Source organism: Spinacia oleracea, chromosome 6 (genome assembly GCF_020520425.1).
Source record: "Spinacia oleracea cultivar Varoflay chromosome 6, BTI_SOV_V1, whole genome shotgun sequence".
NCBI lineage: Eukaryota > Viridiplantae > Streptophyta > Magnoliopsida > Caryophyllales > Amaranthaceae > Spinacia > Spinacia oleracea.
This window is the reverse complement of record NC_079492.1, coordinates 149,638,636-149,699,583: the sequence shown is the minus strand read 5'-3', so window position 1 is coordinate 149,699,583 and position 60,948 is coordinate 149,638,636. Positions and strand designations below refer to the sequence as shown.

Genomic DNA, 60,948 nt, shown 5'->3' with positions numbered 1-60,948 from the left:
CAGAGTTTAAGGAACTTGAATTGACTTATTTAATTTAATAGGTAATAGTTGATAGTGGGGTATTATTTTAATGTAGTTAGTGGGAGGTGGGTTAAGAGGTGGGGTTGGGGGAGAGTGGGGTTGAATTTTTAATTATTTTTTGTATGGAGTAGGGGGTAGGTGGGTTAATAGGGGTGGAGTGAGAAATAATATAATATTGTTATAATATTTCCATTTTTAGAAACAGGTCAAGTATTAAGGGACGGCCCGATAAGGAAAACAGGTCAAGTATTCCGGGACGGAGGGAGTAGTCCAGAAACAAGAGAAATCAGACAAGACCAGGTGGAGAGAATAAAGCTTTATGATAGTAGGTCTTTATATAGCAAATCCTAAATAGCAAAATTTTGAAGGAACCTAAAATTAAACTCACAGACAATGAACTCACAAAAGCCTCAGAAAATGTTTTTTTTCTTACTTTTTTCTGATACATGTATAATAGGTCTTATTAGAAACTGTAATCTGCATTTCAAAGGAAACACTTTCAAGATTCTATGTAAAAAAAAACTATCTAGTTCATACATAAATTGATAGCAACAAGGGCAAATGTTATCAAGGACTAGAGCAGCTAAATTAACTACGGAGTAGATCTTATGTTTGTAGTAGCTAACCAGATCTTTGAATCAGAGCATTGTACATTTGTACTCCGCATTAAACCCAATACTGAAATGGGAAGAGGAACTACATCACCGGAAAAAACAGTGATTAACAAATTGTCTAGAGATTCATCGCGTTCTTTCCCTCTTGTTTGTTTCAGAAATTTGAACAGAAGTTGAGCTTCTTCATCACTTTCGCATAAGCAGCTGGCACAATCTCGGGTTTTCTGAGCCTTCTCTTGGATTTCTTTGACTGCATTAAGCAACATAATCGTTTAAGTTTTTGTTAATCGTTCAAATCATATAACTATTAAGAATGGCATGCAACAACTCAGCACAGAATTGGTAACAGTGAATGACAGAAAAGGATATAAAAAATACCAAAACACACTACAAGAATTGTACTATTAACGACGGGAAATCCCGTCGCTAAAGGCCAATAATTGTTGATTAACGACGGGATTTTTCCGCCGCGAACCCGTCATAAAAGGGGGCCGTCGATAATGGAAAATCCCGTCATTAACCCGTCGTAAAAGACATTTGCGACGGTTGTTCCCGTCTTTGTTGGGTTGTTATCCCCGTCGCAAAAGCCCTTTTACGACGGGATTTTTACCCGTCGTTATTAGGTTGTCATAAAATATACAAATTTTTGTAGTGTCATTTTAGATGAGCATGTTTGTACTTGGTCTATTCATCCTAAATAATCTTCTTGTTAGTTTTGAGCACAGGGATTAACAACTTCTTAAATTGCAAACGAGAAAGAGAATAATCACTAAGAGGACTTCTTGAACTTGTATGAGAAAAATGGTTGATGTGATTACATGTGGTGAAGACTTGAAGAGTGAAAACATAGTAAGAAAAGTGTGGTCAAATATTCATATAAGAAGGGATTTTTTTACAGAACATGACATGGTCTCTTATATACTACCTCCGTTTCAAAATGATTTTTACAATTTCCGTTTTAGTTTGTTTCATAAGGTTCTTTATACTTTGCTTTATTCTATTTATGGACATGGAAATTTACTACCTTACCATTCTTACTCCATAATATTTACGGAGTACAATCTACTCGATTTCTCTTACTTTATTCATTTTTTCTTACACCCACCCACCTTTTTAAACATTTCTCTTACTTTATCCATATTTTTATTATATTCAACTAACTTTCTCATTTTTGTCTTAATATTTGTGCAAATAGCAACCGTAATTTTTTTTTATGAAATGGAGGTAGTAGTTATATATGGCACAGACAAACAAGAACGAGCAACATAACACCCAGACCCCAGGCCTAAATTCAGCAGAAATGGTGTCTCAAATCTGAAGTTTACAAAACCTAAAGAGTAACAGAAGGCACATAGATGTGCTTCCGTAGTCCAGTCAATCAAAATACCAGTTTAGGAGAAGAAAGATCAAGAGCAAAAGGACAAAAGGGAGAGTTCAGAACTGGGAATGTAAAAGATTAAGGCATATCATGAATATTGACAAACGAAAAAGGCATTCAAAGATGAAAAACGTCATGAATCTTACATAAACAGTATAATTTTAGATGTTACAAGGCATGAAACTTCACCTACACATTTTTCCACCTATAGATTAAACTAGTAAACTATACACATTACGGTTTTCCCCGAAAAAGAGGGTATCTGGTTAGAAATTCATATTACTCTTTACCATAAATAGGCTCCGTGCCTAGCTAGTGACATCTAGTGAAAGCAGACGTACAATATTACCAAACAAGGTTACCTTCTTCCTTTGAGCAAAACTCTAGAACCTCTAAGATAAGGGGTACAGCACAAAAAGTCAACAACATTGCAAACAATCACCATTTAGCTGTATGCTATATAAGCATAAAGAGTTGGGAACCTACTAGAATTAGAATGGGAAAAAAAAACTAACTTACCTGGTATTTTAGATGATTGGAATAAAAAAGACGGGAATAACATAGAGAGTTGAGGAATCAGCAATCGTGCTGTTTGGTTTAAGGAATAGGAACTGAGAAAAAAAAATACCCTAAGTCTTGCTACCTAATTGGAAGAAGTTACAACTTACAACGAACTGGTAGCTTCAGAGAAGCTATACCGTAAAGTTCTTCTTTAATTTCCAAATGCTTTGAATCCAATAAAAATAAGCTTGGGAAAAGTTGGGAAATGTTGTTTGGTCCTTACCATTGAGAACCCACATGAGAGAAACAGAGAAGGTTCATAAATGCGATAGTGTAGAGTGATGCAATCAAACTATTGCATTTATAACACTTTTCTACCTCTCTTACGAGGATTGCTAACCCTAAAGGTTAATGAATCGTTCACCAAATTTATAAAATAATTGTGGTCCATTGCTTTCAGTAAGTGCATTGACAGAGCTTTAACAAAAAATCACCTTTTCATATCTCTCACTTTTTTCGTTCCTCCCTCTATTATTCACACCTTTGCAACATATATGCATTTTTAGAAAGTAGAGGTTGTGGAAAGTCGAGGGTAGTTTGGTTGACAAAACCACAATTCCTGGAAAGTTCTACTTCCCAAAAATTGGAAGAAGTGGCTTACCAAGTCCCCCTAGGTAAGATGAACTTCCTATGGGAGGTATTACTTTCTGCAATTAACCAAAAAGTTGTTTACAATTGCTAGAAAATAAATTTCCTGGGAAGATCAACCTTCAGCAATCAACCAAATGACCACTAAGATTGTTCCGCCAACCCCTAACTGATAGACTATGAAATAGTCAACGTAAATATTAGCACAATCTTTTCATATTTAGCAAATGTATATTAGGCGGTATATCTTTCCCATGTATAGCTAATTAGGTCCTATAATCTAGCTTGTAATTATGCTGTCAGTTAGACAATTCTCTTGTATATATTTAGGTCCTAATTTGTATTGATGTATCAATGTAAATATATACAAGAGTATTGTCTAACTGGCTAGATTATAGGACCTAATTAGCTATACAAGGGGAAAATATCACGCCTAATATACATTTGCTAAATATGAAAAGATTATGCTAATATTTACGCTAACTATTTCATAATGTATCACTAACTTTGTTTTTCTTGGGTACATCACATTGTGGCTAACCCTACTTTTTGTCCATCCGCACAAAATATCAAGTTCAAACGAAAAGCCTAAACCCTTGGCAAAAAGGCTTGGCTACACAGTAGTAGAGCACCACAACTCCCTAAAAAGCAGCTATATAGAAAGAAAGAAACCTACGGTATGCATTTCCATTATGTGCTAGGCCTGCTAGCAATATCTAGAATCGTCTTTGAGCTTTAAGAAGTCATAAACCAACCTCCAAACACTGCATCACCAAGATAAATTGACCCAAGTCTTGACTAAAAGGCTACGACAACTAATTGCATTTCTATCCACCAAACCAAAAGAAGAAAAATTCCTTCTCATCCTCATTTCTCTATGCATATAAGCTAATGTTAATGGACCCAAGTCTTGACTAAAAGGCTACGACAACTAATTGCATTTCTATCCACCAAACCAAAAGAAGAAAAATTCCTTCTCATCCTCATTTCTCTATGCATATAAGCTAATGTTAGCAGCTCGAGCTCGAGCTCGAGTGCTCTACTCAATGTTACCTGATTCACTAGTATAAGATTGGGTATGGATTCTTAATTCGCTACGTAATTTGCTAATTAGACCAAAATTGTACCATTTTCATGTTATAATTCGCGGTTCGCAGGTAACTAGAGAATTAGGTAACACTGGTGCCTCTACTCTAAAATGAAAAATAAACCACCCATACCTTCAAATGTGCATTATGCCGCTTGCCTTCCCTCCATCGCCTAATTGTCCCGTCATTCAAAGTCTTGAACCTTCTCTTGAAAGACCTAATCAAGACAAATCATGAACACCCAATCATTTCAATAACCTAGAACACATCACCCACTAATGGAAGGAATCAAGAAAGAACACAGGACAAGGTTAACCTACGAATAGCCCTTAATTTTGATCTTCTTGACCTTTGAAGTGGCTGGTGTAAGCTTCTTCCATTTCTTCTCCTTTGATTTAGCCGAAAAGCTCCTCATTTGCGCATACTATACTCCACATAACATGAAATACTTGATTAAACACAAATCAAATTCTCATCAATCAATAAGAAAACATAATAAATACCCAGAAAGCCCCATATAAAAGTTCAACATTCATTTACACAAATCAATCATAAGGACCTTAAAAAATGTACATACAACACACATCAAATTTCATACGATTTCTACACATTCACAACCAATCATCCCAGAAAAAAATCCTAAACCTAAATCACCAAAACCCCAATCATTGTCATTCAGAAAACCACATCAAAAACTCATAAACTTCCCTAGAATTAGCAATCTAAATCACAAATTAAACCCAACAAAACAATGAAAGCAAAACTTACAGGATGAGGAAGGAGAGAGAAGGAAACCCCATTTGTAGGAAGCGCCAGAGAAGCGGGGGTATTGAAATGGGAGTTTAATTGGGAAGAAATTGACGAAAATGGTGAAAAGGGGCGCTGAAAATTAGAGGTAGAGTGATGGTAGTAGAAGCGATAAAATGAAGGAGAAGAAGAAGATGATGAAGCTCTAATTGTAGTAGTAGTGGTGGTGGTTGGAAGAAGAGCCAAAGCTCGAAGCTTGGAACACCATCTCTGCATCGTTGTTGGTGTAATTTTGCCTGCAATTTTCAGAACACTCTTCTCTTTCCTCACTGCTAAAACCTATTCATGGTTTTTTGGTTGAATTTGCTGGTTCTGGCTTTTGCCTTTTGGGGTTTTTAGTGGGCTTCAAGCCTTCAATGTATTATGGTGCTCCAACCCAATTTCTATTAGCAAACTCAACCCAAAAAAGGGATTCCTTCGTTCGGTATCGTTATTTGTTTCCAGTTTTATGTTTTTGACAAAACGTAAAACTAAAACATGAATCATAAAAAATAATTTTAAATTTTTTGTTTTCATTTTTCAAAAGCAACATGATTAATTTAAGTATTACTTCGTACTACTTTTTAGTTCATGACAATATAAATTATATGACTTTTTAAACCAAAAACTGGGCGTGATACTATACATATAAGAACATAATTACATAAGGTCATATGGAGAAAATCTCACAAGGACTATGGTTAACCCAAACTTATTAAATATCGAACAACACTAATCTAGCTAGGTGATGGACAAGGAAGTTCTCGTCCCTTTTAAAGTTAATTGTCTTCTTCACGTTCTGCTAATTAAAAAAAAAAAAACAAAAGGTCTTGCGCGCACAAAGTGTACAATAAATTTATTGTACACCAAGATAACTTTAACCATTTTTTTTGTAACTTTAACCTAGTTTTGATTAAATTTTATGTTAGTAAAAGAAATTAATAGATAAATATTCGGATATTTCATGAAATACCCCCGAGTTTTGCCTTAATTCACCAAATGCCCATCAAGTTCCAATAATTCACCAAATACCCCTCACAAATGACTTAATACCCCAGATACCCCTCCATGATGTCATCATCCTTATAATCAACCAATTACGATCTAATTACTCACTTAATCCTTAATTAACCCCCTAATCCCTAATTACCCACCCATTAACCCACCCATACCAATTAACCCACCCATTTCTTTTTCTTTTCTCAAATCCCTTCCTTGTTCCATTAACCCACCCCCCACCTCAAGGATTTCCATGGCAGCCCCCCTTCTTAACTCTCTCTCCTACTCCATTACCACCACCTTTCTTCTTCCCTGACCTTCCCAGATCTTTCTCGCTAATTAAACGACGCCAATCTCCTCTCACTCTCCATTTTTTTATTTAGTTTTTCCCTAAATAATTCATTTCCCATAGTTTTCAATTTGACCAGCTCGATTAATCCAGCTGATATTTGCAAAATCTGGAGTTTGCTTTTTGATTTAATAATTTATTTGCCTTGTTTTGTGAACTGGGGTTCTTTGATTTAATCATTTATTTGCTTTTTGATCTAATTTACTAATATCCCCAGAAACCCTTATTTTGGATTTGTGATTTTTTGAGAATTGGTGGCACAATTTGATGCAAAGCTCCGTTCTTCTTTCTGGTAATTGGTGGCTCAATTGGATCTTGATGGAACTGCAGTAAATATGAGCTATATGCCGAGTTTTGATTGAGGTGTAGTTGTGGTGGCGGAAATGGAGTAAGAGAGAGAGTGAAGAAGGGGGGCTGCCATGGAAATCCTTGAGGTGGGTGGTGGGTTAATAGAAGAAGAAAGGGATGTGAGAAAAGAAAAAGAAATGGGTGGGTTAATGGTTATGGGTGGGTAATTAGAGATTAGGGGGTTAATTAAGGATTAAGTGAGTAATTAGATCGTAATTGGTTGATCATAAGGATGATGACGTCATGGAGGGGTATTTGGGGTATTAAGTCATTTGTGGGGGGTATTTGGTGAATTATTGGAACTTGATGGGCATTTGGTGAATTAAGGCAAAACTCGGGGGTATTTCATGAAATATCCGATAAATATTTTAAAGGGCTAAATGATTAATTTTATACATTATTAGTTATTATGTTTTACTAAAATGAAAAAATTTATCACTAAAAAATAGATAACTTTTACATACATATGCTTAACTTTTAAGCATTTTGAGTTAACTTTTACTCCGGTGTACAATATTTATTGTACACCCATTGTAAATAAGAATTTGTGAAAAAAAAACGGATATTTCATGAAATACCCCCGAGTTTTACCATTATTCACCAAACGCCCATCAAGTTTCAACAATTCATAAAATACCCCTCACAAATGACTTAATACCCCAAGTACCCCTTTATGACGTCATCATCCCTAATTAACTCAATTAACATCTAATTAACCCACCCATTTACCCATTTTTCATAATTGACCCATTTTTTTCCTTTTCCTTTTACTTTTTTGCTTCTTCCTCGACCCTTCCTCTCCCCTTCCTTCTTCCCTTTCTGCCATTGAAGCCACCACCACCACCTCCTAAAGTCGTTGCCTCCTCCACCGACGAAACTCGCCTTCTCTTCGCCCAGATTTGAACGGCAACCCCCTCGCCTTCTTCGCCAGAAATTTCTGTTACCATAGATTGACGACGAGTGTGGCGGCGGCGTTTGAGCAAAGTAAGGCGAGCGAAGGTGAACCATGAGGAGCGAGATCTGACAGGAGGAGGCGCGGCATTTGAGAAGAATACAAAGAGCGGAGGTGCAGCATGAGGAGCGGGATCTGACGGAGGAGAGGCGGCGGAGGAGGCACTGCAAGATCTGAAGGAAGGAGGCACAACGGCGTCGATTGGGAAGATAATGGAGGAGATTTGGAGAGTCGGTGATGGTGAGTTGAGAAAGAGGTGGTGGGTTGTAGGGGAGGTGAGAAGGAGACAAAAATGGCTGTGAGCAAGGGGGGCAGCCATGACTCCCTCGCCGGAATCCTTGAGGGGGGGTGGGTTAATGGAAAAAGGAAGGGGAGAGAGAGAAAATAAGAAATAGGTGGGTTAATGGGTGGGTTAATGGGTTAATGGGTGGATTAATGGGTAATTAGGGATTAGGGGGGTTAATTAAGGATTAGGTGGATAATTAGATCGTAATTGGTTGATTATGAAGATGATGACGTCATAAAGGGGTACTTGGGGTATTAAGTCATTTGTGAGGGGCATTTTATGAATTGTTGAAACTTGATGGGCGTTTGGTGAATAATGGTAAAACTCGGGGGTATTTCATGAAATATCCGGAAAAAAAAATTAAAGGGGTTATAATCAACTTTTAGACAACATAAAAAAAAATTAAATTACAATACGCATGCATCATACGGGATAAAACTAGTAGGCTCACTCTTAATTTGCCCGGTAACAATGGTTGACCATAAAACCTTCGACATTGGCTTGTTTCGCTGATGTATTCTATATGAGGCCACTAATTTTCCAAGGTAACCTCGCAAACTCGATTCATAGAGTTGACAACCACCAAATTGTCCCCTTCAATAATCAGTTTTTTGTAACCCAAAACTAAAGCACACTTAACCCCTTCTCTTAGAAAAGAAGCTTTCGCAAACAGGATGGAGGAATCTGTGAGTAAAGCTTTGGCTCCCGCAAGTTTAAGCTGCCCTTTTTCATCGCGGATGACGAATTCCAAACTCGTAAAAGTAGTATTTTTTTTTGGCACCATCAAAGTTGAGCTTTACATACTTTGAGGGTTAGTGCTTTGGAGAGGGCACTCTTTTTCTTATTAAGCATTGCTATTGGAGACTCTTGATCATCAATGCTAGAACGTATTTGCAAATGGTTACAAATAAGATTGTAGAAACAATATTTGTCCTTGATGAAAAATGATACCCATAAAAACTTAGTATCTTTATACAGAATAACTAAATAAATAAATGAATAAATCCTGCATATAATTGGGTTAAGTGAACGCATTAACATTAACATAAATACACCAATTATCAAACATTCAGCTCTCCCCAAATAACCATCCAACGGTCAAAAAACTTACTAAAGTAGCCTAATATACAACTCACATGATCTCTATCAATGTACCCTTCTATACCCCCTACCTCTAGAAGTCCAGTTAACTTGAACCTACAATCTATTAATATACCGATTCTGCCCCTGTTTGAAGTCAATCAACTATCATCTGAAAGCAACCATGAGAGAAACTCTGAGCTATCATCAAGAACACCATCACAGTGATTAGGCGGGCTGATTCTTTTGCGCATCAGCATCTCTACACATGGAACCTTTCTTTTACGTCCACCACGAGGCCTGGATCTGAATTGCTCATCAAACTCCTCAAGATCCCCCTACAAAAAAGAGTACAGTTGAAATTCAACGAGTCAATGTCATAGGTGATGATGTTTGGTTAACATGAAAAATCATGGGTAGTATGACTTCCTAGGAAGTGGAAAGATTGTAGCATTGTTCGGTTTAAAAAACATGGGAAGTCACACTTCATACAAAAAGGAGGAAGTTGCTCCCTAGGTAAGTGGAATTTCCCACGGGAATTTTCTTCCCATGTTTAACCAAACAATATCACCCACTTCATAGAAATGCTTATACATGGGAAAAGCTTCTTTCTAAGAAGTTTTACTTCCCCCGATCAACCAAACGACCCCATATTCAAAAGCAACAACATAGATGGATATTGTGTCAAGAAACCAAAAAGGATGGGGGAGCTTTACATACATGCACATGAACATGGCGGCCAGTTTTCTCATGGTTATCCCTTACATGCTTGAAAGCAAATTTCATGCCGCAACCAGGGATGCTGCAAATGAAGGGTCTCAGTTGTAAATGCACTGCCTTTACATGCTGCTGCATATTTGATTTCTGTTGAAATAAGTAATTGTCAAAAAGCGTTTGTTAATAATAATAATGTAATAATAATAATCCCTATACCATCCAAAAATCAAAATAAAAACAAGGATTAAAAAGTTATTAAAAATCAATCTTACTGTGGTAAATGAGTGGTCACAACCCTCGAAACTGCATTTCAGTACGGTGGGTAGGTGCTCCCCATGAGTTAAGAGGTGACGTTTGTAGTTTTTCTTTAGATGCTTAGAACCACACACCTCACAGTTTACATATTGGTGACAGGATCTGATATGAGCCTTGAGACACTCGACATTTGAAAACGGCTTCATACAGCTAGGATCAGCACAAAATGATTCTGAAGACTCCAACACTGAAGCAGCAGTAAAATCATTAATTAGTTTTGTACCTATGTTCGGTATCACTGCAGGTTTCCAGTTTTTTGGTTTTATAAGTCATATGATTTAGATTGAATCATGAACTAAAAGATAATCATACTTGTAATAATTATGTTGATTTTGAAAACTTGCAACAAAAAACTAGAAACTACTTTTTGTGGTTTTCATATTTTGATTTTAGTTTTTTAAAACACAGAAAAATGGAAACAAAAAACGATACCGAACGTTCAGAAAACCAGAGGTAAAAGCAGAAAGAAAGCTTACCATGGGATTCAGCATGCTTCCGTAACTGAGATGCATATTTAAACTCCTTCCCGCACCCAATTTCCTCACAAACACGTTTGATTTGTCCCTTTCCACTATCATTTTCAGGCTTATTATCACCATGAAATTCCTTCAAGTGTCTACTAATGTTCCCTTGAACAGAGAACTCACTACTACAATTTTCTATAGGACACTTAAACAGCTTCCCTTTGTGTTGAAGAAGGTGGCGGTTTAAGTGATCTTTCCTTCTATAACTCGCATTGCAGTCATTTATTGGACAAACAAAGGACCTCTGCAAATAATATAACAAGTACTATATTTAGGAAAAGGCAAAATGCACAAAAATAGGCAACAATATAATCCATCTAAAACAAATTTCCCAATTCTCAAACCTTGAATTAGTGCGTGTCAAGAGGCTTGACTTGACGGAGCTTCTCAGGAGGTCCCCCATCCTGATACTAGTCCAGTCAAGATTTACAAGATAAAAAAAAGCCTCTTTGCATTTTGGAGTTCTTTCTTTGGGATCCAATGCTTCACACACTTCCACAAAAATTCATTATCTGCAATATTAGCATTAAATCAGCTATAGGTGTAACATAAATCAACCAAAAAAGAAACCTTGTTTGGTTTATATTATCTTCATAAAACATCAAAGCAAAGAAGATAAGCACAAAATCTCCCCTATATTACTAATACTCAGAAATACAAGAAGCTCATCCACCACTTCTAAACTATGATCCAACACTTCGAAAATCAACTGTTAATAACACAAATCACTCACATACCCTGATAAAAATCAGAATTTCACTTGCAAAAAAAACAATCAATCAGTTCCATATATCGACATCTACCACTAATATACATAAAACATCAAAGCAAGGAAGATAAGCACAAAATCTCCCCTATATTACTAATATTATTCAAAAATACAAGAAGCTTATCCTAACATATATTTCTGTTTAAATCATCATCCACCACTTCAAAACTATGATCCAACACTTCGAAAATCAACCGTTAAGAACACGAATTACACAAATCGCTCACATACTCTAATAAATAATCAGAGTTTCACTTACAAGAAAACAAATCAATCAGTTCCATATATCGACATCTACCACTAATATACATAACATCAAAGCAAGGAAGATAAGCACTAAATCTCCCCTATATTACTAATATTATTCAAAAATACAAGAAGTGTATCCTAACATATAGTATTTCTGTTTAAATCAACATTCACCACTTCTAAACTATGATCCAACACTTCGAAAATCAACTGTCAATAACACAAATCACTCACACATACCCTAATCAAAATTAGAATTTCACTTACAAAAAAACAATCAAGTGGTCAACCAGTTCCATATATCGACATCTACCACTAATATACCTAAAATCAAAATCCACCACTTACAAATAGTAATTTCACTAAGAAATTACAATTCATAATCTCATATCCTACTACAAAATTAGATACTAACAAGAAACACAATCCAATCAATTAATTTCATAAGAAATCAACAACCAAATAAACCATTAAAATAACCCCAAAAAAAACAATGGATGTATGTACCTCAAGTGAGTGGCTAAGCATATGTTGCTTCAAATGAGCAGGCTTTTTGAAAGTAGCACCACATTCTTCACATGTGTTATTATTACACTTTTGCCCCTCCTTTTCCTCCTCGCCTTCAACTTCTCTCATCTCCTCCTATGATAAACACACAATTCATGCGTCGAAAATTAGGAAAAATCAACGACGAAATCAAATCAAACGGAAAAGTAAAGAGGAATAAAGTAATTACCTGGTGATGAGAGAGAATATGAGAGTTGATGAGCGACTTTTTGGATCTGCAAATACCACAAAATTGGCAGTAATAACGACGAATATCCGAGAAAATTGGACCTCTTTGTCTCTCTTGAAGCTCCTCGGCCATGGCTGCCATCCTCAAGCTAGTGAGTAGTGAAGACGGAGTTTCCAGGGTTTCGGTTTTCTGTTAGGGGATGTTTGATTTGGGGATTAGATATTAATGGAGTAGTAGCTACCCGTTTTTTCTTGGGCGGGTTTCTGGGCATTTAGTTGGGCTTTTAAGTTTCGGACTCCGCTAATGACCCGACCCGCTAGTGACCCGCCCTGACCCACCCCGACCCGTCCAATAACCAGGTCTATTTCAGAGTATTGTCCTCTGTTTTTACTTGATCTTGGTTACTCCTAGGCACGTAAATAAGCCGAAACTCTCAATAAACTATTGGGGTTCGGGCTCGGTTAAAGCTCGTTCGTGTTCCGTTTATTTAATAAATGAGTCAAGCTTGAACAACTTTTGAAGCTCGTTAAATAAACGTGGTTGAACATGAACATATGTATGCTCATCATTTAAGTTCATGAACAATTCGTTTATTTATGTTCCTGAACAAACTCGTTCATTTGTGTTTATAATCAAATTTGTCACACGCAATTATTTTATTATAGATAAAAGTCGTATTTTGACTTTAACATCCATATATATATATATATATATCATAGAATAAAAACATTTGAATTTAAATGGCTAAATTAGTGCACATTCAAAATTGGAGTATGTTTTCAAGTAGTTAAACTCTAAAGCGCAAGTTAAACTCATTTAAGAAAAAAAACTTGTTTATGAACTAGGCTCGTTTAATAAGTGAGACGTTCATGAACCGTTCACGGACACAAAATCTCTTAAACAAACCGAGCTTGAACAAATTTTTGAGCTCGGTTGAAAGCTCGGGCTTGAACTCGCCTAAGTTAAATGAACATGAACAGGGTAGTACTCGGCTCGGTTCGGCTTGTTTGTAATAGAGGATACTAAGGGTATACTCGTAATTGTACTATTGTACCATATTACTTCCTCCGTTTCGTAAAAATTGCAACACTTTGTTGTGGCACGCAAATTAATAAAATAAATGGGAATTTACAAGGGTAAAGGACTCATGTGATTAGAGTATTTAAGCAAGATATTAATAGAAATAATATGGCCCCACATCTTGTCATCCTACGGCACTGTACAACAAAAAGGAGGCTACATTTTCAACTTTCCCTCCAACTTTGTCATTAAATTTTGAATTTTAAAACTTTACATTTCAAATGGGAGGGAAGATTTCCCACCAGACTACAACTACAAAAGAGGGGGTGTTCTGTTCTTCATCCAACAAAACACAAAATACATCACCAAACACCAAAAAATTGCAGCTATGGAGGATGACGACCAACCGCCCACATTTGAAGAGTTGTTGTTGCTTGAAGAGTTGCTGGAATCTGGACAGCTTTCTGATGATGACTTGTTAGATGTTGATATCCCAACCATGGATTTTCTGTCAATGGAGCAACAAATGAATCAGTTTCGTGATGATGAAGCTTCACAAGCAATTTGGAAAGTGTTGTAATTTTTTTGAAACTTCCCAAAAAGGAAAGTGTTGCAATTTTTACAAAACGGAGGAAGTATTATATATATGAGTCCCAGGCACCCGTATTAGGGTAAGCCGTATCATTATATTCTCATGGTATCAAGAGCTTAGGTTTTCCTTTAGATCCTACCCTAAAATCTGTTTTCTTGAGTATTCAAATAATCACCGATTAATATCAATAATCACCGATTAACCCATTCAGTTTTCTGGTTTTGCTTGCATAACCAATATCTTCAAAGTCAGAATTTTATTTGCGTGCATAATCCATATCTCAAAAGTCAGAATTTTGTTTTGGTTTTCGTGAGATTTATTAGTTTGCACCCCTAGATACTCCGTATATTCTACTCCCTCCGTCCCTGAAAGATTGCTTCATATACTACAAATGAATGTCCTTATTTATTTGTCTCATACATCATTGTATTTGTAGTCCTCACATATTATTTAATCTAATTAAAAGACAAATCTACCTATCCATTTACTTTGATTATACCCGGACAACCCTTTAAGGGTGATCATAATTTGGGCAAGGCCGGACTTTAACATAAAAATCATGCCCATATCTGTATATTTGGTACGGGCTGAAACGGGCTTTCGGGCTTTCATAAACTATATTTTAATGCTCCTTTTAATTTTTCTTTGAACTTCCCCGCCCAGCTTGGAGGATAAAAGTTAGGGAAACGCCTTTGAATTGATGAACTTTTTTTTGATCTCCAGTTCTCCACTATTCTGAATCCTCTGTAAATTGGATGAATGAATTCCCCAATTCCTTGCATACTCATTCCATCACATGAAATTATTTGGTGTTTATCCTGTACTGCTAAATTCTTGCTTCCTCTCCCCTTACTTTCTCTCTCAAAAAATCCAGCTCCTTTCCACTTTACCCAGATGGAACACAAGCACCAGCAACCTCCACATTACAAACCCAATTCTCCTTTCAATGGAACAATGTTCTTCCATGTCAGAACTCAAGCAAATTCAAGCTCAAATGACACGCAAAGGTCTCATCTTTCACGTCTTTCCTGTTAGTAGAATCATAGCCTTTTGTGCTATATCTAATCATGGTGACATGAATTATGCCCGTTTGATTTTTAATCAAATTCCTAATCCAAATGTTTATATCTGGAATACTATGATTAGGGGTTATTCCAGAGCTAAGAATCCTGAATTGGGTCTTTCAATTTTCCGCAAAATGGTTAGAGAAGAGGTTGAAATGGATGGGAGAAGCTTTGTTTTCGCGCTCAAAGCTTTCGGTCTGTTTTCGGGTTTTCGAGAGGGTAAATCAATTCATTGTCGAATATGTAAACTGGGGTTTGATTCCAGTGTATTGGTGCAAAATGGGTTGCTCCATTTTTACTCAGATGGTGGGTTTCTGGGTTGTGCACGCAAGGTGTTTGATGAATGTCCTGTGAAAGATGTAGTCACTTGGACTGCAATGATTGATGGTTATGTGCAGAAAAGTAACCCAGATGAAGCTTTAAACCTCTTTGATTTAATGGTGTGTGGTGAGATTGTTCCCAATGAAGTTACTATGATCACAGTACTATCAGCATGTGCTCTAAAAAGGGATTTGGATTTGGGTAGAAGAATGCATGGTTATATAGAGAAATTCAATGTGAAATGTACTTTAAATCTGATAAATGCGTTGTTAGATATGTATGTTAAATGTGGTTGTATGATGACTGCAACAAGAATTTTCGAAGAGATGAAGTTTAAAGACGTGTTTTCATGGACTAGTATGGTGAATGGTTTTGCTAAGCATGGTGAATTGGAAATGGCTCGAAAGTATTTCGATGAAATGCCTGTGAAAAATGTTGTTGCTTGGAATGCAATGATTTCTGGGTATTCTCAGAATAACCAGCCGAAAAATGCCTTGAAATTGTTTGAAGAGATGGTGAAGGAAGGTTTAATTCCCATTGATGAGGCTACTTTGGTGCCTGCCTTTTCTGCTTGTGCTCAATCAGGTTGCCTAGACTTAGGGCAACAGATTCACCACCATTATGTAGTCAACGCGTTGATAGTCAATAGACCTGATCAAAAGACGGGCCGGGTCGGGTTAAGCTCCATGCCAATTCCACGTGACCAAAACCCGCTATTTCGGGCCAAAAGTGACAGCCTTTTTGGGACGGGTCACGACATGAAAATCAACCATTATGTCCATCAGAACCGAACTGAATTAAGTATGTCTGCAGGCAACGCGCTGGTAGACACTAGACCTGATCACAAGACGGGCCTGTACGGGTTCATGCCGGGTCAGGACATGAAAACCAACCCTTTAAGTCCATCCGGGCCAACTTTGTGTGCCCAAAACCCGCTATTTCGGGCCAAAAGTAGCGGCCTTTTCGTGCCAACTAAAAGTGTAGTTTTAAGTGTGTCTGTAGGAAACGCGTTGATAGACATGTACTCCAAATGTGGCAGAATCGACATAGCAGAAGACCTCTTCAATGAGATGCCAAACAAAGACTTGGTTACATATAACTCCTTAATTGTTGGGTACTCAGATCATGGGAAGGCTAACCTAGCTCTAACCCTCTTCAACAAAATGACAGATCAGGGCATTAAACTTGATAATATTACCTTCATTGCCATCCTATCAGCCTGTAGTCATGCTGGTTTAGTTTCCAAAGGAAAGGAAATCTTCACTGATATGCAGCAGAAGTTTGGGTTGCAGCCAAAAGCAGAACACTATGTATGCATGATTGATTTACTTGGCCGTGTTGGATTATTAGAAGAAGCCTATGACATGATAAGAAACATGCATATAGAACCTGATGAAGCCGCGTGGGGGGCTTTGCTTAACGCGTGTAGAATCCATGGATATGCTGATTTTGGTAAATATGTTGCTGAAAAGTTAATTGATCTGAATCCGGATGATAGTGGGACGTATGTGGTTCTAGCAAATTTATGCGCGAAGGAGAAAAGGTGGGTGGATGTAAGGAATGTTAGGAGTATGATGAGAGAAAAGGGTGTAAGGAAAACTCGAGGTCATAGTTTTATTGAGGTGGAGGGTGATTTCCATGAATTTTCAGCTGCAGATGATTCTCATCCTAAATCCAAGGATATATACAAAATGTTGAAGGATGTGTTTGTTATGTCTAATGTGGAAGAAGATGAAGCAAGGTCATGCCTGTCAATAGATTGTTTTGAAAATGAAGATACTTTTGTTCCTTAATGGTTGGATTTTTTTAGGGTAATATTTGATGTGTGAAAACATCCTCTCTTTGCAGGTGTAAGGTTGCGTTCATATGACCTTTGCTTACCTAGCTTGTTGTGGGAGCCCCTTTGAAGGCACTGGGATAACGATAATGAATGAATATTTGCACTGTGGAAACATCCTCTCTGCAATTGCAGGGGTAAGGTTGCATACGTTCGACTCCCCTTACCCTGTTTGTCGTAGGATCCCCTTTGAAAGCACTGGGATAATGATAATGAATGAATATTTGCAATGGGCTAGGTTGCGTACGTCTAACTTCCTTAGCCTGTTTGTCGCGGGAGCCCCTTTGAACGCACTGGGATAACGATAATGAATGAATATTTGCAGTGTGGTGCACTATTTTTTATGCCTCTTCCATGATAGTTGAAGAACAGGGATTCGCCTTGCAAGAGGGTGGCGAAACGGGTAAAACGCCGATAAAGAAACATGGTAGTGATAATAAACCAAACGCAACATCCATGCAATGTAAGACAAGCAAAAGATAAAACCCTGACTTTCACTAAGGCAGATCGTGTGTCAACTATTCCTGACCCACGACCCACAAAACCCACCCATGACCCACCCAACCCGCCTCGTTGGCCATCACTACTCAATAGTGCATTGGATGAGTAGTGGAAATACTTGGAACACCACAAAATATACTGCTCTTTGCCAACATCATGAAGTTGAAATTTAACAAATTCCACATTGAAATACTTGTAACACCACAAAATATTCTTCTCTTTGCAAACATCATCAAGTTGAAATTTAACACATTCTACATTGAAATACTTGTAACACCACAAAGTATACTTCTCTTTGCAAACATCATCAAGTTGAAATTTAACAAATTCCACATTGAACGAGGTTGATCACTTTGAAAGCTGAACTCAAAATTCTGAATATTCAGAATTCTAAAATGTACTCCCTCCATTCCTTTTTGTTGTTCCCATTTTCTTTTTTGGCGTTTCTTTTTGTTGTTCCCCTACTGAATCTTTACTATTTTTGGCCATAGTTTTTTTACCAATTTACCCTAAGATTCCCCACTATTTACCAAAAAACCTTAAGATTCTACTCTTATTCACACCTAAATTTCACCACTTTTCTTATTTTATTCTTAAATCTTCCCCATTTCCCCACCCATTTGAACCGTCCCTATCATGAATTCATGACAAAATTCATTTCTCTCTCTCTCTTCATTTCTCTCCTTCCTCCTCTCATTTTGCTCTATCTCTCTCTCTCCTCCAAAACCTCTGCAACTCTCAAGAACCCCAAATTGTTCTTCATTTTCCATACTTGCTCTCACGTTTTTCTCTTTCTCTCTCCTCTAAAATCTCTGATTTCTTAAAACTCTAAGATTCTCTCTCCTCCACAATATCTCTGTTCTTAAGATCTGGAGGTGAAATTTTAGATCGCCACCACCACCACACCTCCGCCACCACCACCCGCCAGAAAAAGCTGTAGAATGCGTATTATGGCTTTAGATGGTGAAATTCGACCATGAAAACTCTAGATCTAGAGTTTTCATGGTCGAATTTGGCCTCTAAATCCTCAAAATCGTGATATTGAGATCACGTTGGTTTGAATTTATTTTTGCCTTATTTCGAATTTTTTAGGTTGATGTTTGTCGATTTTTTTACGAATTTCTGGGTTATTTTTTGTTGAAATTTTGGGTTGATTTTGGTATGGTTTTTTGGTTGATTTTTGTCGATTTATTTTCGTTGATATTGGTCGAATTTTGGGTTGAATTTTGTTATTTTTTTGGGTTGATTGTGGTCGAATTTTTGGGTTGATTTTTATCGATTTTCTGGGTTGATTTTTGTTTGAATTTTTTGGGTTGATTTTGGTCGAATTTCTTGTCGAATTTTTGAGTTGATTTGGTTGATTTTTTGCCTTGATCTTGGTCGAATTTTTTGGTTATATTTGGTCGAATCTTGGGTTGATTTTTTCCGAATTTTCGGTTGATTTTTTGTCGATTTTTTGGTTTGAATTTTCTGGGTTTGTCCATGTGACAGAAATTGTAACTCAATTTATTCAATACTTTAATAAATATCTACTTTTTCCCCAATTAATTTAATACTTTCTCTCTCTTTACTTTATTCTTTTTCTTACACACAATCATTATTCTTACACCCAATCATTACTCATATCCCAATACAACCCAAGATTCAGTTTTCTTAAAATACCCCCAACATTCCTTATGGGTACAACAAAAAGGAATGGAGGGAGTAGTAATAAAGAATGAAGTGCACAGGAGGCCAAAGAGGCGAAGATCAGTCCAGTTCCTAGTGTAATTTCCCCTTCCTAAAACAGCTAAAACATAAGCTAATTTAAGATAAAAAGAATTAAGCTAATGAATTATTCAAAACATGTAGATTTGATTTACAATTGCTTTTATAGTATATGACCTCGGGAAAAGGGTGCATGGAGAAAAATTGCATGCACCACCAAATAAACTCATCGTCGAAGAAAGCCCATTGCCTGATAGACATTATTAAGAGTAGCATCTGCTATATCTGTAGCTTTAGCTGCACCCTCTGCTAGAACTCCATCCAAATAATTAGGATCAGACATGATTTCCTCGTACCGCACCTGGTAACAAACAAGCATAAGATTGCTTTCATGGTGAAGAAGGTTTCATATATAAACAGTCAAATACTGAACTCCAACATATCCAAACAAAGTATATGTATCATGAAAAAAGGAAATTACATTCAGCAAGTTTAGCTTTCTGTTCGACTTCAGTTAAGTTCAGATAATATAAGTTCAGAAAAATTAAGTGTTTCAGACATTTTTACACCCAAATAAGTTTATTTCAGGAAAAAGAAGTTTTTCTCAGATAAAATAAGTTCAGACAAAATAAGTCGAATAGAACGGAGCCTTAATGTCGTCACTTGTAAAGTTTCTACTTAATTATTTGCCTGCCAGAACTTAAGAGAATCACAATGGAAACAGAGAAAACAGAACTCCCGTCATGCATTGTGTAGATATATGAATGTTTTTTGCAGATAGCCTAAAGAGCAAGTGAGCAAGTCACACAGGTAAAGAGCTTGCCATATTGTGTAATCAATCTCATAGGAAAGAATTTAGCTTCACTAACCTGAATGGGTTGTAAATGAGCAATCAAAGCGTCTGTTATAATTGGTTTGAATGCTCCCCAGCTCATATTCTGACATTCTTGAGTAACCTCCTGTTAGCATTAAAAAAATTAGCAATCAGATTAGCTACGCTGGTGGGCTCTAGCCTCCAGATAAAATTTCCGTACTCATGTGCGGAAATTTTTCAGTAATAACACCTTCACTTCTAATTTGTTAAGGAGTAGAGGATTTGTTTTATACACTTTAATTAAATGTCTAACGAAAACTACATCTAAAACCCCCCTAACCTGACCTATGTAGTAGTAGCATCTCATCCTCTTCGAATACTCTGCTATTGTTGCCAAATATAGCAAAGTTCAGGGTGCTAATGTTTGAAATTTATTTAAGAAAAGGTTGGACATCCAAATGAATGAACCATATCAGCTTCTAACTTTGAAAGTATGGATAATATCGATTCAGTAATACCTCCTTTGTTTTGCCTGATACGAGTTGATAAATACAGAGAAGGTTATTGCATTCAGGTCTGTCAGGGTTGTCAAATTCCAGCCTGCACAATGGTAGAAAAAATCTTATAAAATCCACCAAGTTGCATTCATCTTCAACTTTTATGTGCTTCTTGTGTGTGTGTGTGTGTGTTGGGGGGGGGGGGGGGGGGGGGGGAGTCAATGTGTCAATACAGTACAGAAAAAACAAACCCTGCAAATGAATCGGTTTTGCAACGTTTGATCTTATTTGCAATAACCTGCATGTAAGAACATGCAACTAGAATTAAGTCATGATGAGAGGTGAGAAGATATTTTGAAAAACAAGGGGAAAAGGTAGGCAGAAAAAATTGATAATCAAGCAGCCTTTGGAGGTATCAAAACTTTACACCAAGCAAACTGGTTAATGTTAGGAACACTAACTGAACATTGACTCAGCAATTGTCAGTTATAATTGAGATAGTCGTACATTAAATACATTTGTATCATAAAGTAGGCAAGATTATCAGTAAATACTCGAATACTTACATCTTTTGGGTCCAACAGGTTAATTCGAGACTGGTCAGAGGGGGCTGATTTAGACATCTACAAAAGAAACGTGACAATACATTAGAACAAATATTTTTTCGAATAATATGCACGACTTTGAAATACTTTATTGACACTTGTAGGTTGTCCAAGAGAAAAACTTCCACTGACTCATCCAACCAACTCATGCAAGCAGTCAATGTAAAGTTATAAAAAGCTGTCCAATCACCAGAAAACCGGCCAAAAGTTCACAAGAGCAACTAAGGTCCAGCATTCCAGAAAAGACAAACAGCTGACACGTAGAATGACGGGATCCCTTCAAACTAACAACATTTTTAACATTAATGAATCTTGTGTGCTACATGTTGAGATTCAACAGTTCAGACATGCAATGAAAAACTTCAATCCTGACGAAAGAGGATCTCTGTGTAACATCAGTGTACTTTTTAGACGTACCAAAATGCACAGTTTAAAATTCTAATTGAAGTAACAAATTTACAATAGTGCATGCATCACAGGTACATATGGATTTTTCAATGGTAATTAAGAAGGTACTTATGATATCACCCTCCAGAATTGCTAGCATAACAATATGTGTCTATATTCTATAATTAGATCAGTGTTTTGAAAACTTAGAGATGTAATTTCCTCAAATAAAACCCCGCAAGATATGACATAGTCAATCGACCACAATCTCTCCCATAATGCTGTAATTTGTAATAAACTCTCCAAAGAATTGCAATGAACGTAGAGCTAGTCAGTACGCAGATAAAAATTACCTTAGAAAGACCATCTGTCAAAGACATCACTCGAGCTCCAGTTGGTGGAATAAGTGGCTCAGGTATCTGGTAAAAAGATAATCTTCTATGTGAACATGACTTGACAAAACCACCAAACTCTTTTTATGACATAAGAAGTATTTAGCTTAACCAAAAATTCACCTTAAAGATTGAGCCCCCTCTCCTACATCCAAAAATATGTAAGATATGTTAGTCATCAAATGGATTAACCAAAACCAACTAAAAAGGTGAAAATTGTCAGAACCTCAGTGTATGTTATGTGGACAGGACAAAGTGTTTACCCTCCCATTTTCTTCCACTTCCTTCCTCCATACAAATTGTTCACACGCTCAGCCAGCTGTCTTGTCAATTCAAGATGCTGCTTCTGGTCATCTCCAACAGGTACAAAATCTGACTGCAAAATGAAGGCTGCCATAGCATAAGACTTATGGACGTTCAGCCTTATAGACACTAAACTCCTCAGAAAATAATAAGTGTTCGAGAAAAACAATACTTCGTATAATTTATTCATATATCACATGGTTCACAGATGCAGAACACCGTCCATTACGAAGTGCTGGTAAAGTTGTCTAAATGAAAATAACACATTCAAATTTCAGTTATACATTGTCAATCTCTGCACCACATTATTAAACAAAAAAACATAGTCAGATACTTTTAGTCCATACTATATCTATGCAAATATTCATAATAAACATGGAGCTTATAGCTTCACAAACAGCTTCGAGCTCTGTGCTTTCCCATACAAATCACATAAGCATATCTGCATATATTCCTAGCGGAGGGGAGGGGGGGGGGGGGGGGGAGGAGAACTGACCTGATACAATAAAATATCAGCAGCCATGAGAACAGGATACGTCAAAAGTCCAACCCCAACATTTTCATCTCCCTGCAGGGAAAAAAATCAAATGAATAGCATGGAAGAAAAAGTAGCAGTGTCATTATAAAAAGAAACAGTTACCAGAGAGGAAATGAGAACAAATATTCCAGTTGCTTTTAGAAACATATGCTTAAGTGAACATAGTCATGCAACTGATACTATCTGAAAACTACGTCATAATTATATGTGGATGTCGTATACAATATGACCATTTTGTGGAGTATCAAAGATTCAAAATTCATAAATTTACTGAATGTCACTGTCATCCCAGTTTACAAGATTGGTTTACAGTACCTTGCACGAATGTCTCTGAATGTCATCCTAATTTACTGAATGTTACTAGATGCAAACAGATGCAAGCAGAGAAAATTTGGAAGAGGAAGTATACCGATTTACGTGATTTCTCCTTAAACTGTATCATTTTATTAAGCCAGCCAATTGGTGTGGTAGAACTGAGCAACCACATAAGTTCAGCATGTGCACGAACATGAGACTGTACGAAAACTGATGCCTGTGTCCACAAGTTTGAGAAGCTTCTGGTTAAATTGAAACACAGGGCACTAAAAAAGACCTTACAACGCATGCTATTAGTTCTTTACCTTCGAGATATCAATGCCGCATGCCAAGTAAATAGCTGCTGTATCCTTTGTTGCTTTGGATAATTGTTGAGTTTCATAAGGTAATGTTATCTGCAAGGAAAAGAAATCTAATCTAGTAAAGAGTCAATATCGGGTGGATCAGTTTGTCTGCAATATTGTTGCTATCTATGATGAAAGCCACATAATAAACTGGGACAGTACTGGAAAGAGAAAAAACGATACGACCAAAAAATGGAGAACAGCCTACTTAACCTATAATGAATGAATGATTAACCTTGGAAACCTTATTCGACCAAAAACTCCAGAACCCTAACCAATCTATAACGATAAACCTTGAAAATCTTATTTAATTCTACAGGTGTTTCCAATAGTTCATAGTCATTTATAATGAACAAATCCCTAACATGCCTCCACTCTTTTGAACCAAGCAAGCAGAATTGCACGAAAAACAAAAATTGTATCTAGGATAGTTAACGTGTGTGTACGACAGAATCAGTAAATGGAACCGGATAAATGCACACGGTGCATAACTTATTGGTGATGAAAATGCTTCCCCACAAAGAATGCTTAGCACAAGCACTATGCTACATCCTGCAACACTAATTGTCTGCCATTATAATAAGGAATTCTACTGAGAACATACCGCATGAAGATCAACGATGAAGAATAATGTTTCATAGGTGTCCTGCAAAAGAAAATCCAGGTTTAAGTGTCAGAAGAACAGACCACGCTTCACCTTGAGTCCTTGACTGATGACGACAATAATAAAATTTTGCTAGCCCATAACAGCAAATAGGGGAAAAGGCATCAGAAAAAATCTACCATATAATTCCTTTCATTGACAGGAATAATATAAGAGAAGGAAGTTACATAATACAAATACAATTAACAAAAAAAAACAGAAAATGTCAGATTTAGCCCTAAGGGATATGTATAAGAAACCAGAAACGGAAATAAGCGTGTCATACATTCCCAACTTGACACCATTTTGGGTATTTTTTAAAGCTTATCTGAAGAATCGGAACAATAGAGGTTATGTTGAACAAACCCCCAAAAATTTACCCTTTGTTTAAAAAAAATCAGGCCTTTTACCAGATAAAGACAATAAAGCCCCTTAGTTCTATTTTGAAAATAAAATTTTTGAAGTTAAAATTCTGATTTCACTATACACACCTGAAGAGAAGTCCAGTTTTTTATGGCCCCGAGATAATTCCCTAAATGTAAAGCTCCAGTTGGCTGGACTCCAGAGACAACTCGCTTCCTACAGATCCAACAAGTTCATCATGTGAATTATGAATAAATTCTTCCTTACTCTGAAAGCCAATAGTTTACATTTGGCACAACCCATATGAAGACTAAAACCACAGAAGTAATCTATTAACCTAGAAAGAGCAATGCTGATCAAACCAAAATAGTCCAATGTTCATTGACTTTCAATTATAAAACATTAAGCTAAAAAGGCTCATTCCACTGTTTTTCACTTTTACTCAAATTGTGATTCGTGAAGTACGAAAGTTATACCGTATATCAAATAGATGGCGGTATTGTTTTGATTTACAGGTCACTCAGTTATACCGTATATTCCTAGTTATATGGGTAAAGTTGCATAAACTTGACCCCTCTACCGTGTTGTGGGCAGGACTCGGGGGCTTTTTTGGAGGCATTAGAGTAATCACAACATCCTAATAACGATGTTATTGAATTCCAACATCCTAATAACGATGCCATTGAATTCCAACAAGTTGAGAGTAAATTACAATATCCTAATAGCAATGCCATTGAATTCCAACAAGTTGAGAACAAAATTAAACATCCTAACAATGCCATTGGATTCCAACTTTCTATACTTCATTGATGCCGGCATGGCGGCACCAACACAAGGGACAAATGATCAATCTTAAGCTAGATTACTTCTTTTTTTAGTGATATCAGAGTTTCATTTTGCAAAAGGCACTAAACTTTAGACCAAAAACAATCATTTGATCATATATTATCAAATATCCAATAATCCGAACCCCCCAACACAAATGTAACAAATGGGTTTTAACAAATTTATAATAAATCATTGAAAATCGCTGAATTTTGAATTCTTAAACAATCACAAAGTAAAATTGAGAAAGGGAAGACGAAGATTACTTCACAAGGGGCGGCGATGACGGATTTTCGGAACCGGAAGGCTGCGAAACGACGGCGCTACAACAGCAGCGGAAGGCGCATTGAGGATTCCGGTTCAGAATTGAACCAGAAATTGCTGAGTATGAGCTGCACCCAACAACAAAAACAAATTGAAAAAGTAAAAAACTGAGTAAAATTAGCTTGAAAATGATTTAAAATTGAATCAATCGAAAGAGGAGAGAGAATACAGCGACGAGGAAGTGAGGCGAGGAGAGGCGTTGGGAAAGGCGAGGAGGTGAGAGAGGAGAGAGCGACTCATTCTCTGTGCTTGATAATGTCTGCTGTGGATAGGAGGAGGAATTTGGGTTCGAACTTTGAAGGTCTAACCAAAAACACTTTGAATTTTATTTTGACCCTAGACTCGAATTTTACCCAATCACTTGACCTTAATTGTACTCGAACTGATTTTGACTCGACTCGAAATGAATTAACCCGAATAATAGTGCGTCTCGTTGAGATTATTTTATCATATAAGATTAATGACAATAAACGGAAAACGATCCGACCAATTCGAATCGACTCAAACCTCAAATCAACCCGATTTATTCTTCCTTCGAACTTGACCCGAGCTATATCTTCTGGACCAGTAATAAATTTAGATTTTTGTCGAGATTTTCTGGACCATTGTAGAAAATACATATTTTGTATTTTTGTTTTTTTAAATGAAGTATGGAGTATAAGTGTAACCAAACTCCTTCGCTTTGATGGAGAGCTCTACAATTGCATCTTTCCATTGTATTTTTAACATTAACCAATTGGTTTTATGATGAAATCTCGGCATGCTTATATGCGGTCAATCTCTTCTCATGTACGTGCTCGTGTATGGCACGATGGATTTGTCATAGTATCAGAGCCAACGATCTTGGCCCATTATTTGTCCCAAAAAGGAGGGTCCACCGATGTTAAAGATTTACAATATGGAGAAGAGTCGAAGATCTGTTTGGAGGCAAGTAAACAGAAGTGAATGCCTAAGTATGGGCTTGACCTCAAGTTAATAAGGTCCAATAAGGAAGTTGTGTGACCTATACAGACAGCTTAAAGGTGGCTCATATATGAATGAGAGTGTTAAGGATATAATCCACGTGTGAGTATGGGACTAGTTATACCACATTGGAGAAATAGAGAGATTGACTAACATATAAGATTTTTGGACTACTCCGCCTATCATCAATTGGTTTTAGTGTGGAACTCAGCCAGACTTATATGTGGTCCAATTATCAACACCAATAAGGGAGGACCCGGTAAATTGAAGAATGCAAGATGAAGAGGATTTGAATATTTGTTTGGAGCAAGCAACCCGACATAATTGATTGACCCAAATAGGGAATGTTGAAAAGATTAACCTACTTTGAGGTATGAGTTGAAATTAATAAACTAACTTGCAAGTGGCGTAGTGGGTTAATTATTTATTGTAAGAAAATGATAAAGGATAAATTGTTGTATTGTAGGAAAAAAAAAAAGATCTCTATTCTATAAGGAAACTCATAAGGTCATTAAAGTAAATGACTTTTTGGTGTCCCTTACAGAATAGTTTAAAATACCCTTAATAATAACAAATTACATGGGCAAATTAGACATGATTGACATATTAAAATTACTATTGATAAAACAAACATAATAAAAATTTGAAAAGTTCGTTAATCACTCCATGATTTACGTCCAAAAATCCATCATCTTGCTCATTAATTATTTTTTGATTTATTTTACACGCATTTGCTTGCATATAAGACATGTCAATAACAATTGGAGCTTGGAAGTAGAGACATGAGATAAGAAAGAAATAAAAAGTTGGAAAGAAACATATAAAAAATACAAGCGCTTTTAGAGAGTGTAACTCATATTAAAATACGAAAGGAATGTCAAGTTTTTTTGGGTTGAGTCGGCTCATTTTCATATACTACCACTGGCGGATCTAGTGTGTAAGGAGTGGGGTCACTTGACCCCACTTGGCCAAAAAAATTACATAATTTTAGTTAATTTTAGACTAATTTGTATTAAAAAGTACCTAATTTAGTTAATTTTTCAGTAATTTTGTAATAGTGACCCCACTTAGTACAATTTCTGGATTCGCCACTGTATACTACGTACGTACTCCCTCTGCCCTAACTGTTTGATCCATTTGACTTTTTGCGGTCTCCAACACGTGACTTAGATGTAAATATCTCCAATTCTATAAGCGAAAAATTAATAAAAAAACTTAATTCATATGTCCTTCGTTCTTATTTACATGACACAATTGAGACTTTATTTTGCGATTTATACTTAAGAAAAAATATAGTCGTGTGTGACCTAATTGAAACATGGTTAGTGTAGGAGTCGGAATCCATGACCCCAAGTTTAAACACCAAATACTTAACCATTGAGCTATACTAAATTACATGTTATCTTTTCAAAAAAGAGTATACACATAAGAAAATTTAATCAGAACATTACTAAGTCATACGTAGTAGATTTCATATAAATTCATAATCATAATACATGTCATAACCCGGGACATAATCCGAGCCCAAAAACTAGTTATACGTTAGATCGAGTCTAACAAGATATCACATACTCCCTCCGTCCCATAATTATCGTCCTGTTTGACCAAAAACACTAATTTTAAGAAAAGTGGAATATAGTACATGAAAAAGTGGAATAAAGTACAAATGATGATTGAGTTGTATGAAAAAGTGGAATAAAGTACATGTGAAAGAGAATATAGTAGAAGGTGGAATATAGTATCCCTCGTGTAGTTACTTCACCTGGGCCCACCACTGTAACAAACAAAACAAACAGCTGAACTTCCATGCCTTCGTCTTCTTCAGTGGCAGACATTTCTGCACTCATCACTCATCCACTCTTTTTCCCTTTATCACCCATTTCAAACTTCCCCATAAATTCAACCACACCATCTCACCTTCTTCTTCTTCTTCTTCTTCTTTCTCCCAATTCTCACCCCCAAACAAACAAAATGCATGAAACTCTAAGAAGATCTCCCAGATGCGTACTCTCTCCTCCCACATTGCATGGCAATCAAACCCAGAAAAACTCACTCGGTAGAAGTAGTAGTAGTAGAGTTTCTAGATCTTCAAAGCAACTTCATCATTCCTCTGAATCAGACCTCGTTTTTGCGTCCTTTGACGACGATGAACTACATTACACTCCTCAGCCTCTCAAAGTTCACCACCCCAGAAAATCAAAATCGGAGACTAAAGTTTTGTTGTTAACTTCATCGGTAAGGAGGTCGCCGAGGTTTACGGGGTTTTCCAATGGTGTTCATTCTGGGAAATGTAGTAGTAGGTCTACATTGTTGAATTCACCTGGTTGTGTTGTTAATGGTAAGAGGAAGCTCGATTCTGGTGAGAGTACGAAGAAGAGGAAATTGAATCCGGAGTCTGTAAGGCAGTCGCCTAGGTTTTCGGGTTTGAAATCGGAGTCAGGCGTTGGAATTAAAGTTAAATTGGGAGAGAATACGCCATTGAAGCTGATCAAATCGGTGGAACGTGATAGGAAATTGGGGATGAAATCTCCCAGGTTATTGTTATTGACGGATAAGGTGGCGAGGCGTTCGCCTAGGTTTTCCGCTTCGAAATCGGAATCAATTGAAAAATCTGAAGCTAAATTGGGGAAAAGGGCGGCATTGAAACTGATTAAATCGGTGGAATGTGGGTTAAGTAGAAGAAAATCGGGGATGAAATCTCCGAGCTTATCAATGGCGGAAAATTTGGGGAAAATTGAGGAAGATAAGATGTTCAGACGTTCGCCTAGGTTTTCTGCTCCAGAATCAAATACAGTGGTTGGCATTGAAGTGAAATTGGGGAAGAAGGTGTCACTGAAACTGACAAAATCAGTGGAATTTGAAGAAATTGAAGAAGAGTTGTTTGGGATGGAATCTCCGAGCTCACCATTGCCGGAAAAAATGGGGGAAATTGAGGAAGATAAGGTGTTGAGACGTTCGCCGAGAGGGTTGCCGTCATCTCTTGGGGTGGATTATGATGAAAGTGATGATTTTGAATTGGGATTTTCATTGAAGAAACCAAAGAAGAAGAAGAAGAAGAAAGCACCAAAAGAAGAACCAAAGGTGAGGGAAGAGAAAATCAATGTGTGTAGAAGAAGGGAGGATTGCTTCTTTGTTGGGGAACCGGTTCTCGAGGAAGAGGCTCTTCAGAAATGGGGAGGGAGATATCAATCCAAGAAGGTCATCTTCACTCTAACTTTCTATTTATGTTAGCTTTTTTTTCTACTTGCAATCTTGCATGATATTAAATTGTTAATGGTAAATGATTCTTTGAGAAATGCTGATTTCATTGGAAGAAGTAAAACTCAATTTTGAGAAATGATGATTTCCTGAGAAGAAGTGAAATTCATTAACTTTAAGAAATGCTATTTCCTTGGAAGAAGTGAAGTTCGTTCTTCCTTGGAAGAAGTGAAATTCGTTCTTCTTTGGAATGATCACTTCCCTTTAGAATCTCTTTGGGTTAACATGGATAAGGGTATGTGTATACTTAATGTACTTAGAATGTTTTCTTGATTCTACAATTGTTTTTCCCGTCATTGGGATATTTGCCACACGACAGAAAAGAAAGGAAGAAAATATTCTATGTACATTAAGTGTACATGCATCGTTGTCCAGCTAAACAAACTACATATCCCCTTTGATTTAGGATGATCATGGTCTGTATCAATACCTTTGTAGGTTTTTTATACACCTGCCAAGGAAAAAGAAAGTAAATTCACAGGAGAAGCAAAGGCCAAAGCGAATTAGCGATACATTTTTGTATTTGGATTGGTGACTAATGAGTATGGATCCTTTATTTTGCATCATAACATGTTCACACTTGGTGCAAGGAGAATAAAATCCATAGCATTCAACCTTGCTCCTCTTGACCTCTTCTCACAAGGTTGTGTACAACACGGTGTTGTGTAGAACACACCAACTTAGCTTAATTGGTACCGAAGGTAGATGAATCTTGTTGGGTGTTGATGTCACCACATTTAGTGTCAAGTTACAATTTTAGCTTAATACACAATCCTTGAGTAACTATTTTAGTTTTGATCTAAAAAAAAAAATACTTCGTATTACTTTACAGTACAATCTTAATTAGTATATTTCATTCATTGTTTCACCATACTATCACAACTTACAATGGGCACCAGGATCCCGTGCGTGGTCTTTTTTTAAAAAAAAACTTTGTGACCTTATCTGGCAATAAAATACATCTTCTAGACTATGGCTTGGATTGTTTGGCTCCAGTGACAAATTAGGGCCGTGCACAATCCAAGTAGATGCTTTATTTTCTTTTCATGCTTATTCATATGTAGCATTTGCACTCATTTCTGAAATTGGATGCTTTGAAGCTATGCAGAATAGAAGAATTAACGGGCGAAGTTTGACAGGAAAGTGCGTGATTATTTGTACTTGTTTCTGTGATTACAGTCTCCTGTTTCTTGAAGTCTGTGGTTGCATATAACTTTTGCGTTTTTGTGTTCACTGTATATTGATCTACGGGTGATGTTGTCTTCTGATTTTGGCAATCTTTGCAGTGATAAGGAAGAGGATGAACCAATGCTGGAAGTGAAATGCCATTATACCCAAGCACAGATAAAAGGGTGCATTTTTAATCTAGGAGATTGTGCCCTAATAAGGGTGAGCTTCTGAATTAAGCTTTATATCTTTTCTTTCTTCTCACTCTCTTAAAGACACAGGATAATCTATCAAAGGATATCTTTACGGAATAAATGAAAATGATTGTGTGTTTCCAAATGCCAAAATTCACCTGCTATCTGGATAAATATATTCCAAATGCCATGTTTTTCATAACCAGTTCTAGGCACCATATTGTGAATCCAATTGCCACACCACAAGGCAATTTTGATTAAGCAGTTACCACCTCCATCACTTAATAATATTTACATAGGGAAATGATATGGAGATTGAAAAAGCCGAGAAAAATTAGTGCGTGGGTGTGGGGGCCAACTCTAGAAAAAAAAAACTTAATAATGGACATCCCAAGTAGATATGTATCCTAATTCTTTAGTAGGGACAGAGGGTGTTGTGTTTTACAATTCAATAGCAACCCCTCTCGGATGAACTTACGGAGGAAATGATTTCAATCTGAGCCTCTGAGGTGGGACATCTCTCTTTTCATGGTAACAGATTTAATGAACAAGGGACACTGGTGGAATCACAGAAGGAGGTACAAATTAAATGTGTTTTTGTCTTTTTGAGCAAACCAAATCAATCTATGGGATGTGAGACGGACGAAAGGCCATTCAGATGAGGAAAGTTCAATTTTCTTTAATCGCCATTGCCTAAATGATGATTATTGTCGGTTTATCGAGCTCTTAGACTGTTAGACGTTAAAACTTGATATAGTGACTATAAGTCAATCAAAATTTGAACATACACTGTGGAAAGAATGAGGAAAACATTTTGATTTTCAGAAATTTGTGCAACACATCACTATGCGAACAATCAGAAGTTTTTTGAAGTAAGATACAAGTTTCTGGTACTTTGTGTAACCATGTCATGTGTTGTCTATAATAGTGTACTTATTGAATCACTTTTCAGGGTGAAGGATCACAAAAACATATTGGAAGGATTGTGGAATTTTTCCAAACAATTGAAGGAGAAGAATATTTCAGGGCCCAGTGGTTCTACAAACCTGAGGATACGGTGGTTATACCAGTCATTTGGAAGTAGTTCGTATTTTGTACAAGTATTTTTTTGGTGTAAATTACTAGCCACCTTATCTCGGTATTTGTTCCAGGTGATGAAAGAAGCAGCTGTTTTCCATGACAAGAAGCGCATATTTTACTCATGTATCATGAATGACAATTTGTTAGCTTGCATAATGTCTAAACAGAATGTGATACAAATGTCACCCCAGGTAATCATTTTCCTCTTTTAAGGTATTGTAGATTTGTTATACTCCTTTCGTTTTTTATATTTTTACACCCAATTACTACAGAACATTGTTTCGAATCCCATAAAAATCCCATTTTCTCATTCTGGATGTTGAATCTCACATTTCCCACTTAATTTCTCAATGGTTTTGTAGCTAAACTTGAATTCAAGCTCTATTGAACCATTTGACTTCTATTATGATATGGAGTACTGTTTGGACTACTCAACTTTCCGCAATTTGCCAAGAGGTAAGATAATCTTGTTGGTCATTTTTTTTTTTCTCTTTGTTTGGCCCAATTTCTATTTCTTGAGATGAGAAGCACTTCTAAACACTACTGCTATAACAACTAGTAGCAGGTTATTGCTTTCCATGATAGACTTTAATAATAGATGTTTTTTTCCTTACCGTTTGGGTCTCACAAGTCACAAGTCAAACTAGGGCAGGTGATTATTAAGAGCTGTAGCCTTAGAATATTTGGGTTTATTGATGTTGCATTCATACAAAATTTTACCAATGCCCCAATCAGGGGTGGTTTAGTTTATTGATGTTACATTCTTTCCTGAATCCAGATTGTGGTTTCTTCTGATGTGTTTGTCCATAGTTTAATTTTTTGCTCACCGTAGCAGAAACGCTTTACTAACTTTTTATACATAAATGTAACAAATTGAAAATCTAGAAATTAAAGCCCAAAATAATGAAGGTAGAAGCGATGAGCTTTTGGCAATGATAAAAAACAGGCAAAGATGCATCTTTAAGACTCCAAACACACTATGAATATCACTTTGCTTGCAATCTTAATTTTTTGATAAATTGTTCTTTTTTCTATATGAAGTTGTGTTCCCAAAGATTCTACTATTTATCATGTTTATATCTCTGGTTGGGATGCCTTTGCTCCAAATGACACTATCCTCTGTGTGGCTTCAGATAATTTTACCGCCGGCAGTATATTACCGTCACTTGGCTGCACTGAATCTACCCTCTCCCTTCCCAGCTCTCCTGTAGCAGATCAGAATACATCTATTTGTGAAACGTACAATGCAGAGTTAACAATGTTAGATCTTTATTCTGGCTGTGGGGCAATGTCAACTGGGTTATGCCTCGGTGCTAGATTTTCCGGTGCAAATCTTGTAACGGTAATTTAATAAGCAAAACTAAGAAAGAGAGATAAAGAGACGTTAATATAGAGAGAATAGGGAAAAACATTCCCGAATTTAAGTGACTTAAAATTTTACTCCCAACTTTAGCATTGATATTGCCGAATTTTGTGTTTCGAGTCAGAGATGGGCAATTGATGCTGACAGCTGGGCTTGCGAAAGCTTGAAATTGAATCATTCTAAGATACAAGTAAGCAGTATGCGGCTTCACTCCAGAAATTTGGTTGCTACATGGTGTAGTTATTGACATGTTTCTTAATTGAACAGGTTAAGAATGAAACAGCTGATGACTTTCTGGAGCTGTTAAAGAACTGGGAGATTCTGTGCAAAAAGTTTGTCATAGAAGAGAAACAAAAACCATTTCCTTCTCCACAAAAGGTGTCAGATTTAGCTGAAGCCTGTTCAGATGGTCAACCAGACAGTGAAAGTGGAGCTGATGAATTGGAGGTTTCAAGCTTGGTTGATATTTGTTATGGCGATATTGATGAATCAGGAAAGCAAGGCCTGAAATTTAAGGTTCGTCCATAATCGACATTTATGCTTTTTTTTTTACATTTTGGTAAACTAATCATGAAAACGAGATAACTGCGGTTGTACCAATTATCTCTCTATGCAAGCGTTTAGAAACATCATTTTTGTCCTGGCAAAAGTTACCTATATTCTTCTACTACTAGGATGAATGTACACAGTTGCACTGCTAATAAAATTTGTCTTGGCCTTGAGTGATTAGTCAACTTTAGAGACTAGACTGAATGTTTTAGAATTTAGACACAAGAAGGGATGTGAATTATTATATCTTTAGATGAATCAGCTTGAATAGAATTCGATTGTGGTATCAACTATCAGCTGAATAACCATAATGCAAAGCCAAGTCTTATCTGATAGTGGTGTATCTCCTTTCACTGTGTTAGGTGCGCTGGAAAGGATTTGGTCCAAGTGAAGATACATGGGAACCGATTGATGGATTGAGGTATCTTTATGACTAATACTATGTCTAGTTTGGAAATCGTTTGGGTATGTATGACTGTAAGATACAGGTGACTTACTAATGTATGTTTTCCTCAGTAATTGTGAAGACCTGATACAAGAATTTGTCATAAACGGGTTCAAGAATAAAATATTGCCTCTCCCTGTAAGTTTTTCTGTTAAACACTATTTGAAAATTTCTAAAAAAGTCTTGTACATATCGCCTAACATTTGATGAAATCATGTGTACCAGGGTGATGTCGATGTCATATGTGGAGGGCCTCCATGTCAAGGGATCAGTGGGTATAACCGATTCAGAACTGTCGATGCCCCATTAACTGATGAGAGGAATCGTCAACTAATAGTCTTTATGGACATAGTGGAATACCTAAAGCCTAAGTTTGTTCTAATGGAAAATGTGTTGGATATCTTAAAATTTGATAAAGGTTCACTTGGAAGATACGCATTAAGTCGTTTGGTGCATATGAATTATCAGGCTAGAGTTGGAATAATTGCTGCAGGTTGTTATGGTCTTCCTCAATTTCGCTTGCGTGTCTTCTTTTGGGGTGCTCTTCCTAGTGAGGTAAACAACTTTCAAATGGTCTTACACGCACAAGGTGTACAATAAATTAGTAGCTTTTACCCAGTTTTTTTTGTAACTTTCACCTAATTTTTTTTTGTAACTTTAATATGTTTTGATTAACTTTTATATTATATTAAAAAAGTTGTCAGGTTAACATTTTAAAGGGTTAAATGATTAATTTTATACATTGTTAGTGATTTTGAACAAATAATTTTATTAAAATGATAAAATTTATCATTAAAAAATAGATAATTTTTACCTATATAAGAGTAACTTTTAATCATTTTGAGTTAACTTTAATCCGGGGTACAATATTTATTGTACACCACTTGTAAATAAGAATTTGTGAACAACTTTAGCATTTTAACACTGATTTACATAGAATAAATTTTCTTGTTTCCTGAGGGAATTTCCCTATTTGCTTATCAATTGCAGGAACTTCCCCCGTTTCCACTCCCAACACATGATGTTGTTGTCAGATATTGGCCTCCTTTAGAATTTGAGGTATCATTATTTCACTTAGCTTGGACTGTTAGCGTTGAAGTACACAAGGCGTTAACTCTTGAAAATCACATTGCAGAGGAATGTTGTAGCTTATGATGAGGGCGCCCAACCTCCTGAATTAGAAGATGCTGTTTTATTGGGTGATGCCATCTCTGATCTTCCTGCAGTAAGCATTAACTTCATTTCTATATTAGCCTGCTATGCTTAGTTCTTATAATTTTTTTTATATCATGACTTCGATAATAGCTTTTATACCAAATAATGATTGGCACAATTGAACACTTCAGGTGACAAACTATGAATCCTTGGAGGAAATGCCATATAGTTGCCTTCCAAAGACTGAATTTCAGAAGTATATAAGGTCAACAAAATATGGTAAAATGCTGTTTATTTTGAATTGTTCACCTATATGTAGTTTTTCTTCTTTTATTTCCTCTTAAAAAAAAATCAAAATACGATTTAGCTTCACCAACACTCAATGTTCATTTTATGGTAACGATGTGTGTAGGATACTTTTCTGTGTAACAATCTCGGAAGAAATTCCATCATGTTCACGAAGTATGTTGATATTATGTAAGAGATAGAATTTAAAATGAACCCCACAAATCCTCTTATGCAAGATGCCTATTCAATTTTCTTTGTCTGTAGTATACTGGAGAACGCAAAAGGACGTCACAGTCTGAGTCTTTCCAATTCCTCTATATCTCCCCAATAGAATGAAGTCGACTCTAATCCGTAATTTTTTTTTAGAGTTTCTTTGTGATAACCCTTCGTCCTCCTTTTCTACCCGTTTGAAGTTTATATAATTTTTTTTTCTTAAATTTATAAAATCATAGTATTATGTACTTAGCTTTTGGAAAAGGTGTTCCCTTAATTATTTTTTTGGGTACTTTTCCCTGTGGTTCAGATATAATTTGCTCTGCATCAAAACCAGAGGAAACTCTACTTTATGATCATCGACCCCATCAGTTATTTGAGGATGACTATATACGAGTATGTCGGATTCCACGAAGAAAGGTTTGATCTCATTTACTGTTAGCTTCAAAACATGATCAGATTGTCATAATCTATAATCTATAATTTATAGTGATTCTAATTTCTAATGAGTATCTGTTTCAGGGAGCAAATTTCAGGGATCTCCCTGGCGTGATCGTGGAAAACGACAATGTGGTTCGGCGTGATCCAAATCTAGAACCTGTGCTTTTGCCTTCTGGAAGGCCAATGGTAAATTAACTGTTTTCTTCATTACATATTAGTGCCGTTTTCCAATTTCTACCTTTGATGATCTTACTTTTCTTCCTGAATCCCTCGTGTTTTTACCCTTAATTTCCTCTGTGCTTAGGTCTTAAGTTTGTACTGTAGGTTCACTTTTTTCAGCTGCTTTAACTTCAAATGTGCACCATTTATTACGGGATGGTTGGGAAACAACTTGTGTTTTTATTTCAATGATATTATGCTATATAGCGGTAGGCTGGCAACATTCTTCTAGTACTATGTCTTGTTTTTGACGTTTTTTCGGTATTTTTTTTTTCTAGTACTTGTGCTTTTATTCCAATGTTTATAACATCATGTCCATAAAGGCATTAGTTGTAGTTTATTGGTCCTCCTTCACCATTTTCCACGTCATATATGGCGTTTTCATATCTAATAAAAGCAAAGGGAAAAAGTAAATAAATAATATGTGTTTTCACCTTAATGTTGTGTATGATATACCTGCTAAAAGACAATGAGCTATAACTTTGATGCTCTTATGTTGCTCTAGGTTCCGGAGTATGCGTTCACGTTTGAGCAAGGAAAATCAAAAAGGTGAAAAACGTCTCTTTAAAACCTTATTTGGTGTGTTTCGTCTTGAAAATCTTCTCCTCACACATTCTGGTTGTATGTGCAGACCATTTGCAAGACTCTGGTGGGATGAGACGATGCCAACTATAGTCACCTACCCCAATTGCCACAGTCAGGTACCTTCTTCTCCTCTATTCTTGCTTCAAAGGCACACAATATCTTCCGTCATTTTTGTGACAAATATAGTTATATAGGCAATACTACATCCCGAGCAAGATAGAGTGCTTACAGTACGTGAGTGTGCAAGGCTGCAAGGATTTCCTGATGATTATCGCTTCTGTGGAACTGTAAAAAAAAGGTCAGATTGCTGTGAAATTATTTTATTTGATTGAAATGCTTAAAATAGTATAGTTATCATATCCAAGGCAATTTCACAGTTGAATTCTATCATTCTATGTCTTTGATCAGGAATGTTGATTGACCTTGTCTGGCTAGAATTGCACCGTGAAATGAAACTTGATTACTGCATTGCATTATATGGAAAGACTAGCAACTTGATTCCTTCCCAGAAAACAAAATGAAAAAAATGGAGCTTTCTTAGGTACTCAACAAAGTCATCAACTTCTCTGCATTAGTCTCCATTCCATGGAGAATTTAATGGTATTAAGTTATAACTATTTGTTTCCTAGTTCTAGGATCCCAAATGGCTATCTTGACTTAATAATACACTTGCTGCTAGATTCTCCTATCATGGAATTAGACGAATCGTCTTACATGTGTCATTGTGTGGAGAAAGTCTTACACTATGACAAGTAGTGTCCATGAAGACAAAATTAAGGCTAAAACGGTAACTTCATCTCATTTAATGAGTTCGGCCCACCAAGTAAACATTTACCTTTGACTTGTGAGTACCAAACTATGTTGTTTCTTACCAAATGAAAATGCAACAATGTTGACTTGTGAGTGCCACCCTGCTTTTACCAAACTATTGTGTTTGGTACCAAATGAAAATGCAACAATTGCAGAAAACATGATTTCATTGCTAGTAGTGTCCCACTATCTTGGACACTACTTATTATAGTCTTAGAAAACCTCCCTTTTGTGCCTTGAGAACATCACTCTTTAGCTATTTGTGTAAATGCCCTCTCTTGTCCCACTCTTTTTCTGACGGTGAGGAAGTTAGGATCATGACCTCGCAGTAGGCAATTGTGTACGTATGTTCTATGATAATAAACCAGTTACTTTCATGTATACAGACTTCCCTAGAGCAGTTGAGATGAGACTTACATAATCACCTTTTAAACAAATATTGTATGTTTGAAACAGGTACCGGCAAGTGGGAAATGCAGTAGCTATTCCAGTTGCAAAGGCCTTAGGTTATGCTTTGGGGATGGCATCCCAGAGGCTTACTGGAAAAGAACCTCTTTTAACTCTCCCACCCAAGTTCGCCTATTCAAACCATTGCTGATTCTCATGTTTGATGAAAAATCAGTGAAACATTCACAATTTGGCAAAAGATTAGTTATTCCATGTATGCAACTTTGTTCAATCAGTGCTCCTTTGTAACATATTGCCTTTGCAGCTTTTCTGTATCGGGTAATAATTATGTATCATGTATGTTGTATCATAGGCGTGGCAAAAGATTAGGTGTATCATGTAGATTGTAAACCTGATCAAATTGCGGGCCTGGTTCGGGCCGGGGCACGGCTTAGAAAATCATGTCTGCTGTCGGGACTGAAATCAGGCCTACAAATTCTATCCAAATCCTGCTGTGTTTCGGGTTGGGCCAGCGGGCCGGGCTCGTGATGATCAGGTCTAGTATCATGTATGTTAATCCTGTTAGCTCTGTTCAAACTGCAGTTGTTCCTTTGTAACTTATTGCCTAGGCAGATTTTTCTGTGACGGCTAGTAATAATGTATTCATGTATGTATGGACTGCCTTTGGCAAGCATAAAGGCTTAGCAGTGATGAACTCTTTGTAATCCAATTTTACTCAACAAGTGATTCTCAATGGCCATGAAAATAATTTAATGGCTCAAATTCTTTCAAGTGTAAACTGATAGTTGGGGTTCAACGTTATATTATGTCAAGATTGTCAAAGGACATTTGTTCTTGAATCAACAAAAGTTGTACCAGCTGAAATTCAGATGCATATTTTCAAGGTTTTATGGTGTAAGATGTTGATTACAAGACAGGGTAAAAACTTGAACTAACACCGGAAAATGAGCTCTGTTTGGGTACGAATAAAGATGGTTGTGGCCGGCCCGACTCGATGCCAGACCTGATCTGGTACAAAAAGCCCGGCTAACCCAGTACAAAAAGCCTTGCCCAACGTAGACACGAAATTGTGGGCCATGGGCCATTTTTTTGGGAAAAAGTACAACCTGACCGACTAAATTTCGGGAAATTAGCGGTCTTGGTGTGTGCCGGACCCATTCATGCCACAACCCGAGGCTCAGCCCGACCCACGACCATCTTTAGATACGAATAACTTGCTTTGCACCCGCAAATTATATGAATTAACCTTAGTTGAATTAAATTCCACCACTACCTCTTTCCTCTCAGAGGTATCATAGTCATGGCAGAACTCGATTTTAGGTACTTGATAAAACAGATACATGTAGTTATGATGTAGAGTTAAAGATAATTATGGGTCAGGTCAGGCTTTGGGCTCGGTACATGCCAAACCCACCTGTGTCAAGTCAGGCCAAAAAGTCCAAAAATGGAACACAGGTCCGGGCTGCCCACGTGCCAAGCCGTCATGTCTAAGCCTAAAATTATCGTGTTTTGTCGTGCATTTTCCAAAAAAATACGGTCCAGTTTAGGCATATGGCTCACGACTTCATGCCGGGTCAGCCTCGGCCCAGGCCGGCCCACAGCCATCTTCATGTAGAGGCATTTTCAGAACAAAAAAAAGGGGGCAGGGGGCAAATCACAGACAAGTCAATCCTTTTCTCCACCTACAATGGGGTTCTCTTACAACCCCATGATTCCATAAAACCTCAACAAATATTAACAACCCTTTACAAATGAGTAGTTGCAATACAAAAACAACTGATTTAACAGACATTAAAAAGCCATAACCAAATCAGCCCTAAACCTCATACACAGACAAACATACAGACATTTATACACTGTTACAAATACACATGAACTCACTTCACTTCACTCTTCTTGTCTGACAACATAAGGTGAAGAACTCATATCAGTACTGTAAAAAGAATCTTCAGGTCCACCATAAAAGTTCTCATATTTTTCCTCATCCCACCTCAAAATCTCCCTTAAATACTTAAACCCTTCATCCACATTAACTCGATCCCTCGCCTTAGATTGCCATACGAAAAGCTTCCTACCAGTAACCGATGCATAAAGATCCTTAAACTTCATTGCAACGTAAAAGTAAGCTTGGTTTGCTAATGACTGATTAGAGGTGCTAGTTCGAACAGGGCAGAAGTCGTTAAACCATTCGCATGTACCTAAAGGTGCCCTACCAATCCGTTCTTCGAAAAGGTCGTATTTGTTTAATACCAGAATAAAAGGGGTGTCTCTGAAACACGGGTGTATAATCATCTTCTCGAATAGTTCTTTGCTCTGTATTATTTTGTTTTGAAGAAGAGTTCCACTACCAGTACAAGTAGTATTATCTGGAGAAATCCATGTTTGGTCGTAGTCACTTAGAGCTACGCAGAAGACGACTGCACGGACATCTTCAAACATTTCAACCCACTTGCATCCTTCGCTCATACCCTTAGCATTTAACCTGATCAATTGGTACCTGTATGTGGTAGGGTTAGAGTCGTATTTCACTTCACAGTAATTACAGAACTTCAAGAAGGGGGGAAAAGACTCAACAACAATGTCCTTTTTACAAGATCAATAAGAAATACTCCCTCCGTAATTTTTTAGGAGTCACATGTTGACCGGCACAAGTATTAACTATTAAGGAATTTGATATAATAATGATGTAAGTGGGGTAATTGACAATAAAGAAATATAAAAAAGACAAGTGGGGGTGTAAAAGTTACCAAAAATAAATTATTTATGATTTAAGTGGGGTTATAGGAAAGTAAAAAATAATAAACAATTGAGGAGTGGGTGTAAAAGTTACCAAAAATAGAAGTGTGACTCCTAAAAAAAATACGGCCGGAAGTAGTAAGTGTGACTCCTAAAAAAATATGGAGGGAGTAATCGAAAATGCAAAAAAAATATTCAAAATAAATAAAAATAAATGAACAATCATATGAGGAAGACATGGACATTGAGTTTTGTAGGATTGATGACAAGTAAACTTTTACTTATTGAATTACTAGCACAAGAGTAAAAATGCAAAAAGCCATAATAAATAGATTTGATTAACAAGGATTACAATTACAATGGTTTGAATTCCATGGTGAACCTCTACCGACTCCTAAACTGAAGCAAAGGATGATTGCTTTTCAGAAAAAGAAAGTAAAGGACCATTTCAGCTAACCAAAATTTGACATAGCCGAGCTTAAGCAGCTAACATGTTACACACATAGGCTACAATAGGCTGTTTATCACAATATCACCCTTAGAAAAGGCTATACGCCTTTACCTTTCCAAATTCAGTTATTAAGCATATAATGAAGGAGATATGATTAATAGTGAGCGCTTATTAATCATTCTCATAAATTTTACATACACATGCAACGGCTCCATTTGGTTATGAGAAATTTTCAGTCTCAAAAGTCAAAACATATAAACGATTTTTATTTTCAAAGAAAGGGGAGCTGGCGGGGCTGAATTCTCTGTTTGCAAATTATTAAAATGGTACAGGTATCTTAATGCAATTTCCATTTAAGTGAATCATGTATACTTCCTCCGTTCTCTTTTAGTTGCAACTTTTATACTTTGGGATGTTTCTTTTTAGTTGCGACCTTCTATTTTTGGCAACTTTACTAAAATACCCTCATCAATATTCCATAACTAAATGTTCCCCTATTTTTTTCCTGAAAATGGGGGTATGAATGTAATTTATTACCTATCCACTTGCATTGCAAAAGTTGGGGTGATCAGTAAAGGTTACAACTAAAACAGAACAGAGGAAGTATGCAACTTGTATTTGGACTTTGATAATGTAATGTTAGAGGAAATCATATTCCTTCTTTTGGAATGGAAAACCCTCATTATTTAATGAATGTGGAGCAGAATGTTCTTTGTTCAACCAAACGGAACACTAATGACATACTAAAAATCTAGAAACACACAAGTATGAGTTTTCCCACGAGTAACATCGAAAAAAAGGATCTTAAAACAAAAATGTTAAACTTTGCTGTTGTAAACAAGGACAACCAATCATAGTCATAAACTGAAATCAGAGATCAAGATTAAAGAACATTACTTGGTCAAAGTTGGGGTTGCATCCAAATTCTCCGTATATGACTCAGACATTGGGCTACGGTCATCAAGGGAGAATTCAAGAAAAGCCAAACCATTTCCTTGAGTCACGCCTTCTGCATACAAAATATCCCTCTCTGAAGGTTCATATTCATTGCTCGACACCTCAACAGCCTGAAAGGTTAACCAAGTGAGCTAGATGCAACACCAAACAACACAAACAGATCCACATATTTTTTTTTAGAAAGAAGTCATGTCACCATCAAGGTCCATCAATGAGCACTGAATTAAAAACATGTAAAAGGAAGAATAATAACAAAATATGGTTTATGCACCCAGGTGCACAATGCTCATTGTGCACCCTGTTTTTAAATGAACATATAGTTCAAATACAAAGAACATATTGTTCATACCCAAAGAACATATAGCCAATGAACATATAGTTCAAATCCATAGAACATGTACATTGAAATCATTCTCCGTGTTCATTAGATTTTCAATGAATGTTCAACGGGGTGCATTGTGCACCCGGGTGTATAATTCAAATTGCGGAATAATAATTGCGTACAAGTTACTAACAAAATCTATATTTGAAAATTTAAACATCATATCCTTATCAAAGCTGTCCAATGATGCAACAAAGAAAGTCGGTGAAAAAAAAAAACTTCGTATGCATTTTGTAAAACTTGATAAAAGAAGTCACCAAAATCCTTTATGAAGGTTCAATGGTGTATCTTTCATGTATTCACATACTGTCTTACTTTACCTTTTCATTTGTTTTCTTTTATTTCCCACAACTCTACAAAAAAAGTCCGAGTTTCTAAAGTTAACAGCTGCACATAATTTAACCCCACTATAACCCACCAGGCAAGACAGAAGTAAATTTAGGAAGTATTTGTTCTATTAAGTTTATTTTCATAAACCTTAACTCTCAGAAGTGTCAAAGAAACAGATATGAACTCCTAGAACCATTAACAGTTCTTTTTTTGCATGAGAAATGGCAAATTTCTGAAATTTACCCGGCTTAAAAAGTATTCAGCAACATCCGGAAGGAAGTGTAGCGCATCCTTTCTTCTATATGTTTCTTGTATAGCAGAATCCTTCCAAACTTCTTCAACTAAAGGAGCATACTCCCTTGTTGCAGCAGGGAAAAATGCATCCAGATCACCAGTTGCAATGATGTCCAATAACCAGTCAGAAAAATGCTTTAACCTCGGGTTAATAGAATATATGCTTTGACCAGTCCCGTTGGACTCTACTTCTGAAGTCCCACCTGGAAACAAAAGCAGATCATATCACTAAATGAAAAGCTACCTACAGTGCACTCATTTGCATTCCTAATTTCAAGCTCAGATACTGTCAGTAATTTCCAACGTAAAAGAGCTGAATTAGCATTGCCCAAACGAGTTTTTCTGTGAAATATGCCATATCTAAATGACAAAGCTCAACATTTTTTCTTAACTAAAGGATTAAATGAATGCTAGGTGCAAAATGGTCATCTTCATAACGAAAAGAAAATTCCGGAGGAATCAGAATTATCTGCTTCACAAGGCTGGAAGATAAAGTCATTAAACAAGCTAAACAATCTTGGGTACTCCAGCCTAAAATTGGTAGATTATGAAGGATAACAGGCAGAAGGTATTCTGACAACCTGCCTTTTAGTAATCATCTGGAACTTGTGTCTGGGAAGAAATCATAGAACTTTTTAGAACAAATCTACTGATCATGTCGCTCATTTTGTTCACTTCGGAACTTTCTGGATGACTTCTCAATATGATATTTGCCCATTTAAATAACTAGTTTTTATTTGGAAGTTTTTTTAAAAAAAATTGAAGAAGATTTTTTCCATCTAAAAAGAGAACAAAAGTTATAAAAACTTGGCAGAAGCTGCAGAATATAAGTTGAAAAGATAGAGAAAGGCAGGGAAGGAGTGGAGAAATTTATACTTACCGTCTATAGTTTAATGGGAATATCTAATTGATATTAAGTTATTACCTGATTCACCATCTCCGTCATGTGCTTCTTTTATCTCCATCTTTGCCATTTCTTCTTCCTCAAACCTCTCTCTTGCATCAAGCAATATACTTAGATATTTATACATATTGCTCTGAATCATCAATTTAATATCTTGCAGTTCTTCTTCAGTAAACGTGTTCCCGTACAAAAATTTGGCCTGTCACACATTGTAACATGAGCCCAATAGATATAGAAAAATTGCAACAATATCAGCCTTATTTTCATCCATAACATAGATAAAGAAAACTAAACTTCATTCAGAAAAGTTCTTGATCAAGTTTTGGGATTTTGACCTCCAAACTTACAAAAACCACTTAATTCTATCAAAAGCAATGGTTTTTGAGGGCACTGATTTTTCAATCAACAACAAAAGAGATCCCACTAAGCAAATAACTTAAAAACTTTGTGATAAGCAAGCCTCAAGAGTTTACTGGTGTTACATGCAATCGAACTGAAAAACTTTCTTCAGAAAAAGAACATGAATCACTCATACATACCTGTTTGAAGATTGTGCTAGTTCCAGACCCCTCTAGTCCGAGAAGAAGAAGTTTCTGCGTTCTTTTCTGTTCAAAATATGTTGGCACAACAGCACCATAATTGCTTGCCTCATCCCTAACTCCATGAGACTGGCCTTGGGGAAAAGGCAAAGAGAACAATGCACAGACAAAGCGAGTTGATGCCTGTGCCAGAATGAATTAGATCAAAATTATTTGTTTGAGACTTGAAATTGTACAAACCCGGAAACTAGACAAATGACAATGCATACCTTCTCCCAAATATTCCCCCTAATATTATTTTGTCCTTCCTCCTCATAGCGGCCATCGTCATAGACCCAAAAATGAGTTTCACGTGGACACTGGACATTGGCCAGCTGCATTAATAATGTAAAAATATTTTCTGTCAAATTCGCAGTATACTGATAACACAAGGAAAAAAAGATAAAAGGTGATAATAATGTGCATTCATGTACGTACTAACACAAAGCAACTAAACATTATAGCTAAGGGGAGTACTGTACAAAAAATGCAAATAAATATGACAGGCACTTGGAGACCAAAGGTAAAATAGGAAGAAATAGGTGATCATCTTAATTCTTAACAAAAAAAGGGAAAAGAAGCTAAGAGAGAAGTTAGCAAGAAACAGCCATTACCCAAAAGGACATAGGTCTTTACATGGGTACTTACCTCTTTTGCCGGTCAAAGCTCGTACTTGCACACTAGGTTTTCTTCCTTTATTCAGGATTCTAGATCAACTTCCCTCAAATACACTCTCATCCTTATTTATGAAGGCAATTGAATTCATAACAGTGATCTCTGGTCCTCCTTTCGAAGTCTTTCTATCTTAGTAATTCAGTCTGCCATATTCAGTGCCTTTAATCTAAACAAAGTACAAATCTTGAATATGGCATCTATCAAAAGGACTTCACTTAGTCAAGCTGACAAAAGCCCCTTCCTCAGTAAGAAAACTGTATCATGACAACTGAGCTGTTCTAAGATTAAGATGACTGAGTTTCCCCACAATTGGATCAATACAAGCCAGCTCACACTAAACCTCCTAAACAGTTCCCCAAAGATTTCAGAATCATATGATTCATATATCATAAAGTCTGCGAATTGCAAACTGCTTTGATGAGAATAGAACAAAGCTTTAACCTGAGAAATCTTTGGTCCCACTTTATACAGCTAAAAGGCGTTGTTCTGCTAGCTTGATCAAGCATGAAGTATTCAAAGTATTTCTGACTAAACCTTATAACCATTGCACCTCTAATCATCATTTTGTCAATCATGCTCAACTACTAATCAAGACTGAGATCACCTCTGCTTCATCAATTTATTTTCTGGCAGATGTTTTCTTAGTTTCAAACTTTCAATGCAGAGAGAGCGAGAGAGATAAGCATCTTTCTCAAAGCAATCCCTCCGCCACTGTTATTTTCTTCCTTAGAAATCCCAAATTCCCAGTATTAGCATTGCCTTCCTTTTGGTAAGTTCTAAATCTGAATAGATAAGATCAGTTCTAGGAAAAAAAGACATGGTCTTTCTATGAAAAACCAAGTATATGATAACGCGGACACATTCACTGTCTCTGCAAACTGATCCTAGAGGAGTAATTTGAGTGAGGTAGTTAATGTAACCAGACAAAAGTTCTATATTAAGGGTCTTTATAGAGTCTACTAACATGATATTCCTCTTTCCAACAATTTTGATGGTTTTTCGGAAACAGGTAATTCATGCTTCTGGCACAAAAAAGGTGCAGAGAGAGAATTTAACTTAATTGACATAAAGATAAAAATGGTATACTTGTAATTAGCTTCTATGCCTCACCTTTAACACTCTTAGCTCAAGCTTTGTAATCTCACGACCATTAATGTAAACTCCAGTGTTTCCTCTGCTTGCCTCGGGACTCAGTTTTCCACTGAAACTCAAATTTGAACTGATGATTCTGTCAGGTTTCTCTCCCTCCTGTCACATAAAAAAAAAATAAAAAAATTAATCAGCAAAATAACACCATTGCTAACTGCATGTAAACACCTCCAAACAAAAACTGACCTTTCCCCAGAGGCCAGACTCTTTGTCATACCAATATCTCCCGGGCTTTAACTTTTGAGGTGGCAAAGGACAGCCAAGTAACTCAGCCATTTCATCGGGCTTTAAAGGATACCCGTTTACAATCAGTTGTTCGGGCCGAAGTTGATTTGCAGAACATTCCCTTTCAGCTATCATAATCTGCTTAACTTCCAAAGGACTCAATAACCGAGACAAAACCCTAGAATTCTTCCCAAGTTTAGGCCGTTTCCATTCATCAATCGGCTTCCCAATACAAGTAACACATTTACGCCCCTCAGGCATAGACCCCATAGCCCGAAGCACACAGTTACTACAAAACTTAGCATCGCAAACCAAACAAGCCTCCTTTGTTTCCCATTTTCCCTTTCCACATCGAAAACAAACCTTTACATTCTTCTTTTTCTTTTTTTCAGTAGAAAAACCAACATATTCAGGATAGATTGGAGGTTCGGCATCAAGGTCTTCACTTTCAGATCTATCCACAGTATTAAAGGTGACCACAGGGACCCTTTCCCTTCTCCCTTCATTAGCTGTTTGGTTTACAGAATTATTTTCAGTATTGTGACCCGAACCAGGAGACCGAGAAGGAGAAGCTGAAGAATAATCAGGATTTTGAAGCACAGAAACAACAGATTCTGAACTTCCAGATAACCTAGGACTATCAGTAAGTGAATCCACTGCCCTGGCAATTCGAGAGAAGGGTAAAGGGATCGGTTCAATGACCGGTGGTTCGGACTCAAAGAATTGTCTTTGTGACTCTGAAAGTGGTTCAGCAATGGAGGCAGTTGGAATCAACCTTGGATTTACATCAAGAGGTTCAATTCTAGGAACTTCTTGAGATATTGCAGGACCTTTATATTCTATAGCTATGGAATATTCTGGATTATCAACTCCTTGAGGCAACGATGCACCGGGCGGAAGCATCTTTCTAAGCATCTGTTTCCAATCATCTCCATTGTTGTTATCCTCCATTGTTATCCTCCCAATAAACCCAAATCAAAGTTCCAAAACAATCTAGAAAATTTTCTTTTAGGCTAAAATTAATGCATGCCCTAATAAGATGTTCAACCAAAGTTCACCAACAACCAAACCTAAGTAGACTTCCCCAAATGTTCAAACCCTCAATCTTTCTAGAATTGACAACCACAAAGAATCCAGAAATAAAAGATTAAAGAACAAAGAAGTACCAAATTATCCTTAAAATTCAACAAAGCGAGGAGAAGATTTTGACCAGTAATCCAGCAATCAAAACCCAGATCAGAAGGTGAGTGCTGAGAAAATTCAATCAGGAATTACTTCAGCTTAACCCTGCAGCTGTTGCGCCGCAATAAGACCATCACCATTGCCCCTGTCCACACCTTAGAAAGCTTTATCTTTCCAAACTACACAGACAAAACAACATTTTAGCAATCCAATCCAAATTGTGAGGCAAAATTCAAAGCTGACTAGGTCCTCTTCCACTTAATCACCCCACCACCAAAAAAAACACAGGAAACCCACCAAAAATAACAGAATTTAAGGTCAAACCCAGAAATTCAAATCAACTATGAACACCTCCTGAAAAGCATAAACAATTAAATGCTGGAAAAAGGAAAAAGGAAAAAGGGACTCTGGGTAGTTGGAATTTTGCTAGGTCAAACAAAAACCCAACAAAAACAGACTAATACCAACCAATTTTTTCCCAGGAAATCAATAACACAGCATAGCAAAAGTGGGTTCAGTGCAAAAACAAAAAAAGGAAAAAGAATAAAACGAAATTTCCTTTTAGGTAAAAAAATCTTCAAACCCCCCTTTTGAAGAGAGAGGGTAGAGAGAGAAAGAGAGTCAAATACCTAGTGAAAGGGACATATTCTTCTCAAACGAATCTAATCAGTAATCAGCTTTGAGCACCGGAAAGTTTAAGCTTTTTTATTTTACCAACTCGAAGATTTAATCTTTTTACCTGAAAAATCAAGAAGAAGACAAGAAGAGGAAGAGGTAAATGCTGAAAACAAAGCAAAAATGCAAGTATGGAGATTTCTTTTTCTTGCTTTTTTTGTTGTGTGAAAAAAAAGGGGGATTTTATGTGAAGTGGGGTCCGCAAAACCCACGAGAAGAAAGAGAGAAAGATGATGATGGGTTGGTTGATGGGAGGAGGAGCATGATGAATGTTGATGATGATTAATCAAGACAAAGACTCATAATTGTAGTAATTAGTGGGGGTTTGACTTTCCTCTACATCATCTTTAAACAACTTCTCACTCCCTCTTATCACTTTGGATATTAAATTAATCACTTTGTGTGGAAATTTGATTTTTACCACCTTTAATTAGTCGCTGATTGGGTTGGCGAGATAAGAGACTTATATCGTTAATTGAGTTGGCGATGTACTACCCACAAACAATCGTGAAGTTGGACAAGAAAAATCGCCAATTAAAATGGCGATGTTGCATGGAAAAATCATATGTTCATTTGACAATGTTGTATAGCAAATTCGCCAATTCAAACTGTAACTCGCCATTTGAATTGGCAATTTTACCCTACAAAATTGACAATTCAGTACTGAACCGGGAAAAATATATATTTTCCTTTAAACCAATGTTCTTTACCATACAACCATCTTGGACATATTGAATATTTATTGAAAGAGAGACGTATTTTGAATTTTTTGATATCCTTTAGCATTTTTTTTCGAAATTACTACCTTAATTTGATGGATCATTTTTCTTTGATATTTACTTAAAGATCACTTTAATTTTATCCTCGACTCCAGGCCCATAAAGAATTGAGCCCAAAACACAGGCCCATAAAAGTCGAGCCCAAGACACATGCCTACATGAATGTGTCAATTAGCTGCAACCCAAGATGGTTAAGCTCCTTTGTCACTAACAGAATTTAGTTACAGGAGTACATTTTATGAAACATTGTACTGATTATGTAATATCTAGTTTTCTTAGTTTTTTTTAGGATATATCTACATTTCTCATTGTAAAAGCCTTTTCTCTATAATGTTGGAGCAAAGGAGCTCTTATGGCCTCCATGGTAATAAAGCTTTCATGTACCATGACCCAGTATTGTTTTGCGATGGCCATTAAACAAGGACAAGAGATTACATGAATGATGAGTCTTACGCTCTGTTATATTCACCTTATTTCTACTTATTTAAGAAAAAATAAGTTCAGATAATATAAGTTCACAAAAAACAATAGCTACCCAAATACAATTATAACTGCAATTAGTTTTGATAAGTTTTAACAAGTTCGGTTAAGTTTGGATAAGTTAAGCTAATACAAGTCCAGAAAAATAAGTGAAAATCAAGTGAATTATAGAACGCATTTTATGGTGTCCTACATTACAACTATAAGTGAGTTGTGTCACGTTTTAATCACGTCGTATTCACTTATAGAATATGAAACAGTCTATGGTCACTTGTAAAGTTGTAAATATTCATGTATCTAAACCCTCCATCTTGCATCCGAGTGTAATTTTAAAACTCGAATATTGGAGTCATTGGACACCATTTCATAGGCGTTGTTCTTTTCACCTGATTTTTCTAATTCAGTCTGATTTGACCTGATCTAGTTTGGTCTTTATGTTTTCTGTGAGTATTTTTTACTTTTATGATCTGATATAATATTTTTAGTCTGATATGATATGCCTACATGGATCTAGATAAGGCGAAGAGAACAAAGTCACATTATCAAGTTATTGAGAGTTGAGAATATAAGTATCTAGGTCCATGTAGGCATGGGCTATTGTTGTGAGGCTACCAAATCCAAGGCCATGTCAGCCCAAACCCAGAAAAATAAACATTATCCTATCTTTTCTGAAACATGTCCTGTTAATTGACATGATTTCTCTGGCTCAAATTCTCCCTCCTAATTCTCATGGATCACATTCAATCTTCATTTTCCAACCTTTTTCCATGGTCTTATTTTTCTTGTACCCAGAATTTCTTTTAAAAAAACCCACTTGAAATTTGAAAGTGATCTTAGTCAACTTCTTCTCAATTGATTCATAAAATCTTGACCTTTTCTTAGAAGAAATTCACAAGGAAATTAGCAATTTGCATTGCTTCAAAATGTGATTAAAATAAAGAATGATTAAATTATCAGTTCTTCATCAACCCCATATCTTCCTGCCACCAGAAGATTGCCCACATAGCTCAGACACCAATTTAAGGTGGAGAGAGAAAGAATGTGTTTCTTTGTTAAAGAAATGCAACGCCATGGAAGAATTGAAACAAATTCATGGGCAAATGCTCAAATTGGGGTTGTTTTGTGATTCTTTTTGTGTTAGTAATTTGCTTGCAACTTGTGCAATCTCAAATTGGGGAAGTATGGATTATGCATCATTAGTATTTAATCAGATTGATGATCCAGGTACATTTGAATTCAACACCATGATTAGAGGGCATGCTAAGGAGAACGATTTCAAGAGTGCACTTAAACTGTTTGATGAAATGCTTGAGAGAGGAAATTCACCTGATAATTTCACTTACCCTTTTGTTTTTAAGGCATGTGCTGGTTTGGGTTTGATGCATTTAGGCAGAAACATTCATGGGCAGGTGTTTAAACTTGGATTCCCTGATGATTTATTTGTGCAGAACAGCCTGATCAACATGTATGGAAAGTGTGGGAATGTAGAAGATTCATGTGCTGTATTCAAAGGAATGGAGCAGAAAAGTGTTGCTTCATGGAGTTCTCTTGTTGCAGCTCATGCTAATTTGGGTATGTGGTGGGAATGTCTTGAGATTTTTGGGAATATGATGAAAGTGGGAAGTTGCAGAGCAGAAGAGAGCATTTTAGTTAATGTGATTTCTGCTTGTACTCATCTGGGTGCCCTAGATTTAGGAAGGTCAATACATGGGTACTTAATGAGGAACTTGAGTGGTCTAAATGTTATAGTTGAGACTTCTTTGATTGACATGTACATAAAATGTGGCTCTTTAGAAAAAGGGATTTCCCTTTTCAATAAGATGAGGGCAAAGAACAGATTGTCTTACAGTGTGATGATTTCAGGGCTCGCGATGCATGGGCATGGTCAAAAGGCACTTCTGCTGTTCTCAGAAATGCTTGAACAAGGGATTGAACCAGATGATGTTGTGTATTTAGGTGTGCTAAGTGGTTGTAGACATGCCGGTCTTGTAGTAGAAGGTCTGGAATTGTTCAAGAAAATGAGGTTTGAGCATCAAATACAACCAACAATCCAACATTATGGTTGCATCTTGGAACTTTTAGGCAGAAATGCAAAGTTTGATGAAGCTTTCAACATGATTCAGGAAATGCCCATGGCGGCCAATGATGTAGTGTGGCGAAATCTGTTAAGTGCTGCTAGGGTTCATTGTAACCTAGAAATAGGAGAGAAAGTAGCCAGTAATCTGATGAAATTAGGGTCAGAAAATTCTGGATATTATGTGATAATGTCAAATATGTATGCTCAAGCTCAGAAATGGACTGATGCTGCTACCGTTCGATGCATGGTTTCAGACCAAGTTGCTGGGTTGAGTTTGGTTGAGGTGAGAAGAAAGGTGTACACATTTGTATCACAGGACAAATCGCGTTGCAATTGGGAAGAAATTTATGAGATGATTCACCAAATGGAATGGCAATTGAAATTTGATGGGTATTTACCAGATACATCAGAAGTTCTGCATAATGTAGATGAAGAAGAGAAGAAGCAGAGGTTGAAATATCATAGTCAAAAGTTGGCCCTTGCTTTTGCACTTCTACATACACCTGAAAATACAACTATCAGAATTGCAAGAAATGTCAAGATGTGTAGGGATACTCACACATACTCAAAGTTTGTTTCTGTTGTCTATAACCGAGAAATTATTGTTAGGGATCGAAATCGTTTCCACCATTTTAAAGATGGAACTTGCTCTTGTAGAGATTACTGGTAAATAAATCTTAATTTCCTCTCAGTTTGCTTTTTCCTCTATGAGCTTTATTTCTACTTGCCAAACAATGAAATACTATAAAAAAAAATCATGAAAAATCAGAGTTATAAGACTTTTGAATGCATCATTTGATCATGGAAAGATGGTGTCAAAACTGGCGCGAAATCAGGTTTTATGGTTAAATGAGAAAAAACATGAGTGAAAAGGCTTATAAGTTATAACCTTGTTCTCTTCACCTGTTTGTTCTAATTTTTCTAATTTCTGGTTTAGACTGGTCTGATAATGACTTATGTGAGTACTTTTTGCTTGTGGGATTTTTGAATGCATCATTTGATCATGGAAAGATAGTGCCAAACCGGCGCAAAATCAGGTTTTATGGTTAAAAGGGATACATGACTAGAAAGGAAAAGAAATGGGCTAAAACCTTTTTCTCTTCACCTGATTCGTTCTAATTTTTCTAATTTTTGGTTTAGATTGGTCCGATTTAATCTGGTCTACATGACTACTTATGTGAGTACTTTTTGCCTCTTGACCGAGTCTGATTTTTCTAGTCTGATCTAATAAGCAATAAGAATAAGGTGAAAAGAAAAAACTAAGGAAAAGGAGGTACTATGCAATACACAGCATCTAGAAAAAGAATTGGAAAGAAGGGTGCTAAGGAAAACTATGTTCAATTCAAACCTAGAACCATGATATATATTAGGGCTGAATTTCATCAGATTACTGGTATAGAAGGGCCCTAATATATACCTGTAAGCAAGTTCAATTATGAAACTGTCCTGAAGAAATTCTACTGTATCATAAGCGCTGTGCACAAATATGTTTTCTGGAAAACTAATGAATTCCAGACCTTTAAATTCAAGAGAAGTGACCAAAAGAAGCATGTAATTTCAGCTCACAACAAAAGAAAGGAAATACATTCATTTTCTTGCCAGCAATAGTAATGATACAATTCTCACAAGTACAAATCTTGAATATGAATACCGCATTATTCAGCGGTTTACTAAAGTAGCCAGTTTCCAGAATCTACATTACGATGTTGAACCATAATATATGCATAATATGAGGAAGAATGGGTTAATTATTCGGGTGCACAGCAATTTGGTGAATGTCCATCTCTTTCAACATAACTGAACGTCCACATGAATCACACGGGGCAGTTCTGGAACCACAAACACTCTCATGCTCTGTAAGTCCTCTAAACCGGTCACGTGTGTCCATTGGTGAACTCCCGGCTTGAACAATGTCTCCGCAGAAGCGGCAAGTAATCATCCGCATAGGACAATCCGAGGATTGATGTTGAACCTGCAAAAAAGATCAGTCATGGGTGCAGCTAATCAGAACATAGGAACACTACTACACAAGTGAACAACCCAGAGTGTCCATTACTTGACCTCAAACAAAATTAGTTTTGTACTAGTGTAACATTTACGTAGTACTCCCTCCGTTCCCTTATGTTCTTCTCAGTTGGAATCGGGAAGGGGATTAAGAAAAATATAATCTTGGTATAATTGCGTGTAAGAGTAATGATCAAAGTAAGAATATTCTACTTTTAGAATAAATGAAAGAGAAAAAATGAATAAAGAAAGAAAAAAGGGGGAGATATTTTATTAAAAAAACCATAAAATAAGGTGGGTGAATGAATTAAATAAGGTGGGTGGGGAAATCATTGAGAATAATTGGGTAGGTGAATGGAATAAAGGTAGGATATGGTATTAAATTATAGAATGAGGGCATTCTGGGGGGAAAATTGCCAAAAAAAGGAAAAGATTCACAATGGGAATTGGGAAGAACAAGAAGGAACGCCAATTCGGAAAACGGGAAGAACTTTTAGGAACGGAGGGAGTAAAATTGTTTTGAACAATCTTATAATTCTACTGTTTCCTTCCAAGTCAAATGTACCAATCTCATTTTAACTTCAAAAATCAAAATCCTCATAACATTTCCCCCTACTTGTTTAAAATTCGAATTTTTGTATCATTGAAAAGAGGAAACAAATTCGGGATGCAGAAATCATTTAGAAACTAGGTACTTCTTAAAAAGTTTGGTGAGGAACATCAAATTTTCATTTCTAAGTTGATGTGTTGATGATTGATCAGCATTATCCATGTTCTAATCATGTTGTATGCAAGTAGGTTGACTAATATCTACAAGAAAATTAGACAGTTTACTCACCATTTCTTCCATTTCAAGAACCACTCCACATGAACAATGAAGGGGCTCATGAAACACTTTCATGTGCTTCTCCATCTCTGCTTGCTGGAAAGCCTTCCCACATCTGTTGCAATGCACATGATTCTTAGCATCCCCCACTCTTAGAATGACACCGCAACCTGCGTACTGGCACGCAACATTGTGTCTACGGCAATAAGCTTCATGCAAAGCTATACTTCTGCTAGGTATATAGTGCTTGCAATTCCCACATTCCACGGAATCTACATCAACTGTTGATGATGTGGACAACCCAGCTTGTTGGCCACGGTTACTATTATCTTGAACACTCACCACTATTTTGTACTTCGTTGTTCCTTTGAACCCATAAATACCAATACTACAAGTACCTAACCCTAGATTCTGATCTTGAGAGCTAAGAATCAAAGTCTTGGAACCCACATCATGAGAGGACCAATGGTGCTGATGGTGTGTAGGAAACATCAGCGGATGTTTGGATATGTAAAGATCTGTATCCCCAGAATCAGTATCTACCTCCAACTTTACTTCTATTCTGGAATTGCTAGATGCAATTACACTCCACACATCATTGTCGAGCAAGAATTTGTAATACATATACACCCCTTCCTCAACAACCCCAGATTCCGGTACTCCGTAAGTGAGTGGTTTTAGGACCTTTTGGTTGCTCTTCTCAGAGGCAGCTTCGGGACTGACAATGTCTACCTCAATATCTGTCTCTAAAACGGAAACACTTTTCGAGGGCTTTAATTCAAGGACATGTAGCTTAAATGTAAGCTCCCCGTGTCGAACTGTAATTATGTCATCCTGAGAAAGAGTAGCATGTTGACGAAGGCTTGTTTCAAGGACAGCCTTGTGATTTGGTATGTCCAAAAAGCTAATATCTTCTGGTTGAAGTTTTGCATATGAACCTTTTGATAATCGAACGTACTGAATCTCAATTAACGGGGTTGTTGGTGCTTCTGTAGGAAATAAGTTACTCCATACATGTGGAGGAAGAGCAACAAACCCTTCTTCTGCTGTGAACTCCAACACACCTGAATGTGTAACTCCATGACTCTTGCTAACAGCAGAGGTGTCAGAAGAGCTCTCTTGGCCAGTGACAGACAACCGGAAGTATACAGGTCCTTTGTCAAAAACACGTTGATCAGACAATTCAGTGAAGCAAGATGAGGGAAGCTTAATCTTATCTCCAACACCAGGATAAAGCACAGCTTCTAAGATGCGATGAAACATGATTCCTCCTCCAGACAGTAAATTTTCAGCCATTTGCTCATCTGCCTGTAATAAATAATTAGATACAGTTTAATATCACTACTTCATGTCAATCAAACATTAAAAAGAAACAAGAAGGTAGAGTCTCTGCAAAGTATAAACCCCGCATTACACAGGCAGAAGACCGAATGAAATGCTTGCTTTGTAACGAAAAGCATGTTACCAGATCAGTTATTTTAACCTTGAGCAATCAAAATCATCAACGGACAACAACCCTTGTGGAATGTCACATGTTCTGAATCAGTTCGAACCCTGAGTTTCTATAATTTTCTCAACTTCAACCCACAAACCTCTTTGACCAGGTTTAATCCCCAGAGGGGACTTTTGACCAATCATGACTAGTTTAGGTGCTTTATATAACATGGTTTTCATCTGAATCAGCATGTGATCAATGTTTAGTAGATTTTGAAATGCTGGGCATTTTATTGATTGTTCCACATTTCATCTACATACTCCAGTTCAGGCCTTCACAATATTACAAGTCTTGTGTATGACCATGTAAAATATGCTTCCAAGTAAATTATATAAACTTATCATTGTAGTTATTTATTAAAAAGTAAAATCTTATGCGCCTGTTGAAATATGACCTAGTGTACCCGATTTTTTTGTTGTAACCAGAATCTAACTGCATAAATACCTAGTTACATTGATTCATTCTTTAATTTGGTTAAATTTCATTCCCCTTTGCATGAAACTTAATCCTTACAACTCCTACATAAGCATTGGCCTTAAACAGAAACTGTTTTAGGCCTTGACTCAAAGTCCCATAAGTTAACGAAACACTTCCATCAACCAAACCCTTGCTGACTTATATTTTGCCTACTTCATACTTCATAGTTCATACTTTTTCCTTTATATCTCTATGAATGAATAAGTTATCATTTACAGTATCTAGAAGAATTTAATCCAACAAACATGTCACTATGGTTTTGACATGATGCCAAGAGCATTTATAACTGGAGGCTTGCTTGTACATTATGTGGAAGGCATAGCATTTTCTGATGGAATCAGAAGTCTAAAGAATAAAACTTAGCTTAAAGATCATGTAAAACATATTCTTCAGCAATAATGTAGCATGTCTTTTTAAACATTTCACACTTCCTGCCAGTAGGTTAAAAAAGTGAGTTGCATCATTGCTACACTACTGCTGAAGAATAAAGGCACCAATAACTACCAATTAGAAGTCCCTTAGAAAACAGATTAGAAATTGATAACATCACATCCCCAAAACCAAAACTCACAACCAGAAAAGGTTTACATGCTGGGCATTCAGACAACAGAAGTACAAAACAACCTATAAACCTAATCGAAAAATCGCAGAGAAGGTACACAAGATTACAAGCTAGCAATCCACTAAATTGACGAAGCATATGGATGAAACTCTATCATATTTTCACATGAAATTCTTCACTAAACTCGAAGGCACGATAATACAAAGACAATACATTGTAAAAACCTTGATTGTGCTTTTCACATAATAAAGTAAATCAATTTCCTTTCAATAATAGAATGCCTGAAATCGATTCCTTTTGTTCTCCTACCATCAACATTGACTCAATTCCCCATCCTTTCCCTGTAAACTAATCATTGATTGAAATTGAAATCCAAAACACTAAAAGTTTCATTCAATTTCACATCTTTCTACAATTCATCCTAGCTAAATTGTTCAAACAATCCACAAATTCCCCAAACACAAACCCAAAAATATTTCAATAGATTTGATAAAATTAGGGCAAAAACAATTAAAACGCACCTTAACCTGAGCTTCAGCGGCATCGATACGGCGAGCTCGCTGAACTTCTTCAATGGCAGCGCGTTGTCTAGAAGCTTCTTCTTTAGCCTTCCTTTCTCTCTGAAGCTTCAATTTGGCCATCTCTTTCCTCTCCTTCTGCTCTTTCTGCAACTTTTCTCTCGCTCTTCGAAGCTCGAAATCCATGGTTTTTTCTTCTTTTTTCTTTGTTTTTTTTTCAAAATCTTTTGGATTGGGAAATTAATAGATCGTCGAAAATCAGAAACAAATTCGGAGTATGAAGTTAAAGATGGGTTTGTTTTGGTGGGAGAAAAGGAGAAGACACTGGAATTTACTAGAAAGGGAAAGCTATAAGGAAATTAGTTTGCCAACGATGCATTGCTTCATTGCTTAGATCACCTATTCAAAACTCAAAAGTAGACTTTCATCTAAACCAAGACTTGTAGAAGGGGTTACCAACTTATAGTTTTTCGGTTCAAACCCGGACCGGATTGGACAGGAGACCGAAAATTTGATAATTTAAAATCTAGAGACAGGGTTGATTATGCTTGGATAGGATCCGAACCGCATCGAAAAATCGGTCTAAAACTCGAATCGGATCAGTTTGGGCCGATTTTAGACTTATTTCTTTATTTTTAAAAATAATTCAACAAAATATGGTAAAAAAATAAGCATACAAAACTTTTTTTTTTAACGTTAACCGACAAAATATATTATTTAATTAGGGAATAGACTCATAGAGTACGGATACAAACAACCTTACATCAGGAGGCCAAGTGCCAAAGCAAAACCATAGCCGCCCCTAATCCCAAAAACTAACCCCATCGTACCAAAAAACTTGACAAAAAGGGGTAATTCCTAAAACCCAGCACCACGTTAAAAAACATCTCATTACTACCTCTGCCACTACAAGCATACAAAACTAGTTATTCATGGCCTTTTTCAAAAACCAAATATAAACCTGTATAGTAATTTTCCTACGTATTAAAAGAGAATTAATTTTTTCAAGAGAAAAACAGGTCCGGTCCAAAAAAAATTGTCTTAATAGGGGACCGGACCAGACAAAAGACTTAAAAATTATCTATTTCAACCCGTAGACCATACCGGCAGTCTTCGAAGTAGTCAACCCTGTTTGGGCTCTAATCTACCGCCTTCAGTGGAATATGACTCACTTGTCTCAAGGCTTGACCTAGTGGTAAAGGTTTTGCCTCATAACCTCAAGTTTATGAGATCATACCCCACTAGGGGCTCTTTGGAGCAAGAATTTCCCTTATATTCCCCTCACTTCCAATATGAGTCTGAATTGCAAAGCTGGTTGGAGAGATCAGTTTGCCACCCTCTTAGGTCTCATATTCATATCGAGACAAAAAATTGGAGGGATCTTCAAACTTGAATTGAACAAATTTGTGTTCAAGTTTCAGAATTTGAGCGTGCCACAATCTGGAAGGATTTATTTCTAGATTATTACATTTGTATTAACCTAGGCACATTTCATCATTTATTGGAAGGGTAGAAGTATTCAAGACACATAAAATTCTACAAGTTACACCTGACATCCCAATATCAAGGTACTATAAATACACAAACACAAACACAAACACGGATTCTGCTGAATAAATTGATTTAATTGATATTTGCTGAATGAATTCCTGATGTGATCTCCTGCAACCGTGGATCACCGTTTTCCAAACTCACACCACGGGGATCTTCTCTGATCGGTAGAGCCAAAACATTGAGTGAACTCCATACTTTAGCAACTTTGTTGCTCGCATCACTTAATGTTATTGCAAAAACTGCATCAAATCCACCTGCTCCGGGAATTCCGGCCAACAACACGCCCTCTACATCCATGGTGGCATCCAAAAGTCGTGTTTGTGAATCTGGTTCTATCTGTAAGAAGGAGAATTATATAAATAGGTGTACTACATGAACCAATATGACCGAAGGTTTATATGTTTCATGCCTTGAGTGGCTTTGCATGCAAACAAAACAAACATTTATACAGAATATAAGGGAAGGAGAACACTTTCGCCATCTAAACATTGATTCACCCAGAGGAACTTAAGCTTCTCATTTAGAAATAGGTTAGTCCTTTGTCATTATATACTCCCTCCGTCCCTCTATAGTCATGTTTGACCATTTTCACGGGTTTTATGAAAGTTGAATATAGTACATTGAAAAGGGGAATAGAGTACATAGGGAATTGTAATATTGTACATGTTTTAGTTTTGTTGTGTTCTCAATGCATTTTTAATTAATATAGTACATGGGAAAGTGGGAAACTTAATGGCCAAAAATAGAA

The 60,948-nt window shown here is 36.6% G+C and overlaps 9 protein-coding genes across 14 annotated transcripts in view; 3 read left to right on the top strand and 6 right to left on the bottom strand.

Annotated features, from left to right (window-relative positions):
* Window positions 1–415: 415 nt before the first annotated feature.
* Window positions 416–5,386, bottom strand: LOC110791250 (uncharacterized). The gene is made up of 4 exons (XM_021996004.2): window positions 5,019–5,386; window positions 4,571–4,674; window positions 4,383–4,467; window positions 416–885 (listed from the first exon to the last, which is right to left on the bottom strand). The coding sequence occupies exons 1-4, from the start codon at window positions 5,271–5,273 to the stop codon at window positions 790–792; spliced, it is 540 nt and encodes a 179-aa protein (XP_021851696.1). The 5' UTR covers window positions 5,274–5,386; the 3' UTR covers window positions 416–789.
* Window positions 5,387–8,897: 3,511 nt separating this feature from the next.
* Window positions 8,898–12,574, bottom strand: LOC110791257 (transcription factor IIIA-like). The gene is made up of 6 exons (XM_021996016.2): window positions 12,361–12,574; window positions 12,132–12,266; window positions 10,559–10,850; window positions 10,040–10,269; window positions 9,771–9,914; window positions 8,898–9,388 (listed from the first exon to the last, which is right to left on the bottom strand). The coding sequence occupies exons 1-6, from the start codon at window positions 12,499–12,501 to the stop codon at window positions 9,212–9,214; spliced, it is 1,119 nt and encodes a 372-aa protein (XP_021851708.1). The 5' UTR covers window positions 12,502–12,574; the 3' UTR covers window positions 8,898–9,211.
* A 1,970-nt stretch (window positions 12,575–14,544) lies between these two features.
* On the top strand, window positions 14,545–18,022 carry LOC110791316 (pentatricopeptide repeat-containing protein At1g08070, chloroplastic-like). The gene is made up of 2 exons (XM_021996073.2): window positions 14,545–17,098; window positions 17,206–18,022. Exons 1-2 carry the CDS (start codon window positions 14,769–14,771, stop codon window positions 17,225–17,227), a joined length of 2,352 nt encoding a protein of 783 aa, XP_021851765.1. The 5' UTR covers window positions 14,545–14,768; the 3' UTR covers window positions 17,228–18,022.
* Window positions 18,023–19,311: 1,289 nt separating this feature from the next.
* Window positions 19,312–26,075, bottom strand: LOC110791412 (tryptophan--tRNA ligase, chloroplastic/mitochondrial). The gene is made up of 15 exons (XM_021996156.2): window positions 25,922–26,075; window positions 25,695–25,820; window positions 24,732–24,819; window positions 24,202–24,243; window positions 23,559–23,648; window positions 23,348–23,470; window positions 22,897–22,968; window positions 22,361–22,473; window positions 22,221–22,242; window positions 22,059–22,124; window positions 21,280–21,336; window positions 20,965–21,011; window positions 20,735–20,816; window positions 20,272–20,361; window positions 19,312–19,763 (listed from the first exon to the last, which is right to left on the bottom strand). Exons 1-15 carry the CDS (start codon window positions 25,990–25,992, stop codon window positions 19,629–19,631), a joined length of 1,224 nt encoding a protein of 407 aa, XP_021851848.1. The 5' UTR covers window positions 25,993–26,075; the 3' UTR covers window positions 19,312–19,628.
* A 2,420-nt stretch (window positions 26,076–28,495) lies between these two features.
* LOC110791267 (DNA (cytosine-5)-methyltransferase CMT2) lies at window positions 28,496–39,652 on the top strand. Of its 2 annotated transcripts, XR_008922912.1 has the most exons (22): window positions 28,496–29,913; window positions 31,082–31,116; window positions 31,260–31,362; window positions 32,287–32,391; window positions 32,486–32,605; window positions 32,777–32,870; window positions 33,548–33,756; window positions 33,902–33,967; window positions 34,045–34,293; window positions 34,689–34,747; window positions 34,843–34,909; window positions 34,997–35,326; window positions 35,762–35,830; window positions 35,907–35,996; window positions 36,118–36,205; window positions 36,738–36,847; window positions 36,950–37,054; window positions 37,593–37,636; window positions 37,719–37,788; window positions 37,867–37,970; window positions 38,081–38,213; window positions 38,939–39,077. XR_008922912.1 is itself a non-coding variant. In XM_021996023.2 (21 exons), exons 1-21 carry the CDS (start codon window positions 28,522–28,524, stop codon window positions 39,078–39,080), a joined length of 3,651 nt encoding a protein of 1,216 aa, XP_021851715.1. In that variant the 5' UTR covers window positions 28,496–28,521; the 3' UTR covers window positions 39,081–39,652. The 2 variants fall into 2 exon arrangements, 1 of the variants encoding a protein (XP_021851715.1); XM_021996023.2 differs by lacking the exon at window positions 38,081–38,213 and having other exon boundaries at window positions 38,939–39,652.
* Window positions 39,653–40,611: 959 nt separating this feature from the next.
* Window positions 40,612–49,703, bottom strand: LOC110791302 (extra-large guanine nucleotide-binding protein 3). Of its 2 annotated transcripts, XM_021996066.2 has the most exons (9): window positions 49,383–49,703; window positions 47,533–48,932; window positions 47,308–47,445; window positions 45,753–45,857; window positions 45,484–45,666; window positions 44,966–45,143; window positions 43,990–44,243; window positions 42,975–43,144; window positions 40,612–41,387 (listed from the first exon to the last, which is right to left on the bottom strand). In XM_021996066.2, the coding sequence occupies exons 2-9, from the start codon at window positions 48,520–48,522 to the stop codon at window positions 40,778–40,780; spliced, it is 2,628 nt and encodes an 875-aa protein (XP_021851758.1). In that variant the 5' UTR covers window positions 48,523–48,932; window positions 49,383–49,703; the 3' UTR covers window positions 40,612–40,777. The 2 variants fall into 2 exon arrangements, with proteins under 2 accessions (XP_021851758.1, XP_021851751.1); XM_021996059.2 differs by having other exon boundaries at window positions 47,533–49,643.
* Window positions 49,704–51,374: 1,671 nt separating this feature from the next.
* On the top strand, window positions 51,375–53,472 carry LOC110791337 (pentatricopeptide repeat-containing protein At1g31920). 2 transcript variants are annotated; one of them, XM_056830897.1, is made up of 2 exons: window positions 51,375–52,259; window positions 52,551–53,472. In XM_056830897.1, the coding sequence occupies exons 1-2, from the start codon at window positions 51,629–51,631 to the stop codon at window positions 53,432–53,434; spliced, it is 1,515 nt and encodes a 504-aa protein (XP_056686875.1). In that variant the 5' UTR covers window positions 51,375–51,628; the 3' UTR covers window positions 53,435–53,472. The 2 variants fall into 2 exon arrangements, with proteins under 2 accessions (XP_056686875.1, XP_021851783.1); XM_021996091.2 differs by having other exon boundaries at window positions 51,376–53,472.
* Window positions 53,473–54,319: 847 nt separating this feature from the next.
* On the bottom strand, window positions 54,320–59,071 carry LOC110791344 (uncharacterized). The gene is made up of 3 exons (XM_021996095.2): window positions 58,650–59,071; window positions 55,607–56,902; window positions 54,320–54,736 (listed from the first exon to the last, which is right to left on the bottom strand). Exons 1-3 carry the CDS (start codon window positions 58,830–58,832, stop codon window positions 54,509–54,511), a joined length of 1,707 nt encoding a protein of 568 aa, XP_021851787.1. The 5' UTR covers window positions 58,833–59,071; the 3' UTR covers window positions 54,320–54,508.
* Window positions 59,072–60,007: 936 nt separating this feature from the next.
* LOC110791371 (phosphomevalonate kinase, peroxisomal) overlaps window positions 60,008–60,948 on the bottom strand; it is a 7,385-nt gene continuing 6,444 nt past the window's right edge. For all 3 annotated transcript variants that reach the window (XM_021996124.2, XM_021996129.2, XM_021996119.2), the window contains exon 11: window positions 60,008–60,536. In XM_021996124.2, coding sequence (XP_021851816.1) covers window positions 60,270–60,536 — 267 coding nt within the window. In that variant the 3' untranslated portion in view covers window positions 60,008–60,269. The remainder of the gene's footprint in view (window positions 60,537–60,948) is intronic.

What these genes read in the sequence shown, in the direction of transcription:
- LOC110791250 (XM_021996004.2), bottom strand. Translation starts at nt 5,273, where the DNA reads ATGCAGAGATGGTGTTCCAAGCTTCGAGCTTTGGCTCTTCTTCCAACC. An exon ending in TCTCTCTCCTTCCTCATCCT is followed by an intron (nt 4,675 to 5,018) that starts GTAAGTTTTGCT and finishes TGTGGAGTATAG; the next exon opens with TATGCGCAAATGAGGAGCTT. An exon ending in GGCATAATGCACATTTGAAG is followed by an intron (nt 886 to 4,382) that starts GTATGGGTGGTT and finishes TGCTTAATGCAG; the next exon opens with TCAAAGAAATCCAAGAGAAG.
- LOC110791257 (XM_021996016.2), bottom strand. Translation starts at nt 12,501, where the DNA reads ATGGCAGCCATGGCCGAGGAGCTTCAAGAGAGACAAAGAGGTCCAATT. An exon ending in ATATTCTCTCTCATCACCAG is followed by an intron (nt 12,267 to 12,360) that starts GTAATTACTTTA and finishes TGTTTATCATAG; the next exon opens with GAGGAGATGAGAGAAGTTGA. An exon ending in GCCGCCATGTTCATGTGCAT is followed by an intron (nt 9,389 to 9,770) that starts GTATGTAAAGCT and finishes TCTTTTTTGTAG; the next exon opens with GGGGATCTTGAGGAGTTTGA.
- LOC110791316 (XM_021996073.2), top strand. Translation starts at nt 14,769, where the DNA reads ATGAAATTATTTGGTGTTTATCCTGTACTGCTAAATTCTTGCTTCCTC. An exon ending in GTGGAAGAAGATGAAGCAAG is followed by an intron (nt 17,099 to 17,205) that starts GTCATGCCTGTC and finishes CTCTCTTTGCAG; the next exon opens with GTGTAAGGTTGCGTTCATAT.
- LOC110791412 (XM_021996156.2), bottom strand. Translation starts at nt 25,992, where the DNA reads ATGAGTCGCTCTCTCCTCTCTCACCTCCTCGCCTTTCCCAACGCCTCT. An exon ending in CTGATATTTTATTGTATCAG is followed by an intron (nt 22,474 to 22,896) that starts GTCAGTTCTCCT and finishes TTCATTTTGCAG; the next exon opens with TCAGATTTTGTACCTGTTGG. An exon ending in AAGTGGAAGAAAATGGGAGG is followed by an intron (nt 22,243 to 22,360) that starts GTAAACACTTTG and finishes TTTTGGATGTAG; the next exon opens with GAGAGGGGGCTCAATCTTTA.
- LOC110791267 (XM_021996023.2), top strand. Translation starts at nt 28,522, where the DNA reads ATGCCTTCGTCTTCTTCAGTGGCAGACATTTCTGCACTCATCACTCAT. An exon ending in GGAGATATCAATCCAAGAAG is followed by an intron (nt 29,914 to 31,081) that starts GTCATCTTCACT and finishes GAAGCTATGCAG; the next exon opens with AATAGAAGAATTAACGGGCG. An exon ending in TGATACAAATGTCACCCCAG is followed by an intron (nt 32,606 to 32,776) that starts GTAATCATTTTC and finishes ATGGTTTTGTAG; the next exon opens with CTAAACTTGAATTCAAGCTC.
- LOC110791302 (XM_021996066.2), bottom strand. Translation starts at nt 48,522, where the DNA reads ATGGAGGATAACAACAATGGAGATGATTGGAAACAGATGCTTAGAAAG. An exon ending in AGTCTGGCCTCTGGGGAAAG is followed by an intron (nt 47,446 to 47,532) that starts GTCAGTTTTTGT and finishes TTTATGTGACAG; the next exon opens with GAGGGAGAGAAACCTGACAG. An exon ending in TGACGGAGATGGTGAATCAG is followed by an intron (nt 44,244 to 44,965) that starts GTAATAACTTAA and finishes TTTTGTTTCCAG; the next exon opens with GTGGGACTTCAGAAGTAGAG.
- LOC110791337 (XM_021996091.2), top strand. Translation starts at nt 51,629, where the DNA reads ATGATTAAATTATCAGTTCTTCATCAACCCCATATCTTCCTGCCACCA.
- LOC110791344 (XM_021996095.2), bottom strand. Translation starts at nt 58,832, where the DNA reads ATGGATTTCGAGCTTCGAAGAGCGAGAGAAAAGTTGCAGAAAGAGCAG. An exon ending in CCGCTGAAGCTCAGGTTAAG is followed by an intron (nt 56,903 to 58,649) that starts GTGCGTTTTAAT and finishes TATTTATTACAG; the next exon opens with GCAGATGAGCAAATGGCTGA. An exon ending in TTCTTGAAATGGAAGAAATG is followed by an intron (nt 54,737 to 55,606) that starts GTGAGTAAACTG and finishes TCTTTTTTGCAG; the next exon opens with GTTCAACATCAATCCTCGGA.